Raw genomic sequence first — 72,089 nt, forward strand, 5'->3', positions numbered from 1 at the left:
CTAAAAGGAGAATCAACATCTTGGATATAGAAGGGGTGTGACGCAGGACAACCACACTAGGCTTCATCCATAAGGATAGGTTGGACCCGTCCTCTTTTTGTTCTTCGTCCCATACAGGATTATGCTATTTGGTGGGGGCCCTTGGATAACTTTGATTTGGGTTTTAAAGTTTAAACCATGGCCTAATAAGGTAGCTTAGCAACCAGTGATGGTAGCAAATTAAATTGATCTAGCTAGAGGGTTCTGGGATGTGTCCAAATTAGATGGTTTGATAATGACTATTGATCTTGGATTGCAGTGGCTGCAGAAGAATTGTCATTGCTAGATGAAAAGACAATGTTTGGTGCGGTTGAAATTCAGGGCATACAAGTAAATTGGGAAATTATGCAACTTAGCGAAGAGATCTTCTTTAATTCAAGTACAGTATTTATGAGAATTATTGAAGTTGGCATGATTTGTTGTAATTTTTGTATTACAAAGGTAGTGTCAGAAGTGGACTAGTCCAAGATGAAAGTAATGCTTCTCCAATCATAAAAACTACACCAACAGTTGTAAAAACTAAAAAAAAAAAAAAAACACATTAAAAAATTTGTGCCCCTAATACTACTCTTACGGATATGCTGGATATTGAAAACTGAGGCATCTGACTTGCGGGACTTGAGAATTTATATAACTAGTTGCTAACCCGTGCGATGCACGGGAGGGTTAAACAAAATTTATACACATTCACTTTTATTGGTACAATCATTTGAAAACAATTCTAACTAATACGTAAATGTAAGAGACACATTGACTTACTATTTAAAGTAGCCTTCTGAAGAATTTACACATATTGTGCAACTGAGCCTTAATTTCTCATCAACGGTTAGAAATATAAACTGCAAATATATAAATAAAGACCATGACTTGAGAAGGACGCACTAAACTTCAAATTAAAGTAGTAATGTTACTTTCTCAATCTTTGCTCAGTTGTAATAATAATATAGAGGAAATTCAAAACATGGAAAGAAAATAAAAATTACAACAACTAATTCCATTATCTTTCATGCTATACTTTGTAACTGTACAGAATTAAGTCAACTCAATTTAAGTAGTTATAATAAAATTGACTTCTACTATCTCTATTCTATAGAGATATGAACATATTGGATTTCTCAAACAATTACCGGTATTGCAATAAAATGATTTATTATTGAAAATAAGAAACAATTTAGCTCATCCCTTAAAGATTTACCTCTTGTACTTGGTAATTTCCATTCAAACTTTAAAATAGATTATTTGCCTTACCTAGATGTTTTCCTTGTGGTGAGGACAAATAAAATGAGACAAGTGTTGCATGACCTTCAAAGCAAAAAAGCTTTCTTATAGTCAAAAACAAAACTCGTCAAGAGGAGTAAGAGAGAAAGAAATTACTCAATGAAAAACCATGGTGAATGGAGAAAAGATTTTAGAACTTCCAAAGATCCACACAAATTTTAGCCATAGGTGCAAAATGCCAAGTTAAGAAATATAAATATTGATCTATAGGTGCAATTTTTAAATAGAAAATAGCAATTTCATGAACAAAAACCCTAGCAACCAAATAGAAGAACTATAACCTTGATTTGACTTCTCATTTATCAATGATGGTGACTGAAGAATAAGTTGATTTAGTCCATAAGAGTGGACAAAATATAATAGATAATAAAATTAAAGAGAGAAAATTTTCGGAGGACAAAATATTATAGATAATTTAAAAGAATTTTGGTTTAATTCCTGAACACCGCAACTCCATAAAATTCATACTAATAATAATATTTTATGATTGCACAGACTATTTTTTTAGAGTGGTTGATCTCAACATTGGCGTGCATTTAATGTTTCACTAAAAGCAAAGGGAAGTAGATCATGTGCATACATCTTTATGAGCAATTTTTGCAAGTCAGGCGTAACAAACATGTAACCATTTTGTCCTATTCCTACCATCTAAGAACATATCCTCTCTTATAAGTTGATGATGCCAAGTTTTAACATATCCTCTCCTTTTTTTTTTCTTTTTTTTTCCCCAAAGAAATAAAAGGACTTTAAAGACATGTCCAATTTGTTAAAACGCAAGTGCTTCAAGCCATAGAACGATTTAATGAAAATTGCAACTCCATGAATTGAATTTGCAAATGGTATTAACTATTGGCTATTAATGCGATTATTAAGCCGTACCACATTGAACATATTTCTCTATCAAAATATATAAACAAACTAGCCTTACAAAAGCTGAACTTTATAAACTAAAATCTATACCGTGCGTTGTAGATCTTGAATGCTATACCGTGCGTTTAGGGCTTCCTGTGTCTGGAGAGAGAGAGAGTTTGCAAAAACTGTGACTTTATACTTCTTAACTTGAGAGAAGGGTAAGGTTGCTAGGGTTTTGAGAAGTTATAATTTTTTTTTTTTTTTAAATATTGTGCTGACGTGGAAAATTGGGCTGGAAAGAGAGAGTTTGCAGAAACTGTGGTTTTATATTTCTTAACTTGAGAGAAGGGTAAGGTTACTAGGGTTTTGAGGAATTATAATATTTTTATTTTTATTATTTATTTTTTAAATATTGTGCTGACGTGGAAAATTGTGGTGCCAGCAGAGGCTTCGGTTTTATATATATATATATATATATATATATATATATTAGACAAAAAAAAATGCTTCATAGATAAAATTTTCCAACTTTTTACAACATAATTTTCATAAGAATCGTTTTAGTATATTACATTGCATGGATCCCCACTCCTGGGATTGTCTGTTTGGTAGGAGATGGTATCTCAAGCTTAATAAAATAGGAGTCATAGTTTAGTTTATCCCATAGGTTAGCTCCACCGAGTCGGTGTGTCTTCAAGATGTGCAAACTGCAATAAAATCAGGAGGAACCTTAGTGCGCATATAATATGCCACCTAGAACATCAGTAGAGCCAAGAACACCATGTTCAGATATTATATCAAGTGATTTACATACAAGTTGTATGTGATTTTGAAGCCGATAATCAATCTATCAGTGTAAAGGACTCAATTTGGTACCAGAGCTAGGTTGTTCTCTGTCACTATGATAAGGCATGATAACATAAGAAAAAATCAAGAAAACAAATGAGAAGACTAAAGAGAATCTTTATAGATAAAAATTCCTCTCAAACCTAACTATAAATTAGGAAATTATTAAGAAAATGTAAAAACAACAACAAAAGATATGGTTGTAACATGTTGAAATATCTCACCCAGGTTTACCACATTGCAACCTGCCTTAACGCTAGTCCAATCAATCAACTCTGATAACTTTAGCAATATAAAAATCCTATGGAATGACTCCAAACAAAAGATGCTTACCTGATGAAGATCAGCTTCAGTTATGTTGTAATGCAGATTCTCAATATACAGCCTTCTGGCCCCTCCTGAATAGGAGCCCACCTGATGCACTAGCGACTGCTGTAGTTGACTGGAACAGGTATTTTTTTTTTTCTGCTTCTGATGGCTTTACCAGAACTGGTTGACCAAGAAGGGGAAAGACCAGTTAGTGATATTGCCAAAGGACTGACATTGCATCATAGAAGCTAGTTTAGACTCAAAAGGAATCAATAGTATAATCATAAGAAGAATACACAAATTACATCATAAATTGACCTTGACATTAGAGCTATTCTACATTCCGTATACAATCACCACAAGAAACCATGAAGCTCATGCAGATGATAGGGGCCAAAAGAAAAAACATTCATTGCAAATCACACCGGGAAACTATCTTTGGAAATAATTCAACTTTGTGGACTGTTGCTTTGGGTGAGCCGTGCGGAGATTTGAGTCTCTTAATAAAAACATGTTGAAGATTCAACTTAGTGGTGAATTTGAGATGAAATATTTGGGTGTAGCTCAGAAGATTTTGGGAATGGAGATTCCCAGAGATCTGGCAAGTTATTTTTTGTCACAGTTGAATTATATTGAGAAGGTACTTGAGGACTTCAGTATGCAGCGGTCTAAACCAGTGAGTACTCCATTAGTGACACATTTTAAAAACTTTCAACAACTTTGTCAGCATAGTTTTAGGAAGAAAAGGAGCACATGTCTCATGTTCCTTATTCTAGTGTAGTTCTTAGCATGATGTATGCTATGGTTTGCACTCATCCAGATATTTCACGTGCGGTTAGTGTGGTTAATAAATACATGACTAATCTTGGTAAAGAACATTGGCAAGCTGTGAAATGAATTCTTCAATATGTGAGAGTACTACAGACGTTGGCTTGGTATATTGGAAGGTTTCTACAAATAGTAGTATCGATGATAGATTTGTGGATGATCGATCCAGCAGATATGTTGACCGAGTCGATTCCTTTGCACAAGTTCAAGCATTCATTAGGCTTTATTGATGTTTGTAGTTTATGATAGCCTTTAGGGGCTTTAGTAGAGGCTCTGGAGGAGTTTCATTTGTGGGGCTTGACCAAATTCAAGCCAAGATGGAGATTCATTTAGCCGGTGGCTTTTAATTTGATCACTTTAGTAGTTAGTGTCTTATTAATACTAGTCGCAAACGTATGCGATGCATGGGAATAAGGAATTATTTTTTATTGTAATATAATATTTTATTTATTTCTCTAAAATTTGTTGAAAATAATTTGTTCTCCCTAAAAATTAAAGAGTTTTTATTCGGTCCAATTAGGTCTACTCTGGTGCAATTTGGTCCACCCAATCAATTTCAGGTTCCTTTAGTCCATTTTAGACTAATTGGACTTTAAATTGATTTTTTTTTGTAGACTGCCATTTTAAGTTTAGCTCAATTTTTTTTTTTTTTTTAATTTTAGGTTGAAAAGTATGAAATTTTATTATATCTAGGATAACCTCTTTAGATTTGAGTTAAAAAATACAAAGAAAATAAACATTAGAAATTTGTTGAAAATAATTTGTTCTCCCTAAAAATTAAATAGTTTTTATTCGGTCCAATTAGGTCTACTTTGGTGCAATTTGGTCCACTCAATCAATTTCAGTTTCCTTCAGTCCATTTTAGACTAATTGGACTTTAAATTGATTTTTTTGTAGACTGCCATTTTAAGTTTAGCTCAAAAATTCTTTTTTTTTTTTTTTTAAGTTTAGGTTGAAAAGTATGAAATTTTATTATATCTAGGATAACCTCTTTAGATTTGAGTTAAAAAATACAAAGAAAATAAACATTAGAAATTAGAAATTTGAGCCCTAAAAATGTAATAAAAATGATAAATATTCAAAAGTCTTATTCGGTCCACATTGGTTCTATTCGGTCCATTCTGTCCTCTTCAGTCCAATTTGGTCTGATTCAGTCCATATAGTCCTTTTAGGTCCATTTAGTCGTATTTAGTCCATTCTATCCACTATTGTTTTATTCGGTCCATAGGATTTATTTAGTCCATTTCAGTCCATTCGGTCCCCATTGGTCCTGTTCTGTCCACTTCGACCCTATTTGGTCCACATTACTCCTATTCGGTCCATTCTATTTACTTTGGTCCTATACAGTCAATTCTGTCCACTTTGGTTCTATTTGATCCTATTCGGTCCACATTTGTTCTATTTGGACCGTTCTGTCTTTCTGGTCCTATTCAGTCCATTTTTTCCACTTTAGTTTATTCGGTCTATTCTGTCCACTTCAGTCCTAATGGGTCCATTCAGTCAACTTTAGTCCTATTCGGTCCATTTTGTCCACTTTGGTTCTATTTGGTCCATTCTGTCCACTTTGGTCATATCCAGTCAACATTGGTCCTATTCGTTCTACGCTTCCCACTTCTATCCAATTCGGTCCAATTTCGTCCCGTTCAGTCTATACTATCCACTTTGGTCCTAATTTTTCCATTCGTTCTTTTCGGTCCACTTTGCTCCTATTCGGTCCCCTTCGGCCATATTCGGTCCACTTTGTTCCATTTGCTATATATGTAAATTATTACCCAATAACAATTACTTTTGCTTCCATTTATTACCAACCAACGGCACTCCTGTAAATTGAATTGTACGAGTGTTCTAAATCCATGACCTTTATATGTAAAACTAATTACTCAAACTTTAGGACCCCTTGCTAAATGTAAATATTCTTATGAATATTACATATTTAAAAAATTCCAATTCTATTAATCACGACCAAATGCATATTTCATATCCAAAATTATTTTCGAATCTCACTAAAGCCATCTAAGACAAAGAATAATGAGATTGACAACAATTGAAAATTAATCGTCCTTTTTTTTTTTTTTTTTTAGTTGTTATTTAATTTGGATCAAATGTAAAAAATTCTATTTAGTAACAGAATTCAGACATTTGATAATATCTATTATACTTTTTAGGATGAATCTGAATTTGGGGGTAAAACTCATATTTTACACCATTTTATAAGAGATTGTCACGTCAACATTTTACTTAAAATTCAATACATCATACTACACCTGATAACATCTCAATAAACTCTCGATTTAGTTAGATTTATATATGAGTATTAGAATTAATTGTGTGTGGTTGTGCTTATCATTACATATATGATAAGACGATGTGACATGTTAAGATTGGAGGAGTAAAACATGAATTTTACACCACATCCTTACATAATTTAATCTTTTTTAGGATATATATATATATATATATATATGTGTGTGTGTGTGTGTGTGTGTGTGTGTGTATGTGTGTGTGCGTGTAAAAATGTCGTGGGTGTCTAAAGACCAATCATTATGGAAGTAACCTTATAAGTTAAAATTTTATTATATTTATAAAAAAAAAAATGTTATTTAAAAAAAAAAAAAAAAACCTGTGCCCAATAATTAGTTGTTAAAAAAAAGAAGAAGAAGAGAATTTCAGTTCGGCATGTTGTTATCGAAGGAGATTCAAAGAATCAAAGATGTGCATAAAACCTCCATCAAGCCAAGAAGAAATCCCAAACTCGTAGGAGTCTGCAATAATTGAAGATTGTTCATATATACTTCATTGGTTGGACCAGCAGGGAAGGGGTAAGTAACTATAGGGAAAACTATTGTACTTGAATCATGCATTATTATTTTGGCTGGTTTTATATTTATCCAAATAAACAAAAAAAAAAGAGAAGAAAACTTGTCCTATCAAAAAAAAAAAAAAAAAAAGAAGAAGAAGAAAGCTTGCGTCAATTCAGTGTTAAGTGTTAACACAATATAAATAAAAGAAAAGACATAATATTGTTTCCGAATGCATTGGTAATGAATCATCTATCAATATGTACTAAATTTTTGCAACAATTTCCTTGATTCTAAAGCCAAAATCTACCCTAAATTCTCTTATATAGATGAGAAGGGTAAATTACATCAGTCTTTCTTGAGTTTATGAAATACTACCCCCTAAACATTTTCTAAAATGACACTTCTCGCTCCTTGAAGATTTGTATAAATCCAACAATTAAGTTTTCACTAATTCAACACATCTATGCTTGTCCCATCATGCCTCCACCACATAGCATAATCCTTAGCATCTTTACTCCTCTTCACCCCTTCTATATCCAAGATGCTGATTCACCTTCCAGCCAATTCGCAATCATGCATTATTTTGCTCTAATAGTTTGAGCAAAAAGCTTATGTGGTCTTGATACCAACAGCCAGCCAAATTTGATCAATAAAGCTGCAAATCACATGGTTTGGGGATGACAAAGATCTTCACAATGTTTTAGAGCAAGGCCGTCGTTGTTTACATAAGCTTTTGGCCAAAACCTTTCTTACTATGGAGTCCATTTCATCACATACCATACCCATACTCATTTGGAAAGTTTATTTTTTATCCGTTTATTAGGTTTAAAAAATAAGTTATGCAAAAGTACAATTATACCTTAAAATATTAAAGTTTAAAAAGTTTTACATAAACTAAATAAATTAATTAAACTAAAAGTAAGATGTTTTGAGCGAGCAAACATGGTATATTATAGGATAAGTCTAGAAAAAAAAAATTACAACTTTCTTCGCAACTACTAACATAGTACGCTATAATTAGTGTATAATAAAGATGATGTTAATACAAAAATTATCTTATGAGTTGGTTTTTATATACATCTGTCTTAACATGTGGTTTTACATATTATGAGAACGATATCTCATGAGATCGTTTAATGAGACAATTGCTAGTGTTAGTGGTACACTAATCTATATATATATATATATATATATATATATATATAATAGTAGAAGCTAAGAGAAAGTGTTTTTCCTACAATCAAGGAGGTGCTGACAAATAGGATAACTGCCTATCTAAAATCAGACACATTTAATTTAAAAAAGCGATACATTACATTGCTTGGTAATGCCACAAAACCATTTAAAAGCGATAAATTTTAATTTTTCACCAAGTTTAAACACCATTTGGAGCCTCTTGGTATAAAAGGAAACTAACCGCTTAAAAAAAAAAAAAACAAAACAAAACAAAAAAGAAAGATTGCTACACGGAGATAGAAATAGAGAGGCGACGAGACCTGGAGAAAGAAATAGAGAAAGATGCAGCGTTAGAGACATCTCAGGCCAGTACTACCATGGGACTTTGACCACCAAAATTCTTGCTTCCCTCAATTAGTAATGCACTATTATAGAGTGAGTTTTCTTTTTTTTGCTTTCTTTGTATTTTGATTTTTTATAAATTTTTATAAGTAAAAAAGCTAAATCTTGTGATAACTATGATTTATGTTTACTGCAATTTAGGTCGCTCGCCAGACCTAGACCGTCAGAACTACAAGCACACAGAAAGAAACCGTTAGGCCATACATCCGCCACCCAGATCGTCGAAACCGGCTCCGGTATTTTTTCTTTCCATTTTTTAGATTTGGGTATGAAATGTTACTTTAATTGAGTTTTTTTTTTTTTTTTGAATGGGTTTAGATTTGATTCGTTTTTGTTTTGGGTTTTTGGGTTTTCTATCAAAAGTTTTGTTTCCTCAATTTTAGATATTTGCTTTTGTTTTGTTTTTTGTTTAAAGATTACTGAAATCACTAAATCATTGAGATTAAATAAGTGTAAGATTGAAATCATTGGGTATTTCCATTTCTAACATTTATTTTCCTTTTTCAATCTTATTTTAGGATTTTTCTCCCGGAACAGCATGCACCAGATAAAGTTAAGGCACACAGAGACAATATCAGTAACAGGTAAAGTTATTGTTTTATTTTTTTCTTTTCTTTTCATTTTCAAATCTGGGGATTATTGAATATGATTTATGTTTGAATTTCTTGGTTGGATTGGTTTAGATTTTATTCCTGAATTTGCAACCCCTCTGTTCCTTATATTCCTTATGATTCTTGAAGATTACAAACCTCTCCAACACTGTAACTATTTAGTCAAAAGCCTCTCTAATCTGTGAGATTATAATATAATCTCAAGTATTTGTACTGCTATGACCCAATTACAATGTCGTGAACACTCTACTTATCTATGTAAGGAGGTCAGTTTTTCTTTTATTTTTTGGGTATTTTCTAATTATTTTTGTGAGATTTTTCTACATATGATTGTGTGGATTGGATTTCTATGTGGGTTATGTTTTGTGTAAGTCTTTCTTTCTTGGGAAATTTCAGTTCCTTTTTTTTTTCCCCCTTAAACTTCTTTTTACGATTTATCGGTTTTGAAAGATTTAAGTTTTGAAGACAAGCAATGAGTTTTCCATTTTTAAAAAATATTTAATTTCAACCAAAACATTGAAGCAAACAGAATTTGTACTACTTTATTTATTTAATTGGGTCGGTAGAGGAATTCTGTTGATGGGCTTTGTTGGTGATAGAATGAGATAATTGAAAGATCATTTTGAACAATTTAGAAACTACAAGATGGGAACAACCCAGATTTTGTGGTTGAGGTTTTGTCTATTTTAGAAGCTATGCCTAGAGCACTGTGACTCTTGAGTATTTGTAATCTATGATGTTCCTAATGCTTTTTGGCACAAGAAGAAACATATTGTTGACTTGCCATACGTTAAAGATTTTGATGAGAAAAATATTCCCACTAAAGCTCATCCTATTCAAATGAATGCTGAAACTATTGAATTTTGCAAAAAAGAAATCCATGATTTGTTGCAGAAAAAATTGATTAGGAATAGCAAGTCCCCCTGGTCTTGTTCAGCTTTTTATGTCCAGAAAAATGTTGAGATTGAAAGAGGAACCCCAAGATTAGTCATTAACTACAAACCCTTGAATAAGGTTTTGGAATGGATTCGGTATCCTATTCCCAATAAGAATGACCTGGTCCATAGGCTAAGTGAAGCTGTAGTGTTCTCCAAGTTTGACATGAAATTTGGGTTCTGGCAAATCCAGATTAGTGAGAGTGATAGGTGCAAAATTGCTTTTACCACTCCTTTTGGACATTATGAGTGGAATGTTATGCCATTTGGTCTTAAGAATGCCCCGAGTGAGTTCCAACACATCATGAATGATATTTTTAATTCCTTCAGTCATTTCACCATTGTTTATATTGATGATGTTCTTGTTCACTCTAGCTCCATTGATGAACACTGGAAACATTTGTATTTGTTTCTAGATACTATTAAAAGAAATGGTCTTGTTGTCTCTGCTAAGAAAATCAAATTGTTTCAAACCAAAGTTCGTTTCCTTGGCTATGACATCTCTGAAGGACAGATTCATCCTATAGATAGAGCCATCCAATTTGCTGATAAGTTTCCTGATGTTATCATTGAAAAAACACAGCTCCAAAGATTTCTTGGGTCTTTAAGCTATGTTGCGGATTTCTACAAGGATATGAGGAAACAATGTAAACCCTTGTTTGACCGGTTAAAAAGTAATTCCCCTCCTTGGTCTGATGTTCATACTTCTCTTATTAAACAAATCAAATCTCGTGTTAAGACATTGACTTGTCTTGGTATTCCTACTGTTGGTGCTTTCAAAATTGTTGAAACTGATGCCTCTGGCATTGGTTATGGTGGTATTCTAAAACAAAGAGTTTCTCCTGAGTCACCTGAACAAATTGTTCGTTTCCATTCTGGTATTTGGAACAATGCACAGTTAAACTATAGTACTATTAAAAAAGAGATTTTATCTATACTACTATGTATTTCAAAATTTCAAAGTGATTTATTAAATCAAAAGTTTTTGTTACGTATCGATTGCAAAAGTGCTAAATATGTTATTGAAAAAAATGTTGAAAATATTGCTTCAAAACATATTTTTGCCAGATGGCAAGCTATTTTGAGTGTTTTTTATTTTGATATTGAATATATTAAAGGATCTCAAAATGCTATCCCTGATTTCCTTACCCGTGAATTTCTGCAGTGTCCCAATGGCAAGTAGACGGTCGAAAGACAAGACACCTGCCACTGCTAATCCAATTGTTAAAAAAGAACCTGTTTCCTCTTTGGACATTGTTAACCGTTTCACTCCCCTAGGTACCATTCCCAAGCCTAATTATTCTTCTATTTTAGCCTCACCTTATGATCCTTATGCTCTAGCCACTATTCACTAACCTGTTAAAACTGTTTATCCTAATGCTTCCAATACTTCCCAGTATGTTAAAAAACAATCTATCCAAAACCTATTTTCAGTAGAGCCAAATAGGGCCTCCATTACTAACCCTTTTAGGCTTGCTACTAGTTATTTTCCTCCATAATTTCACTGGATTCCTGAGCACTGCCAAAAGACTGTGCAACACTATTCTGAAATTCTACATCATGAGAATTCAATCACTATCAAAGCCATAACTGACAAGGCTAATAGTGATAAGATTATTTACCACAGTGTTTACTTAAACCACATTATTTCTGAAGAAATGTGGGGCCCCAACCCTGCCGCCACAAGAAGATTGCCAAAATCTCCTATTCCCTATTCATATCATGATTATATTACTGCCTGGTTCAAATTCATGCTTCACCAAAATGAAAATATGTCTCACTCATGGTTTGTTAACTTTAATAAGGATTTTGACTCTGAATTCCCCCTCTGGTTCATCCGCTGGTGGTCTCAGTTTGGTTCAACTATTGAAATATTCCCTACGCCATTGAAGTGCTTCTTTATATGATGGTCCTGTTTATTTTAACTGTTGTCCTGATCTTACTCTTGTTTTGGATGATCCTAATATTGTTAAAGCTTTAACTTTGAATATTGCTTCATCTAGTTATATCATGGAAGAAGGTAGTAAGCCTTTTGCTTTGATCTACCGCATTTATTACAGATTGTTGGGTACTCAATTAAATCCTGGTGCTATAAATCACAGAGAAACTTCTGGTAAAACTATGTTAATTCAATGTTCAACTCCTGATGCTAAAGTTTAAGTTCCAAAAATGATTCAATGGCAAGACGTTAAGCTTCCCACTGAATGGTTATTGGAACAAGAATCTCCTCTTGTTAAACCTATTTTTGATGAACTTGATCTTACTCGTATTCAACAATATCTTGATGGTACTGTTAAAATAAGTTTTCAAAATAACCAACCATTAAGGATCAACGAAGGAAGGCATTCCTTTGCTAGATCTAAAAATATTTCAAAAAGAGATCAAGATCTCAATGATTTTTTGCAAAAAAGTCTTGAAAAACCCACAGGTTTAAAGCTAAAAGGAGTTTCCAGTGGTAACTCACAAGTTAGCACTCCTTTCTATTCTACTAAAACTAAATCTTCCTCTCCTCATGGCAATGTTGCTATTGATGATGAAGAAGACTCTGTATCTGTTACTCCATCAGATTTTGATTCTCCTCCTATTGAAAATCCCCTTGTTTACCAAAATCAATTAAGAGTTTTAACTATTTTAAATGATGATTTTGAAATTGATTGGTTTTCTTTGTACAATGAGTTTATGCTTTCAAAAAATAGACCTAAAAGAAAATATTTCCAAAATAATTTTGCTCAGTCTGAAAAAGACCGTGTTAAAAGAAAATGGTTGGAAAAGATGAATCAATCGAAAAAACATATTTTGTTTTTTGATTTTCTTGAAAACCATTATGTTTCAAAAGATGAGATTTCAAAAAAACATTTAAATGTGATAAAAAAAAAATCAAATTTTGTTAAAATAGATAAAACCATTATTAGGTCTAGGTAACATCCTTCTCTTGAGCCAATTTTGATAACTACTAAGAAGGATGAAGTGACAAAAGAGGAAGTGAAGGCCTTTTCTTTCAAAATTGCTGATGATAAAACACTCATTGTTAGTCTTATTGAACAAAACAATTTTACTAATGAATCTTTGCATGATAATGGTCAATAGCTTGACCGTATTGAAGAAAAAATTATTGACAAAACTGCTTCTGTTGAAAAATCTATTTCTGAAAAACATGTTTTCGTCAAGACTGAGGAACCTTTAATTAGTTTACCCAGTCATGATAAAAATTTCAAGTTCAAAACCTCCCAATCTAAAACTCTTGAAATTGTTGAAAAAATGCTTTCTGATTTAAAAGTTAAAACTGAGGGTCCTTCTCGAAGTACAGCCTGCACTATTTCAAGAAATGGAAAAGAAATTGTTTCTGATGAAAGTACAGATTCTAATATTGTATCTTCTGTTTCTGCAAAAAAGATTTTTGATGATGATTTACCAGAAATTAAAAGATTTGTTGGAAATTCCAAACCTATGTTTCTTACAAAAATTTAGTATTCAAAACCTACTCCTCCTGATATACAGTTTGAAGAAAGACCTTTTCAAACTCAGTTTTCTGTTTCTGCTGATAAGATTTATGACTGGAATATTGATGGTTTGTCTGAACAAGAAATCATTAATAAAATGGGTCATATGTCTATGGTTGGAATTGCTTATGTTAATAACCATAATCTTGATCACCCTGAAATTGTTGACCTTCTTGCTACTGGCTTTTCTGGTACTCTTCGCAGATGGTGAGATTCTTATCTCACAGAAGATTCCAGAGAATCTATTAGACATGCTGTTAAAAAGAATGATGAAGGTTCGCCTATTTTTGATGAAAGTATTGGTCGAGGTATCCTTGATAGTGTTAATACCTTGATTTATACTATTATCAAACATTTTGTTGGTACTCCATCTAATATTTCATCTCGAATTTCTGATTTTGCTAAATAGTTTGAGATGTCCCACTATGTCTGATTACAGATGGTACCAAGATGTTTTCCTTTCCAGAGTAATGCATCGGAAAGACTGTTTCAAGCCTTATTGGAAAGAAAGGTTTATTGACGGTCTACCTCCTATCTTTGCTCATATGGTAAAACAAGAGTTAATTGGTAAAAATGATTCTATTGATTATGATAATTTGACTTATGGTGATATTTTAAGCACTATTAAAAAACTTGGCATTAATATGTGCAATGATGAAAAACTGTTAAAACACCAATTTAAAAATAAAAGAAAAGCTAAATATGAAATAGGTAATTTCTGTGAACAATATGGTTTGCCCCCTATTGCTTCTTCCAAGCAAAAAGGGAAAAAACATGATAAAAGTCAAAAAAATTATAGCCATAAAAAACATAAAAGGTACAAAACCAACTTTGTTAAACCTAATGATTTTTATGCTAAAAAGAAACATGTTAAACAAAGATCAAGTAATGGTAAATGTTTTAATTGTGGAAAACCTGGACATTTTAGTAAAGATTGTAAACAAAAACCTGGTAAGTTAAAAAATAAGTTCAACATGTTAAACATTGATGATAAAGAGCAAGAAGAATTATTTAGAATCCTTGAATCAAACAATTCGTCTGATTCCTTGGAAGATGATTTTTCTTCTTCTTCTGATTCTCCTAATATTAAAATTGGTTGCCGAGATTCTTGTTGCAATGTTATTAAATCTGTTAAAACCCTCACTAAAAGTGAAGAAAATGAAAAATTAATAATTCAACTGATAAATCAAATTCAAAATCCTGAATTATAAAAAGAATATTTGGATACGTTCAAGAAAAATTTGGTAAAAAATGAAACTGATAAAAAACTAAAATCAACTATAAGCTTTGAAGAAACTTTGGAAAGATTTAATAAAAAGAAATCCAAAGGTTTAACTGTTAATGATTTACAACATGAAATTAATATTGTTAAACAAGAGATAAGCGAATTAAAACATGATTTTAAAAATATTAAAAGTGACAACAATAATCTTAAACAAGAACTGATAATGTTAAAAGTTGATAAAAACCTTGAAAAACAACAATCTGATAAATCTGATAATGAACCTGATGAGCACAAAGATGGAGATGAATCCAGTCAATTGGCTCTTCTTTCTGATAAAGGTATTCCTAATACTTTCACTGATCCTCAACTTGCACCTGTTACTAAAATACTTCCTCCAAAATGGTTTACAAAAGTTAAAATTGTTGTTTCTCCTGATTATCATTTTATTGTTATTGCTATGATTGATTCTGTTGCGGATATTAACTGTATCCAAGAAGGACTGATTCCTTCAAAATATTTTGAAAAATCTACTGAAAGATTGGTTTCCGCTAATGGTTCTCAGATGAAAATTAAGTATGAATTGAATAATGCTCATGTGTGCCATGATAATGTCTGTTTCAAGATTCCTTCTGTTCTTGTTAAAAACATGACTGATAAAGTGATTCTTGGTTTGCCTTTTATAAATGCTTTGTATCCCTTTCTTGTGGAACATGATGGAATTACTACTAATCCTTTTGGACAGAAAGTAAAGTTCAAATTTACTTCAAAATTTGAAATTGACACTGATGCTACTTCGAACATGATTCATGCTAAAATTAAAAATCTCAACTTCATTCAGCAAGAAGTTAGATATAAGGAAATTGCTGAACAAATTTCTAATAAATTGTTGCAATCCATAATTATTAACATGTTGATTGATGATGTTTGCTCTGATGCTCTTAACGCTTTTTGGCATGAGAAAATACCCATTGATGATTTGTCTTATGATGACAACTTTCCTTTTAATGTACCTATTCAAGACCTAATGATAGGTTCTTGCCATTATTTCACAGATGATTTTAGAGGTTGTCGGGGACGTTTTTGCGACAAGGGCCGAAAATGCGAGAATGGCCCAAATCTCCCCTTGGGTTCTTTAGAAGTGTTTATTTGTGGAGAATCAAGCCCAAAATTCCAAGTGTATAATGAACAAAAGGCTAATGGTGCTTTGACAAGAAAAAATCAAAATGCTAATAATGAAAGTGCAAGAAAAGCATAAAAACATAATAGGTCTGAAACTTCGACCCACAATCACACAGAAGAAGAAATTGAGGAAGGTCATGAGGAAGAGAGGAAAGGTTCCCCTGTACTCATATTTCCACTCCTAAGGTTCAGAATTGTGAGAATGTCTCTTGGCTAAGTGGGTTTTTGCTCTCAAGTTTCAGCTCTATAGGGAAAACGTGGTTTAACAAGTCTGAAACTTCAACCCACAGTCACACAGAAGAGGAAATTGAGGGAGGTCGTGAGGAAGAAAGGGAAGGTTCTCCTATACCCATATTTCCACCCCCAAGCTTCGAAATTGTGAGATTGTTGATTGGCTGAATGGGCTTTTGCTTTGAAGTTTCAGGTCTTTAGGTAGAACGTGGCCTCTCCTTTTTTGAACCTGATTGTGGAATTTATAGTGAGTTCGGGGTGCTCTAAGTGACTGGTTTTTGGTTCATAGAAAAGGCTTTGGACCCCAAGGTGTTAAGCAAGTAGTAATTTTCAGGTTTGCTTTTGTTTGGATAAAAGGAAGGATTACTTTTATCATCATTAAGGGAAATGTTTGACTAAACCCTCATTGGCTCCTCATTTTCAGTTGTTTCAGACCATTGGAAGGCTCAACTAGATGAGAGCTAGCAGCTGAAGTTGGCCAATGAGAGCCAACCATTTTTAAAGGAAAAAAAGGTTCGGACAGAAACTTTGGGCCACAGTCACACAGAGCATAAAAGCTGTTTTGGGGTGGAAATTTTGGATACAAGTCCTCTTCCATGAGCCTGAGGTTACAAGTATCCCTTGCCCACTTGGTAGCACGCATGGGCTGGGCTCATGCAAAAGGTCCAAAGGGAACCGACCCATACCCTCCAAACCGCACTTCCTCAATTTCCCCAAAAAGTCGCATGGGCTTGGGCCATGCTTAAAAGAATAAAATAAAACATAATACATGAATTGGGCCCACAATGAAGCCGGGCTTAGTTGAATCGAGCTTGTACGAAATGTGTCACGAAAATGGATATCAACAGAGGTAATATTCATAGTACCAAAATGTTAAATACTATCAATTGTCCTAACATTATTAATGATTCTTTGCAGGAATCGGACAATGATGCGTGGATAAATACCACTAATAAGTGGAATAAAAATAATAATATTCATATTTATACCACTAGTAAATGGATTATTATGGAGAAGAAAAACAAGGGAAAAGCTCCTGCACAGGACTATTCTCAAAACAAAAGGCTCCCAGCGAGACACCCTTTTGAAATGCATGAAGGCGCATCTTCTGGGGTAAAACCCAGTGGATCAACATCCCTTCAGGGATATGTCCCAGCTAAAATGACATATTCCAGTGGTGATATGATAATTGCTTTACAGGAAGTCTTATCCAGATCCTTACAATTTCATAATGGAGTCTATAGTGAATTATCAGATTCCATAAAATTTATTCTTGATAATCTCTACACTGCTTTTACTAGAAACCACCGTTCCCTGTTTGAAAAAACCCTCCAAGCCCTAGAAATCCACCTTGTTAATCTTACTGCTCAGAATGAAGCTTATATGAGCCACTATGCTAACCTTGTTTCAGAAAAAACCCTTGCTTCAGAAAATGACCTTGTTTCAAACTTCGTTCCAGAAAATGAGGCTTTTAGAAGCCATCTTGTTAACTATCCAAATATCACAAATGATACCTACATTAGTCAACTCTTTGGCAAAGAGGATATCCATTCAAAGGATAAAATGACTATAATGGGCACTGATTATGCTAGATTGAGTCTTAAGACCCAATCTATGATAAGAAGTACTTTTGCCAACTTGCCATCAGATATACTCTCAAAGTGTATGAAAAGAAACACCCATTTCCTGGCCTCTTGATAAATTATGATGATGGTTCATATGTTGCTGATGATTCAGATGTTGATGATGACAGGGACCCTAACTAGCTTTCCCAAATGTTCAAATATGGCTTTATCAAGTCCATAAAATTAACAAGCCATTATCAAGCCAGCCAACTCCCACATATTATTCAGGATGCTATTAAAGGATTTAACAGTCCTTTTGTTTCCATCAGATGCTGGAGTATGTTGCCAAAATGGGAAAGAGATAACTGGATGAACGTCCAGCCCTCAAAGCATCTTATTCTCATTAATGGTCACACTCACCAAGGGCCATGGTTTGAAGGAAATTATCAATTGTCCTTTGATGATCCTTTTGCTCTTGCAGAATGTTGGAGAAATTGTTTTAATAACCAAATTATTAATGTTGCTCAGAATTTATGGAAAAATTATCATTTCATGGGAAGCACAGATAGGATTTCTGTCTTTGGTCCCAGACCATATTCTGATGCCATTGCTCATTTGCGGATTGCTGATCATTGTAATCCAAGAAGTCTTCTCATCCCTGGGAAAACTCCAACGTTTGAGCCAATTTTATATTATGGATTTTGTAATCAGTATGCTATTTACCATGAGCATGAATGTGATTCTCCACAAGGTCCTTTTGATCCTTTTGATGGTTATCCATCTGATACTCCCTCCACTGATTGATGAGTTTATTCTTGAGGTTACTACTGTTTCAAGACTACTTCTACTTTCCCCTATTTGTCTAGCCTGCACAACGGCCAAAATTGTTACAATATTCAAAAATGTTATGATGAAATCCCATGCATCTGACAAGCCATGTACCTAATAGGAAGTGATGATATATGAAGTGAAGTGATGATATAAAGTGATCCCAATCCCATGCGTCAAACAAAGATATTCCTTAAAGCCCATATTGAAGTCTTTAAAAAGAAAAAGAAGGAATCTACATACAACGTACATTGCTTTCATACTTTCATGATCTTGCTATTGCCATGCTTCTTCTGACAAAGTTTGAACCAAGAAAAAAAAAATCAGCTAATTTTTAAGTCAAAAAAGTAGAAAAAACACAATTCACTTTTACTGTTCACAGATTACTGTTCACGGATTACTATTCACTGACACTGTTCATAACACTGTTTACTCTGAAATTTTGCCTATTTAAGGGGGGTTGTCCCTTAAGTTTAGAGAGGTTTTTTACTATAGAATTTTCTTCCCTTAGGAAGCCTTCTTAGAGAGAGAATTCACCATACTTCTACTACTACTACCTTGTTCACTACAAACCTTGTAACTCTACAAACCTTGTAACTCTACAAACCTTGTAACTAGGATTAGTTCAAACTTTGTAACTGTTAACTTGTACTGTTGAGATCTTGTATTCACTACTACTATAAGTGTTTTCTTATTTTCAATAACAAGTAATTTCAGTTTTCTATTCATTATTCTACTTGTTGTTACCGCCACCTTGGATGGATTACCGCCATAACAGACGGTTCTAAATTGCTTTCATTTACTTTGAATTATTTTCATATATACTTGGCTGGTTCTACCACCTTACTATTGTTCTTACTTTCAAGTTATTTATTTTCAAGTTACTTACATTACATTTACTATATTACTTTGTGCTCACATTTAAATGTTGTTTTGAAATCTCATCTTTTGAAACATAATGGTTTTCAAGAAAATCAAAAAACAAAATATGTTTTTTCGATTGATTCATCGTTTCTAACCATTTTCTTTTAACACGGTCTTTTTCAGACTGAGCAAAATTATTTTGGAAATCTTTTCTTTTAGGTCTATTTTTTGAAAGCATAAACTTATTGTACAAAGAAAACCAATCAATTTCAAAATCATCATTTAAAATAGTTAAGACTCTTAATTGATTTTGGTAAACAGGAGGATTTTCAATAGGAGGAGAATCAAAATCTGATGGAGTAATAGATACAGAGTCTTCTTCATCATCAATAGCAACATTGCCATGAGGAGAGGAAGATTTAGCTTTAGTAGAATAGAAAGGAGTGCTAACTTGTGAGTTACCGCTGGAAACTTATTTTAGCTTTAAACCTGTGAGTTTTTCAAGACTTTTTTGCAAAAAATCATTGAGATCTTTATCTCTTTTTGAAATATTTTCAAATCCAGCAAAGGAATGCCTTCCTTCGTTGATCCTTAATGGTTGGTTATTTTGAAAACTTATATTAACAATACCATCAAGATATTGTTGAATACGAGTAAGATCAAGTTCATCAAAAATAGGTTTAACAGGAGGAGATTCTTGTTCCAACAACCATTCAGTGGGAAGCTTAACGTCTTGCCATTGAATCATTTTTGGAACTTGAACTTTAGCATCAGGAGTTGAACATTGAATTAACATAGTTTTACCAGAAGGTTCTCTGTGATTTATAGCACCAGGATTTAATTGAGTACCCAACAATTTGTAATAAATGCGGTAGATCAAAGCAAAAGGCTTACTACCTTCTTCCATGATATAACCAGATGAAGCAATATTCAAAGTTAAAGCTTTAACAATATTAGGATCATCCAAAGCAAGAGTAAGATCAGGATAATAGTTAAATGAATATAATGTTACTTCTATCATTATAAGTCATTTCAGTCGGAAAAAAGTTACCTAAGAATTTTGAGTTCCAAGGCACTCACCTACTGATCAGTTTACTATTTCAATGGCTACCAATTCAAAGCCACAATTTTGTCTCTTCTCATCACTGCTTCTTATTCTTCTACCTATATTATTATCTGGGTCGCACTGTACTGCCACAGGCCATGGGTTCTCAATCGAAGAAGCAAGTGTAAATGACATCCAACTCGCTTTCAAGCAAAACCAACTCACCTCAAGGCAACTCGTTGAGTTCTACCTAAAACAAATACACAGACTCAACCCAATCCTTAAGGGGGTCATAGAGGTGAACCCAGAAGCACTACACCTAGCTGATAAGGCTGACTCCGGGCGCAATTCAAAAGCACCTGGGTCACTTTCTGGGTTACATGGTATTCCCATTCTGCTCAAGGATAATATTGCAACCAAGGATAAGTTGAACACTACGGCTGGCTCTTATGCACTGCTAGGCTCAGTGGTGCCTAAGGATGCTGGAGTGGTGACCAAGCTGAGGAAAGCTGGGGCTATCATCATAGGAAAGGCTAGCTTAAGCGAGTGGTCTCAATTCAGGTCGGAATCTGTAACCAATGGTTGGAGCAGCAGAGGTGGCCAAGGAAAGGTACGTGACTTGTATTGATTCAATGTGTAATAGTCAGATTGTATGGATTGTTTAGTCCGTGTCCACACCTAATTTCACACCATAATAGTGTGTCAACTTGTGATGGACTACATCAATTTCATAAGGAATCATTACTGGTACTTGAAGAAAAGTAAAATTATTGTGTGCCAATCTACAATTGGCACTTACAAATATCGTGAAATTAGGCGTCAATTTAGGTGTCTCCATAGAGTACTCCTTGCTCATTCAGTCTATTAACTTTAATGAATAAATTATTTTCTGAGGTTTATTTTTCGTCGATTTAGTCCAATATTAGCAAATGGTGCCGTTTTGACGTTCCCTTTTTTAATTGAAATAACTGATAAAATTATTTTCTAAATCAATACATGTAAACAGTAGCATGTAGAGTTTCAATTGCAGTTTTTTTTTTTCCCTTGTTTATTATAGTTTTAGGGGTTATATATATAAATGTATGCTGAGAGAGTTAAAAACGTTTGCAACTGTTATAGGAGAAGAATGTATGAATAAGAATGTTGAAACACATTTAGCACTTAAATATTCATCCACATATATCATATAATCTGGATCTGGCCAATTTTTCTTGGTATGTAATCAGAATTGGATGAAATAATTAACCATTGTATGTGCATGATAGTATGTTCTAAAAAGAAAAACAGGAACAAGGTGTCAACATCAATGTTTTGTGATGATGTGCAGAATCCCTATGTTCTATCGGCAGATCCATGTGGGTCAAGTAGTGGATCAGCTATATCAGTGGCTGCAAATTTGGTGGCAGTGTCATTGGGATCTGAGACAGATGGCCCTATTGTTTGCCCATCCAGTTCTAACTCAGTTGTGGGCATTAAACCAACAACTGGTCTCACAAGCCGCGCTAGGGTCGTCCCAATCTCTCCTAGGCAGGACACTATTGGGTAACTTTTTTACAATCTTCTATATCAAAATAGATTTTTTCTTTGCTTATTGGGGTCATTGCACTAATAGTCAAATAAATAAGGAATTTGTGGTTCCTGTAAAAATAAGTCTGTTAGTAAAAGAGAAACTAAAATTTTAAAAATTTTCACCCACAAGCTCAATTCCAATTGGTTTTATAATTCCAATCTATATAATATTTAAAAGGGGAAAGCTGAAACACAGTATTTATCGTTATTACGCTCATATTAAGCCACATTATCATAGCATTTTGACCCATTCGGTCCATTTTGGTCCAGTTCAGTCCATTTCAGTCTATTCGGTCCACTTAGTCCATTCGGTTCACTTCAAATCACTTCGGTCCAGTTAGATCCACTTTGGTCCATTTTGATTCATTTAGTCTATTTCAGTCTATTTCGGTCCACTCGGTCTAATTTAGTCCAATTCAATCTACTTCAGTCCAGTTGGTCCACTTAGGTCCATTTTATCTACTTTGGTCTATTCAGTCTACTTCGACAATGCATTGGAGGAGAGGTTTGTGTAGAAAGACGAGCTATTTTATTGAAATTATGTTACATTCTCAGCATAACGTTGGTAGATTCTTGATAAAATTACATTTTCTTTTGGTATTAAAGTCTTTTTTTTTCTAATATAAATGATAAATTTATTTATATCTGCTTTTTACTCCATTCAAAATGTATAGATAATGAACCGTTTGTAAGGAATATTAGAAACAAATTACAACTACACATTACATTATATACAAAATATCTCGCCTTATATAATAATGGAATAAGATTTTGAGACCTGAGATCCTTCAATCTAGCTATGCTAGCCAAACAAGGGTGGAGAATGTTACAAGAAAAAGACTCATTTCTCTACCAATGCTTTAAAACTAGATATTTCTCATGGTCCCGCTTTCTTGATGTTATTGAGTCACCAAATTGTTCCTATGTTTGGAGAAGCATCATGGCAGCATTACCCATTCTAAAATGTTGTTGGAGAGTAGGAAATGGCTCTTCCATCTGAGCTCATTCAGATAGATGGATCCCTAACCATCCAACAAACAGAATCCTTTACCTGGCTAGTAAAGAAGAAGACTAAGTATTTGTTAGCCGTATAAGGAGTGGAGGAAATATGGTGGCACATGCTCTTGCATGACATGCTAGAAATATCACAAATGAAATGTACTTGATGGAGGACTCACCCCCACCAGCTGTGAAAGCTTTGTACCAGGATTCTCGTATTTTATGAATGAAAGAATGAAGGTTTCATTTTCAAAAATAAAAATGTAAAATGCATTATGTTTTCTTGAAGGAAAAAAACTTACAAAATTCAAAACACTTTCAAATAACAAATATAAGTACATTAATTTAGTAAATATAATATATTTTTAATTATACTATGTTAGAGAATAATCACATTATTTTAAAAATTGTTTAGGACTAATGCTTATAAATCTTATCTACTATTTCCATTTTTCACTTAACAAAAAAATAAATCGTCAATTTTTTCCGCATATCGCAAGGGTATGGAACTAGTAAGGTTAAAAGTTACACTTTTATTTATCTAAGCAACCATAGACAATGCACAAATTGATTTTAAATATTCTTGGGCCTTAACAAAATATTTTAGTTCATAAATATATATATAAACAATTTCTGAAGGTTAATGGTCTTAAAGGGAAGCGATTGTGGGAATAGCGAGAAAACCTTTTTACAATTTTGGCAATGACACCTTCTTAAAAAAAATATTTGCACAGCATCTTGATACACTAAGGTACGTAACATAACATACAAGCTAGAAATTATATAATTTTCCACAAAATTTCAGGCAAGAAGGTGCCATTTTGGTGGACAATCTTGAAATAGCTAACATTCATGCTATCTTGAATGTTGGCACCTCGGAACGGACAGCATTGATGATAGAGTTCAAACAGGCCTTGAACAAATATTTAAAAGAACTGGTGGCTTCCCCAGTGCGTACCTTGGCTAATGTTATAGCCTTCAATAAGAAGTTCTCAGATTTGGTTAGTATGTTTATATAAATACTTTATTTTCAATATGTTTAGAGTCACAACTAACAAGTTCACAAGTTGTCAGTGGTAAAAGTCTATATTAGAATTAATAATAATTCACCAACTTAACAGTTGTGAAAAATATTGTCATATTATTCAATAGGGAAAAACTTATATACAAATCTTTAGGAGTTATATCTTAGGTTCCTTAATTGAACTTAACCTTACAGTTGAATTGACCAAATAGTGTAAAGATATATAGTGCTATCATTTTCAAAGGCAATTAAGTTTATTATTGTTGATTTTTCTGTTTGGATGAAAGAGAATTCTTATTTTTTGGAACAAGCTCTTCATTAGGATATAATGTTTTCTTCAGTTCAATGAAAGTTTCAAGTTTCCTATCAAAACAAAAAAAAAATTTTAAGTTCAACTATGTACTTTATTAAGCAATGTAACTTTAATAGGGTATAACTTAAATACAGTTCTTCTATGTTATATATTCGGTTGCCTATTTGAATAAAGGTGGTGTTATCTTTTTTTTAATAATTAAATTTAATTATATAATTCAATGAAAACCCAAGTTACAGCACCTAATTAAAGAATTGTCTATAAGTTTCATCCAACACAATATATTCTGCTCCCTTCATGTTTATCATTATTGCCAACAAAGGTAAGGCACATCCACAAATAATGAAGATTTACTATCATGGCCATGCAGGAAAAGATCAAGGAATATGGGCAGAACCTCTTTCTAGAAGCTCAAGCCACAAATGGGTCTAGTAACAAAGAGAAGGCAGCATTACAAGATATGGCAAGGCTGACGAGAGATGGTTTTGTGAAGTTGATGATAGAGTATAACCTTGATGCCTTGGTGACTCCATTTTTAGGACCTTATGGTGTTAGTGTTAATTCTGTCCTTGCAATTGGGGGCTTCCCTGGAATTAGTGTCCTTGCAGGATATAATAGTAAAGGCGTGCCATTTGGTATTTACTTTGGGGGACTAAAAGGTTCAGAGCCAAAGTTTATTGAAATTTCATATGGCTTCGAGCAAGCTATTAAGATTAGGAAGCCTCCTTCACTTAAACCTTGAAGCCTAAACACCAGCCTCCCTTCAAAGTTTTAGAACTTGCATTGATACTTATGAATCATTAGGTTTGATCATGCTAGTTTGTGGTGATATATATATCAACTACAGTTCAACTATGGCGACAATGTAATCAAGTTGGGCTAATAATCTTGCTGGCATATTTGGACAAATGGCAAGTACTGTGTATTAAGTTTTGGGATCAAGTCATTATTAAAATGATATTGTCCTAAGTTATGATCAATCTTTATGTTTATCTCAAAATTTACTTTGTCCAATGTAACTTTCTTTTTTTTTTTTTAATATATATGAGATAGAATTCTAATCTATCTTAATCTTAATGTATATATGTGTGAAACTCTTTCCTGGAGACTTGAATTCTAACTTTTGTTCTCTACACCCTACAAACATTTACAATTATAAAGTGATCATTGTGCCAAGAGTGTAGAGTATCCTACATAACCTTTTCACCTTGGATACCATGCACAATTAGATCAAATGCATCATGGCTTCAAATCAATGGGGCCTAAGATGATCATCTAAGTCATGTCATCGTTAATTAGCAGACAAATAGGGAAACAGTTCATAATTACGTGAACAAGAAGCGCCTACCTTTTTTGAACATAACATACTCTTTGGTTAGGTGAGCGAATGTGCATTAGAGTCGGGCAACCAAACAAATTGAAATTCTTGTTTTCTTGTGCAAGCATTTTTGAGGCTACAATAAATATAATGTATCATAATTATTCTTTACAGGTGTATATTAGTGACAAATGTCTTTTACGAAGGATATTACAAAATTTTATTATATAAATCATACTAATTTATATGCTACCAATCACAAGGAATGTAATTGATTTAAAAATAAAAATAAAATCACCAAAAGGAAAAAAAAAAAAAAAAATTTAAACTTAAAATGAAACTAATCACATTCATTACCATGTCAATATATAAAACTTTTACAACAAAATTGATCGTAACTCTGACATTTTTATTTATAAAAAAGTAATTTTTTTTTAAATAATTTAACAGGGAAAAAAAAAAATCATTGAGCTTTAGTCAAACTCAAATATAGGTAGTGATTCATAGATTTGGGTCAGATTTTTCAATTTCTTCCCTCCAAAAGTAAGGAAAGTCAGATCTAGAGACTAGAGGAGTCTATTTTGTAAATTAAAAAAGGAAGTTGCCCCTCCCAAAAAACAAAGTGGACCCCTTAAAAGGGGTGGCAAAAATTTATTTCTTCCTATTGTAGTTAAACGACCTCTGATGCTTTCACATGCTCTATATAAGACTTTGCAGAGCCAAATCCCATATGTCCCCTTATAAAGGTTCCCCTGACCTTTAATCTGTTTCACAAAACTTTGCAAGTCAAATTGAGGAAGAGAGAAATGGCAAAACTTAGTGTTGTACTAATAGCATTGCTATTCTCCCTAGTGGCAAACATCACATTCGCTCAAAGCTTCAAGGAAGAGAAATGGGCAACAAGGCTAAAGTTCCAAAGGAAAAAGGAGACAGTGACCAACATCCAATTCTACTTCCATGACACACTCAGTGGGAAGAACCCAAGTGCAGTTAGGGTGGCTGAAGCTACTGAAACTGAGAAATCTCCAACACTATTTGGTGTTATCATGATGGCAGATGATCCATTGACTGAGACACCTGATCCAAATTCAAAGCTCCTGGGCCGGGCTCAAGGACTATATGGGTCTGCAGGACAGCAAGAGATGGGACTGATCATGGCCATGAACTTTGGGTTCATAGATGGCATCTACAATGGTAGCTCTATTAGCCTTCTTGGCAAGAACTCGGCTATGCATCCGGTTCGAGAGATGCCAATCGTCGGTGGAACTGGGCTTTTCCGGCTAGCGCGTGGCTATGCCATTGCTCAGACACATTGGATTGATCTCACCACCGGCGATGCTATAGTTGGCTACAATGTTACAGTGGTTCACTAAGGCTAGATTTTGTTCAGTCTTGTTAATAGGCCCTTTCATATTTTGTCTTCCTGTCATGATCCCTTATATGTGCTATGTCTTATGGTTTAATTTTATGTGTTTGAGGTGAGTTGGTAAACTAATTCTAGGTCACAATATTATTTAAGCAACTCCCTAGGACTATATTGATATGAATTGGTTTAATTTTATGTTTTTTTATATGAGTTGAATTATATTGATTTCCCTATAATTAAGCAACTCCATTATTTTTTATATAACTTATGATGCATCAAGTATATATTTTGTCCCTCAATGGATGTTATTATCATAGGAAAGTACTAACTCTTATTTTGTAATCTATGAGCTTAATTAATGAGTCCTTGACCAAAAAAAAAGTGCAATTTTTATAGCTATAGAAAATTGAAAATGAGATTTAAGTATTCCAACTTAGAACGAAGTTTCATGTCTAAGCATGTTTCAAACTCTTCGTAATAAAAAACCATTTTACACTTAAAAAAATATAATAATAAAAAATACCTAATTTGAGAGAACCGTGAGAGACAATCAATATTAAAGAAAACTGTGTCTTCTGTACTTCTTCATGAACAAGGTTTTGTCATTTTTTGATTTCTGAGTTTTATTGCAAAAACTAATTTAGGCGTAGATGCTTTGAAATTGATTTACAACCGCAGTGAAAATCATATAGCACAATTTCAAATATTGCAAAATCACATTCAAGTACCTAATGTGGAATTATCGGTCATGCAATCCAAGTCTTAAACATATACAGTGTGTGATTCTCAACTCCAATTAACAAAACTAAAATGTTTCTTCCCCTAAGTGAACAATGTGAAATTACCACCATTTTTCTTACTTCTTTCTACTAGGCATACGAACGACACTTCATATTCTCCCAAGTTCACAATAGAGTTTATTATAATTTTTTTATTTATTAAACTTTAGTTTCCTCCGCAATTTCAAGTGATAAAATAACAATAGGGGGTAAAAACAAATATATGGTATATCTCCCATTAATTGTTAACCAAGAAATACTTCATGAATAAATCTTGTAACAATATCAATTACTTGTTTGTATAATACTCCTCATCTAATTGTTTAAATGATGTGATCAAGTGACACAAAATTGTCATTCACACATTACATAAGAATTTTTCTCATCTTGTATATTATATTTTTTAACATTAGGTGAGTATGAACTTTATTCTCTTCCCTTTTTAATTATTCTAGTGTCCATTTAGAAAAACTTGTTTTGAGCACTTTAATTAGTAAGGTTTTAATGAGATTAAATTCTATAAGGATGTGGTGTAAAACTCATGTTTTACCCCTTCAATCCCAACATGACACATCATCTTATCACATATTTAAAAATAAGCATAACCACACCTAATCTATATAAATATATATATATATATATTTATTTATTTATTCATTTATTTATTTATTTATTTATTTATAATTAATAGGTAAAGCTTAGAAAAAGTTCAATTAGAATTTCAAATTAGAATCTAATTTTGTGCCATGTGTCTAAATTTATAGGGGATCACACCATAATTATTCATTTAATTTTTTTAATTTTTGTACCAAGTGAGTTAATGAATACAAAATACTAAGAATCTAATATTAATAAACTATAAGATTAACCCAAAAAAAAAAAAGCAATCACATATACTTAATAAAAATTACTGCATCAAAAAAAAAAAAAAAATCACTACATGTTCTATCTTATTAAAAATTAGGAAAAAAAAAAATCATAAGTACGTAGTATTAAATTTAGGTAAGAATTTTAATATGTAACTATTTACATTTACTTTTTTTTTTAAAAATTACTAATTATTTATATTTTATAATAAAAATTTTATTTAATTTTAAATGTATCTATACATATGATGTGTTACATGCTATTTTTTAAAAATAATTTGACTAGTTATTTATATTTTTATAATAAAAATTGTGTCTAATTTTAAATGCATCCATGCGTTTTGCATTGGTTACATGCTATTCAATTCTAATACCCAAATATAAATCCAACCAAATTAGGAGTTTATTAAGATGTTATTAAGTGTGGTATGATGTATTAAATTTTAAATAAAATGCTAATGTAACAATCTCTTATTAAATAATATAATACATAAGTTTTACAGCACATCCTTACCAAATTCATCAAACTTGGTTTTAATAAACTATAATTAGGGAAAAATATATGTTGAATTGAAATAAATTAGGGAAAATAAGTTGGCTAATAATTCATGATAAACATAAACATGGAGAAAAAGAAAATTATGCATGATCAAGGCCTAATCAAAAATCTATTAATTCAAAACATAGGAATGAAAAAAAAACCATCAATTTAGCAACTTGGAGGTCCAGAGCTCATCTTTTAGTCTACAACCCAATCACTAAGAGCACCCAAAAATGAATATAAACACCCCTAATCAGATTCAAAAGAACCCAATCACATTTTCCCCATATAACTTGAACTTTATAGTGAAAGCTCATTCAGCCAGCAATGATTCTCACAATTCTGAAACTTAGGAGTGGAAATATGGGTACAAGAGAACATTCCCTCTCTTTCTCACGACCTCTCTCAATTTCCTCTTCTTACTAACCGTGAGACGAAGTTTTGAACCTATTGTTTTTATGCATTTTTCTACATTTTTGTTATTAAACTTTAGAGTGAAAGCTCATTCAATCAGGATACATTCTCAAAATTTCAAAGCTTAGGGGGGGAATATGGGTATATGGAAACTTTCCCTCTCTTCCTTATGTTCTCTCAATTTCCTCTTCTAGCTAACTAAGTGTCAAAGTTTTGAACCTATGTATTTTTTATACATTTTCATGTATTTCAGATTATTTTGATTTCTCTTTACACAAAGTACCATTAGCCTTTGTTTGCTATACATTGTGATTTTTGGGCTTGACTCTCCACTAACCAAAAAAATCTAACAAACCTAAGAGGGAGATTTGGGTCGTTCTTGCATTTTTGGCCCTTGTCACAAAACATCCTCGACAACTTGCAACATACATCTAAGTTTCAGCTGATAAAGATTAGAACTTATTTGTTCTTATTAATTTCTTTAGATAAATTAACAAGAAGTATTTTAACAAAATATGCAACATGCATTTTAGATAAAAATAACAATAAGTGTTTTAATAAAACATGCAACATGCATCTATGTTTCAATTGATAGAGACAACTTATTTGTTTTTATTAATTTCTTTAAATAAAGTAACAATAAGTGTTTTAACAAAACATGCAACATACGTATAACTTTCAGTTGATAGAGACAACTTATTTGTTTGTATCAATTTCTTTAAATAAAGTAAGTAACAAAACATACAACATGCATCTAAGATTCAGAAATTTAAATCCTACTCCAACTAAAAATCTATTATCAAAATTTCAAAACTTTTATATATTCATCAATGGTCTTTCCATAGAATCTCTATTGCAACCCACATTTTTTTGTTTTTTGTTTTGTTTTCAAATTTTTTTTTTTTTTTTTTTTTGAGTTACAACTTATGCATATGTATTTGTATTGGAAGGATGTACATATTGTATTGATTCATAAGAGTTGATAAATTTACGTGATACTCTCTCTCTCTCTCTCTCTCTCTCTCTCAAACATTTTTTTTCCTAATAAACAACTACTCTCATTAATTATTAAATTAATTTTTTATTAATTTTTAGGATATATTTCCTTAGATTAAGGGATAAAATTAACAATAATTTAATTTATGTAAAACTTTATCATTTAAATTTTAACAAGTTTAAATTCTATTCAGACTAAAAGTCTATTGTAAATTTTTTTTAACTTCCCCCTCTAGAAAAAAAAAAAAAAATCAAAAATCTAATCCCCCTCAAGTTGCATCTTACGTTTTATTAATTATTTTTAAAAATTATATTATTAATTGTTAGGATATATTTTTTCAAATCAAGGGATAAGATTTAATTATAATTTAATTTAACTAAAACTTTATCATCTAAGTTTCATAAATTTAGATTCTGCTTCAACTAAAAATCTATTATCAAAATTTCAGAACTAATATATATTCACTAAAGGTCTTTCCATAGAATCCTTCTTACTCCCCACATTTTTGTTTTTTTGTTTTTTTTTTTAATTCCAAGATCTAAGAATGAAATAATCAGCAAGTTGGATTAGATTTTTAAAACCATTAATTATTGATCACAACTTCAAAAATTATATCATTCCAGCCACAATTAGTTACATTCGGAAAAGAAAAATTACAATGTTATATAAAAATTATTTTGTACTTAACACTATTTTTCTGATACCAATTATTTTGCTTCCTTAATCTTGAACGTCTCTCAATCAGTATTCCTTTTGGCTGATATTAATGCAAGCACATATCCATAATGAGGCATGGTTCACACTTCACAAGTCACAACACATGCTATAGCGTGGACAAAACAAAAGGTAGCATTTACATTAGCTCGTACAAAATTTTTTGTTTATTTTAGTATAAGGACCTATTTTTTCTATTTTACATACTCTCTTTTTAAAACACCCCACATTAAATCATCTATTTTATACTACATTTCATTATAATGTCAATTTTATTAATTTTTGAAATTATTTCTTTTTCTTCACACACATCAACCACTATTTACTATTATATCTTCCTTCATCATTGAGATACATAAAAAATAAATAAATAACTAAATATAAAATAAATAATGTTAGTATAAATTTACACAATTATACACTGATGTGAGTTATTTTTAGGCAAAACTACATAAATTCTACATATTTTTTCTATTATACACGAAACTGATGTAAATACCCATGGAAAAAATAAATCTGATCCTTTAAAAAGCCTACCTATCCTCTAACCTTTTGTCATGAGAGTGAAAGAGGGAATGGCAAAGATAGCTCTAGTCCTATTGCTTTTCTCTCTAGGCATGGCCATGCAATTGGTGCTTTGTACCAATGGAGAGCCCAAAGAAATTGATGAATGGATCCAAAAGCTCAATCATGCCAAGTTGAAAGTCTCTAGGCTCAATTTTTACTGTTAGAAATACTGGAAGATTGTATTGTATTTCGTAATGAGAGAATATACATCAGAGCCTTATATAGGAGGCGTAAGTGTGCGGTACAAGTAAAGTGTAGTACAAGTACAAGTGTGCTATACAAGTAAAGTAATTGGGCCTAAAGCCCATAATATAATATAATATACATTAACAGCCCCCCTCAAACTCAAGGTGGATGTGAGACCAGCTTGAGGTTGTCAACCAAATCACGAGTGCGTCCCTTAGGAAGTGACTTGGTGAAGATATCTGCAAGTTGATCTTTGGAGGAGACGGAGAAGAGCTTGAGAGCACCATGGACAAGATGATAACGGATAAAATGAAAATCAATCTCGATGTGTTTAGTCCGTTCATGGAAGACATCATTGTGAGCAATATGAATAGCACTCTGGTTGTCACAATAAAGGGGAGTAGCAGAGGATGTGGACACACCTAAATCCTTAAGAAGCCATCGTAGCCAAAGGAGCTCAGATGTGGTATCAGCAAGGGCATGATATTCTGCTTCAGTACTGGAGCGGGCCACAAAAGTTTGTTTCTTACTTCGCCAAGAAATTAAAGAAGAACCAAGGAGAAAGCAATAACCTGTAGTGGACCTGCGATCAGTGGGATCCCCTACCCAATCAGCATCAGAAAATGCACGAAGTACAAGAGGAGACTGAGCTGAGTAGAAAAGGTCATGGAAGAGAATGCCCTTTAGGTATCAAAGAATGCGCAGAACAGCAGCATAGTGAGTAGATCGTGGAGCAGACAGATACTGGCTCACCTGATGAACAGCATAGGAGATGTCTGGACGAGTAACTGTGAGATAAACTAGGCTGCCAACCAATCGTCTGTAAAGAGAAGGATTAGACAATGGTTTCCCCCCCGAGGGTGTCAAATGCTCATTAAGTTCAACCGGAGTGTCAACAGTCTTGCTGTCAGTAAGTCCAGCACGAGATAAAAGGTCAGAAGCATACTTGGCTTGAGTAATATAAAGACCATCTGTGGAATGAGTAATTTCAAGACCCAAGAAATAACTGAGATGTCCAAGATCTTTCATCTCAAATTGCTGACTGAGAAAATCCTTGAGTTCTTGAATGCCACTGAGGTCATCACCAGTTATGATCATATTATCCACATATAGAAGAAGCAAAATGGTGTCTTTATCAGTACGACGAAGAAATAAGGCAGAATCATACGGACTGGCAGTGTAACCCAAGCGAAAGATAGTGGAGCTGAACTTGGCAAACCAAGCTCGTGGAGCTTGTTTAAGACCATAAAGTGCACGTCGAAGATGACAAACCTTGTTTGAGTCAACAGAGAGACCAGGAGGAGGTTGCATATAGACTACTTCACTCAAATCCCCATTAAGGAAAGCATTTTTAACATCCATCTGAAAAAGATCCCATTTACTAGCAGCAGCAACAGCTAAGAGGGCACGAACAGATGAGATACGAGCAACTGGAGCAAAGGTCTCTTCATAATCAATCCCATACTCCTGTGTAAAACCTTTTGCAACAAGACGAGCCTTGTAGCGCTCAATGGACCCATCAAAGCGAGTCTTGATCTTATAGATCCACTTACAACCAACCACAGACTGTCCAGGAGGGAGAGTGACCAGATCCCAGGTATGGTTTTTGGTTAATGCATCAAGTTCCTCTTTCATTGCAATCTGCCATAAAGGGTCAGTGGAGGCCTCACGATAGGTTTGAGGCTCGTGAAGTGTAGCAAGGGCAGTGTAACAATGATAGTCAAGTAAATGTGTAGGAATGGATCTTACCCGGGTTGAGTGGCGATGTGGAATGTCTTGTGGAGGATCTTCAGGCAAAGCAGGAGCAGGGGACCCAGGCTCTAGGTGGGGTAGCTCGTCATCAACCTGTTCATCTTCAACCTGTCTAGGAGTAGCATCAAAAATATCTGGAGAAGGGTATAAAGGAGGATCAAAAGTATTTGTAGAAGGAACAAGAGACTCATCTAGAAAAATTTCTAAAACAGAGGAGGTAGTTAGGGAAGAACAAAAGTGAGAGAGTTCAACAAACAATCGATGTTCCCAAAAGACAACATTACAAGAAACACGAAGACGATGAGAGACAGGATCATAACACCTATACCCTTTTTGAGTTTCGCCATAACCAAGGAAACAGCAAAGTCTAGATCGAGGCTCAAGTTTGTTGTGTTCATGAGACTGAAGAAGAACGAAACAAGCAGATCCAAAGGATCGAAGGTGATGATAATCAGGAGGTGACCCAAAGAGACGCTCATACGGAGTCTGATTATGGATGACAGCACTTGGAATGCGATTAATCGCATGAACAGCATTAAGAGCAGCTTCACCCCAAAATGGGGCAGGAACTTTGGCAGAAAGAAGAAGAGCATGAACAGTGTCAAGAATATGATGAAGTTTTCTTTCGGCTCGACCATTTTGCTAAGAGGTACCTGGACAAGTTAGATGATGCACAGTGCCATAGGAATGTAACAAAGCTTGAAACGCATATTGAGTATATTCAAGAGCATTATCAGAACGAAAAGTTTTGATACGTTTGGAGAATTGGGTTTCAACCATTTTTGCAAAGTTGCTGTATATTGGTAAAATTTCAGAACGAGATTTCATAGGAAATATCCAACTATAACGAGAATAATCATCAATAAAGACAACAAAATATCGAGATCCACCAATACTAGCAACAGGAGAAGGTCCCCAAATATCAGAATGAATTAACTCAAAAATACTATTAGAAATGGATTCACTGTTATTAAAAGACAAAGCTAGTTGTTTTCCTAACTGACATGAAGTACAATCAAAATTGTCTTTGGACACAGAACCCAACAGACTCCTAGAAGCTAACTGTTGTACCCGAGAAGATGATGCATGACCAAGACGAGAATGCCAAAGTGCAAGAGATGGTAAGGAAGAAACTGCAGCAGCAGCAGCTGCAGCAGCAACAGGTGGAAGATGAAGATTGTCCACGGGAAACATACGCCCAACTCTAGGGCCGGTCCCAAGCTCTTGTCCCGTCCTCGGATCCTGCACAATACACCCAGAATAGTCAAAAATAAGGTGATAACCTAGTTCAGCTAATTGTCCCACAGAGCACAAATTATAGGATAGGTCAGGTACATGGAAGACTCCAGGAACAGAGAGGTTGGAGGTCGAAACAAAACCTAGACTATTCCCATGCATGGTGGAACCATCAGCTATATGAATATTTAGAGGGTGTGGTGCAGGGTCAAGTTTGGAGAATAAGGAGGAGTGAGGTGTCATGTGATTGCAACAGGCAGAGTCAAAGAGCCAAGTTTGAGACTTACCGGGTAGAACTGAGAGAGCAGTGGAAAGAGATGCATTACCAGCCATACGAACAGCCTGAGCTATGATCTCCTGTAGTTCAATGGGAGACAGGTTGATAGTGGATCCAGAAGACTGGGACTCAGCTGAAATAGAAGCCATCGGCAGAGTAGGCTCAGTATTAGCAACGGCAGCAGTAGATTTGTTACGACGATAACAAGTCTCAATGGTGTGGCCAGGACGCTTGCAATAGTTGCAGAACTTTTTGTTAGTCTGCTTGCGACGATTGCTAGAGCCAGAGGAATCACCTGATTGTTGAGGTTGCTCTATGGGTGGAGCAGAAGGTGTAATAGCCAAAACATTGAGCTTATTCTGAGCTTGAAGGGTTGCAAGATGAGCTTCTTCTCTAACCAACTCATTCACAGCAGTATCAAGAAAGGGAGTAGGACTGCGATTTAGCAGCTGGCCTCGAATGGGCTCAAAATCCTTGTGAAGGGACATCAGGAATTCATAGAGGCGAAATTCATCTCTGATGGAAGCATATTGTTGAGCATCCTTTGAGCATGCCCAAGTTGGATCAGAAAGGTCAATTTGGTCCCAAATGAAGCGAAGCTGATCATAGTAGTCATTGATGGATTGCCCTGGTTCTTGTCTGAGTTGATGCAATTCAACCACTAACTGATATTTCATGGAGCCATGAGTAGTGGAATACCTTTTGGCCAACATATCCCACGCTGACTTGGCATCATCATAGCTGCCCAACAGGTTGGAAATGGAGGGAATGGAAGTGTTCCGAATCCATGTGAGGATCATGTGGTTGTGACTATCCCATTCAATCATACGACCAAGAAAGGCAGTATCTTCTTCACTTGCTCCTTTGACAGGAATGGCGACTGCACCAGTACAGTAATGCCAGAGCATACGACCCTTAAGAAAACTGCGCATAGCTTGAGACCAAGATAAGTAATTCTTGTTCCCCTCCAATACAGTATTGATGGGGCGAGGAAGAAAAACATCCTTTTTATCCATTTAGAGACACAATATGCAAAAACAGAATGCAAAAATGAAATCTACGCGAAAAACTGGGTAAGGAGAACCTGGACAGAAAAAGTCAACCCTGAAAAAGTCAACGGTCAAAGTCAACGGTCAAAAGATAGTCAACGGTCAACGGTCGGCAACGGTCAACGATCAGCTGCTGACGTCACAGGATGACGTGGCGATGACGTCAGCAGAATAGTGGATGCTGACGCAGTTAGGGTTGACGTGGAAATCTACGTGAAAAACTGGGTAAGGAGAACCTGGACTGCAAAAATCAACCCTGGTCAAAGTCAACGGCCGGTCAAAGTCAACGGTCAACGATCGGTCAACGGTCAGCAGATGACGTCACAAGATGACGTGGCGCTGACGTCAGCAGATGAGTGGATGCTGACGCAGCTAGGGCTGACGTGGCACTGATGACGTCACAGGTGACGTCAGCTTGAACTGATGACGGCGCGTGGGTCTCTGACGCAGAAAATTCAAGCCGCGCGTGACGGCGCGTCCAACATCTATTTACTGCGAGGCTTTCACCAGCGGGTAGATCGGTTCAAGACGAACACAGTGATATCTCCAAAAATTTGATCGGAGCAATATTCGTGGCGGCGATGACACGTGCAGTGTTCTGTGCAATGTTGGACTACTCAACGACAGCGGCTGCAGGTCCGGAACCCAAGGGCGACGGCTGGAAGACATCGGAGTTTCAACGGCGAGAGGCTGTGGCGACTGTTGTGATAGCGGAAGCGATGTTGAGAGTGGAGTAACACCAATACAGAAAAGACTGCTAAGAAAAGGTCAGAGCAGTGGCTCTGATACCATGTTAGAAATACTGGAAGATTGTATTGTATTTCGTAATGAGAGAATATACATCAGAGCCTTATATAGGAGGCGTAAGTATGCTATACAAGTAAAGTGTAGTACAAGTACAAGTGTGCTATACAAGTAAAGTAATTGGGCCTAAAGCCCATAATATAATATAATATACATTAACATTTACCATCAAGACACACACTCGGGCAAAAACCCAAGTGCAGTGGCAGTAGCTGAAGCATCAACGACTAATAAATCACCCACCTCGTTTGGACTAATCAACATTTTTGATGACCCATTAACAGAAGGACCTGAACCCACCTCCAAGCTTGTGCATGGGTCGAGCTCAAGGTCTATATGGGTCAGCTGGCCAACAAGAACTAGACCTACTTATGGCCATGAACTTTGTTTTCACAACGGGGAAATATATTTAATGGTAGCAGCCTCACTATTTTGGGCAGGAAAGCTGTGTTTCATCCAATCCGTGAGATGCCCATTGTTGGTGGGACTGGTGCTTTCCGATTGGCACGTGGATTTGTGACAGCAAAGACACATGTTCTCAATTTTACCTCTGGGGATGCTATTATCGAGTACCATGTTGTGGCTATACATTATTGGGCTCCAAGCCTATAATAATGGAGTCTATATTCTCTTTCAAAGGATCACATAGTGCTCGTTCATTTCAATAACAAATTCATCTACTTTGTTGGACTTTGTTAATTTGTTGGAGGCATTAAAAAATCTGCAGCTATGGCATCCAAAATTTAAAAATGCAGTTGCATCTATATATGATAACTTTGCAAGCCAAAGAGACCTCAACCAGGTTGCATAATTTGCATTTCTATCATCCCTAAAAACATTAACAGCCTTTGTAAACTCAATGTCATCCGACTCTTCCAATTACTGCAAGTCCTTCAGGCACTTTTGATACAATGTTTTCTCATCCGATGCATAGCTTTGAACTTTGTTGCTAAGAATATCTCACATTGGAGGTAGTGGTATTATTCACAAATCACAATATGTGGATTCCGCATATCAGTGGAATCAGTGTATCAACGGGACCCACATATTATGAATGAGAAGCAATGTATATTGGAAACATATTATGAGTGAGAAGTAATGTATATTGGAAACAAAATATATATTTTTTCTCATATAGAGGAATTGAATTTCAACTCATTTCCCCAACTTTATAGGCACATGTTTTTTTATCTTATGACACGATGATGTTGAAGCAAGAGATTTGCACTTCTTGAGTTGTGTCGTCTATATGCATTAGTGAACCGAAATCAAAGGTACTGTATAATAAATTATCAAATGTTACAAAAGTTTAAAATTGTTAAAAAATAATTAATTTAATCATTTTACTATATATTATTCTAAGACTATTTGAGTAGACAAGTTAATAGTCTCTGAAGATCACACAGTCTTATCTTCTTCTTCTTCTTTTTTCCTATTTTGATTTTGGTGTTCACTCATGCACAATGGATGAGATTGAGCATTGAGCATTTTCTGTTGCTAATTATTTTTTACCCACTTCTTTCTTTCTTTCTTTCTTTCAATGGCGGCTCCACTTGTATGTGAGGGTGGTCCTAGTACCACCCTCACTTGCCAATTTTTTTTTTATACTTAGCAAAAAAAATTATATAAATAATTAGTTTAAACTAATATGTTCTGTGACTACCCTTACTTTTAAAAAAAAAAAAAAAAAAATTGTACATATATACTTACAAAAAAAATATTATACACTAAATTAACCTATTTTGACTACTCTAATAAAAATGTTAAAGACTCTGACCTGAGAATCATAAGAATTTGCGTTCAACAAAAATAAGAGTAATGCTACATCCATAATATTTTCACAACAAATATTATGTGGTAAGCTATTACTAATTTTAATTTGGACTCAACATTGATATGTTTTACCTATCAATAACAGCTTATTGCATAAGATTTGTTATGAAAATATTGTGGTCACTTTATTGTTCTCAATTTAGCATTTTCAATTTTCAATTTCCACTTTATTTCTTATTAGTCTTCTTTTCTTTTTTTTCCTTTCACTTTGTTAGTACAAAAAAAATTGTAATATTTCATGTATTTGTGCAATTTTTTTGTCACATTTATATATTCAAGTTGTCTCTTTACTAAATTTTGTATAATTAAATTTCTTAGTGACCACCCTAAAAAAAATTCTTAGAGCCACCACTGCTTTCTTTCAATACATTTTTCAAGGATGTTGCTTACTTCAAAAATCATTAGCATCAATACAGCAATTAGATTTAGAGGTGCGCTAATGTTAAGAATATTTTTTTTTTTTTTTGTGGATTTTTGAATAATTTGGTAGTTACAACGGGAAATTGAATAATAGATGTTTCCATTAAAATTAATAACATTTTATCTAGCTTAAAATAAGAACATTTTACCTAGTTTTAACCCAAAAAGAATTATATATCGAAGGAACAAGGAATATTTTCCAAAATGTCGTTAGAGCTCCAAGCTCGGACCCATAATTTGTGTCTACCCAAGACTCATTGGACCATTTCAGTGTATTGAAGAAGGCCTCACATTCACAATGCCTCCGGTGCAATTAGAAATTCATATATCAATAAAATTGCCGTTTTAACTCTTTTAAAAAAAATGCAATTGTGAAACTTTTTAAAAATAGTCATGGTTTTTTTTTTTACTTGAAGAAAGAAATTTCATTAAAGAGAAACTTGACTAATACAGAGAGTTCTATCTCTTAACAGTCATGTTTGATACATAATTTTTTGCATTATAACATGATAAACTGTGATTAAAATAACTTATTACTTTCATATAGACTCATCTGTTAGCACTGGACCAAATGTTCTTGGTCACTAAGTAATGTACGTTCTCATGCATAAAATATAATCAATATAGATGACTGTTAAAATTATTAAGCTGTTGTGCTTGTGACTTTTTGTTCTCGCAAGTTGGTAACTTGGTAAACTTACGGTTTTCTGTTTGAGCTGTTTCTTGATGATAGTAAAATTAGCCTAGCCACACACATTTTCCTCAAAAAAATTATTGATGGTAGACAGGTAGATTAAAGCATTATTGCATTAAGATGCCTAATTGGTCTTGACATTGGCTTAAATCTTAACCCTATTGCATATTTTAAAATGCTAAGAAACCAATTAGCCAAAAGTTTGTCCGGCTAAGGTAGGTGGAAAATAAAAATAGTGACCTTTTGGTCAAACCCTGTGATGAAAATATTTAAAAAAAAATAGTAGTATTTAATATTTGGGAAAACAAAAAAGAAATGTTGTAATTTGATTTGATTCCAAGATTAAGAATGAACTGTAACACCATTAATTATAGATCACAACTTCAAAAATTATATCATTCCACCCACAATTAGTCACATCCAAAAAAAAATCACAATATATCATATAAAAAATATTGTGTTCTTAACATTATTTTTCTGATACCAAATATTTTGCTTCCACAATCTTGCACGTCTCAATCAAGTATCCTTTTCGGCTGATATTAATGCAAGCACATCTCCATAATGAGGCATGGTTCACATGATTGCACAAGTCACAGACACATGATACCTTTGACAAAACCAAAGTTAAAAGGGTGAAAATGATTCTGATTCTTTCCACTATAAAAAGCCTACCTATCCTCTAACCTTTTGTTGTGTGAGTGAAAGAGAAAATGACAAAGCTAGCTCTAGTCCTATTGCTTTTCTCTCTAAGCATGGCCATGCAATTGGTGCAAAGCACCAATGATGAGCCCAAAGAAGTTGATGAATGGATCCAAAAGCTTCATCATGGCGAAGAGAAAGTCTCTAGGCTCCATTTTTACTTTCATGACACACTATCAGGCAAAAACCCAAGTGCAGTGGAAGTAGCTGAAGCATCAAGGACTAAGAAATCACCCACCTTGTTTGGACTAATCAACATTTTTGATGACCCATTAACAGAAGGACCTGAATCCACCTCCAAGCTTGTGGGTCGAGCTCAAGGTCTATATGGGTCAGCTGGCCAACAAGAATTGGGCCTACTTTTGGCCATGAACCTTTTTTTCACAACTGGGAAATTCAATGGTAGCGGTCTCACTATTTTGGGCAGGAATGCAGTGTTTCATTCAATCCGTGAGATGCCAATTATAGGTGGGACTGGTGCTTTCCGATTGGCACGTGGTTTTGTGCAAGCAAAGACACATTTTCTCAATCTTACCTCTGGGGATGCTATTGTCGAGTACCATGTTGTGGCTATGCATTATTGAGCTATAATAACGGAGTCCATATTCTCTTTCAAAGGGTCACATGGTGCTTGTTCATCTCTATACCGAATTCGTTTTCTTTATTGGGACTCTGTTATTTTGTTGGAATCTTTTTTATGTTTTGCATTGTTGAATGTGTTGTACTTGTCGTGAATATGGCATTATTTGGATATTTTGTGTCTTCGAAAACTGTTAGTGAGATACATTTAAAATTGATAGAGATTTTGCAAAGAATAGGTTTAAAACTGAAGGAGCTTAGGCCTAAAGCTTCTTTTTGATAAAGCCTTTAAGACTTTAAATTTATGGTAAATCAATCAATCCTAATCCTCAAAAGAATGGTTTTTGTGGCCAGTTTTTGAGTACAAACCATTACATGACTGATACTTATACCATTTTGCTATAAAAGTAAGATGCTCTTGCACACCACTCTTTCTAAATGTAAAAGTAGAATTGATATTTTTTATCATTTTGTTCTAAAAGCAGTGATTGACCACTTCAACAAACCAGTTACCATTAGACGTGTTGCCTTGTCTGTGTCCTACAATGATCTGCTCTAGTAGAGCTCATACCTAAACATATTTCTATAACTTGAAACCAAAGTTCAGAAATCATTAAATCATAACAAAATAACACAAACAGATTGTTAAGTCTTTGATGGATTTCTGAGCTTTCCTCAGATTCATGAACATGGCTAATAAAACTAAATATTGCTTGATTGCCCGGATATCGTTGCAGAAGATATCCCAGTTCAAGTACCATCCATGCCTTATAAAAATGCCATTTGATCATCTTGATTGGGCTCACATATAAGATTCCATCACAAAGCTAGTAGAGAATCTTATTTGTTTGTCTGATGTTCCCATTACCAGCCAGCTAATAGGGTCCCCTATAACAACACAGTATGTCAACTCAATTCATTTCAAAGACCTTGTCTTCTAACTCCTTGTTTGCTACTTCATCTCTTATTGTAGCTTCAAAGCTCCGAGTAAACATCGATAATGAATGCAAGACCAACAAGAGAAGGATGTGATATTCATAACAGTAAACCTTTGGCACCTAGTAACTAGAAACTAACTAATGGCTTATTCTAATTATTAAAAAGTAGCAAGGACAGTTGCGGTTTTATGAGAAGTACACAGGATTTCCTGAGCAAAGGGTTAACAAGCACGGGTCCAAGGTATCACATGTATTCATTTGGAAAGCTAAGGCTGAAAACTCCTTGGCCCGTCAACAACAGATAGGGTGAGACCATAGAACAAACGGAACAGCATTAGATTAGCCTACTAAAGAAAAGGATTGACAGCCTCATTTTAGAGTACTAGGGGGCGCAGTAGACATGTATCTCATCATATGGGGCTACCTTGAATGGACCGATTATCAGTTCACACTTATCCTCCACAACTTTGTTCCGCAACTTAGTTCAGATGGCAAGTTATTAGTAGTGGACAATCACTTTTCACCACTAACATCCTGCCACCTCAACAAGTTGTGGAACAATTTGTGTCCCTATACTTATTTTTATCCTGACGGCATTAAGCAATTTCCTGCTTGATATATAATTACAACAAGATAAGGAAGACAATTTTTCATAACTTTCTTCATAACCCCTGATGTAACTTCTTGTGATTCGTGCATAATAAAAATAGTGTCAACCAGGTGATGTTGCTCCACTCAACTTGTTACCTAACCAAGTGAAAAATGTTGTAAAAAAATTGTCCCCTAGCATATATATATATAGCAAAACAACAAATTCATAATGTAGTTGACAGCCCTATAAGTGAAACTCTACAGTCCAGCAGCTTCACTACCAAGGCCACTAACAAAACATTGCTTTAGGTGAGCTTACTGACCATTCACACAAATATTTACAGCCATTAAGCTGCTATGTGACTGGCTAATTGGCCACCATAAGAATATAATTAGGGCCTATCAAACGAGGCTTTTGGCAGTGACAGCCACCATAATCAGCCAAATAGTGGAAATAAACAAACTAATAAGCAGATACCAGTGGAACAACTTCAACGTTTGTCATTCAAACTGTCACAATGCAAACAAAACTCCATGAAAAATGATAAGTCGAGGCATCACTCACGTGGTATGGGTTTAGTGTGAGGATGCAACAGGTGTATCATTTCCCAAATATATCCTACTTTCTGTTGACAGGGTTGTTCATGTCACCAAAATCATTGGGTTAAGGGGGGAAGAAACAAAGGCCCAAGGGCCTAAATAAATAAGGAAATCATGCTCTCTAGGACACATGAATACAAATAATAAGTTGAAGACATAACAGCTATAAACCTCACAGAAAGTTTGACTTGGAGTATATTAAGATTTGCATCACTAAGGCATATGCCCTCAACTTTGTGTAACAAAAATTCTGTAAATTCAAAGAATAAAAGTTCACCATTTAAGTAAACATAACTGTCTTGATCATGTTAATAGTATCAATAATATTGATTTTCACAATCATCTCACAAACATACCACTAGTAACAACAGATTAACAAAACCCCTTGTTCTATCCTCAATGTGTTAACAAAAATAAAAGAAATCATATCCTAGACATCAAGAGAAGGTGATAACAATCACCTTGAATACATAAAGGGTGTGAGGAAGGCCAATAACTAAACGCTGTGGATATTTAAAAAAATAAATCAATAAAAAAATGAAAACGAATTTTCACACCAATAGAGAGATATTAGACATAAGCATATATGAACAAGCTGCAACACTTGGTCCAGTAGATTAAAAGGGAACAAAATTCATCAAATGCTGATATCTAGCAAAGAAGCTAAATTACTATAATCAAGGAAAGGTACTTTTTGGGATGAGAGAAGATGAAATAAGCAGCTTATTATCACTCACTTTTTATGATCATCATTAAGATATGGTCATTTAAAAGTTATTTCCTATAACCGCGAAGCTGCTGCAGTATAACCTAATTTCATCATTGACTACACTGCAATTGTTGAAAATGACCAAGTAGCTTTCTGAGAGAGGAATGAGGCTGGCCAAAGCTATTTGAATCGGTTCCAAGCTATTCAAGCGAATGCTGACTTGTCCTGCAATTGTTGAAGATGACCAAGTAGCTTTCTGAGAAGAGGAACGAGGCCGACCAAAGCTATTTGAATCTGTTCCGAGGTATTTAAGCGAATGCTGACCTGTCCTGCCCCCCTATTATTCAGATTGGCACGAGCAATCAAGTTTGAAGACCGTCCCACAGGGATCTGTGACTGTATATTTAAACCAATGGCAAGATCACCATGCCAATCCATGACAGAAAGACCTAGAGTTGAAAGAGAACGACCAAGAGGATAATCCTTATCTCTCAACTGTGCCTCCAAACTACCACCATAAGCAACATCACCACGAGCCGTCATTGCGCCACCAGTCATAACCAACCTGAACCGTTTATTAGCAATCAATTTGTCTTCAACTTTCAATCCAGCTGATAAGGCATCACCCAAGAGAGTAACTGAGACACCAGCAGTTGCCCTGTTCTTCCTAGAATTACTAAACCTTGTCTCACTCCGTAGAGTGTAAGCTAAATCCTTTCCAACAGACTGCATATCAAAACCTACTGAAGTTGCTTTCCCTTCACCGTGCTTTATTGAACTGGCTACTTCCAGTTGGACATTGGCATCCTTTTTATCCTTTGTAACCTGGCTTGAAAAAGATAAGGGTATTTTGTCTCTAACCACAAACAATCTTTCTACATTTATTCCTTCATAACCAACATCATGGTCCCAACCATGGCTGTCTAGAACAGGCCTTACAAACCACTGATTGGTTGAATCAAGATGGCGATACCGGTAAGTAGGATTATCAGAATCGAAAGAAGCAGGTAAGTTATAATCAGCTGAGGGAATTGGCAAAGATGCGCCCCCACCACTTTCTTCTTCTACATTCTCACTGAAGTCACTAGGCATATCCTTTGCCGAAGATGCCATCTTCTTCATCATCTTCCGTCTCTTTTTCTCCTCCTTCAACTGCTTCTTCATAAAAAGCTTTTCCCTATATTCCAACTCATCAAAATATGCCTTCTTCTGAGATTTAGAGAGCCTTGCCTCCTGGGCCTTCGTCAGACGTTTAAATGGTGGCAATTCATCAAATTCTGTTTCCTCATCAGAATCTGACGACTCATCAAGATCATCATCTACATCATCATCATCACCAAACTGCTCCTCAGGCAGCTTCACCTGTTGTCTTGATTGGAGAAGGGAAGAGAGAAGGAAAGGTAAAGGAGGTGCTCTTGTTCGATTTGGGAAAGGCTTGCCAGGGGGACTATCTTGCAATTTTAAAAGTGCGTTTGCTTCAGCCAAAATCTTTGATGCAAAAGAGAGCAGTAACAAATGAGGCTTCCAAACCTGACCATTTGGCAGCACTCTCTGCCCAGCCCTATTTGTTCTGCATGCCGAATGGTTCTCTACTAATGAAACAGGATTCATAAGCCGCATATCTCCAGCTGCTTGACGAATGGCTTGCTGGACAACATGAGAACGCTGGGTCACAAACATGTCGTAACTAGAAGCAGTACCATTTGGACCATCAGGTGGAGCAGAGGCTGCATGAGTTAAGACCACAATTGCATTGAACCATATAGATGGACCAAATATCTCAGTAATGGTGCGCAAGAGTGGCATATCACTAAAATCCCTGCTCTGCATGTCCAATCTATCAAGATACAATACAATATCTGGAGGAGTTTTCTTGATAAAGCGCTTAACAGAGTGGAGGATCTTCTCATTCTGCCGCTGGTCTGACAAAGAAGGGAGAAGGCCTGGAGTGTCAATGACACGTACCTTAATCCCCTGCACCGTTCCCACAACATCCTGCACCTTCTTTGTACCCATTTGAAAAGCATCAGTGCTGAACTTAACTTCATCAAATATTGAATTGATGGTTGCACTTTTACCAACTCCTGTCTTCCCAAGGACCATAATTGTACAAGAGAAATCAAGGGGCTCCTGCCCTGCTGCCTCAAGCTGCTCTGCCATTGCACTCGCACGGTCAAAGCTAAACGCACCAACACGACCCCCATTTCTCCCTCGCAACTGCTCAGCTAATCCCAGTCTGTACAAAACCTGTGCCACAACAACATTATGGGGAGTCTGTCCAAGCCTATGTGCAAGCCGTAAAAATTTCACTCTTATCATTTGGAGTTTTTCCCGAGTCTCATCATACTCCTCAGCATCCCCATTAACAGCATCCTCGATTTGCTGGTTTTGCATATGAGATGCACTACCATTCACACGAGGCTGCTGAACAACCCGAGGTGCAGGTTCCAATAGTGGGGCAGCACGACCAAGGCCAGCAGGGCGAGCAGGGGGAGCAGGATTTGTGGATTTTCCAAATGAAGAAGCAAGCTCTGGTGCTGGCTGTATCTCCTCTTCTCCATTACCTCCAGGTCTTTTCTTCTCTTGCTGAGTATTTTCTACCTTCGTTTTAATCTCCTCAGCCACAACATGGCTGTTGGAAGCTTCATGAACTTCTTCATTAGTATGCTGAAGTTGGGAAACTTTATTATCCTCTCCTCTCAAGGCAGTTGCAGCACCCTGAAACTTTTCAGAATTCTCAGTTTTAGACAATTCAGCAGAAGGTGAGCTTTCAATTACTGAAATTTCTTTCACAGATGTATGCAGATCAACTGAAATGTCTTTCAGTTCAGAAGTTTCCACATGACGCTCGGAATCCACTCCAACTTGAGTATCTTCCACTTTCCCATTCCTGTAATCCCGATGTTCTGTGTCCTTATAAGATGAAGTGTCCCTTGGTACATCACTGCTATCATCTTTGCAGGTTGGAACAAGGCCAGCTATAGCATCTTTCAGTTCCCTGCTGCTGTTGTCTTGGCATTCAGTACCCAAGTTATTCTCCTTCCGTTCCTCAACATTACCACCTTCATTCAAAATCTCCCTATTCAATTCAGATTCTACAGGAGACTCAATAACACTTCCTTCCAACTTATCACAACCTCCACTTTCTGCTTTTTCATCTACAGTCATTTGCTCCAAATTCACATCATCAGAATCCTTATCTTCAGACTTTTCAATCACTAGACCAGACTTCACATCCACTTCATCCTCACCCTTCAAGACTTCCTCTTCTCCACCAGCACCAATCTCAGATACCTCCTTTCCACCATTTTCTCCACTATCAACAACCACATCTTCCCTCGACCCATTAAATTCATCATTCTCTACCTCCTTTTCAGTCCCTCCCTCATCAACCCCATCCTCCACCACCACCCCATTAACACTCTTCCCATCCACCAAAGATTCCACCTTGTCTTCAATACTCCCAACCACCTCCAAAGATGCAACCTCACTCGCCTCCTCAAACTTCTCAACCTCATATCCACCATTCAAATTGTCATCTACCCCTCGCAAACCCGACTCACCAACCACCTCAACATTCCTATCTCCCCCACCAACCCCACCATCCAATGAATCATGCTCCTCCAAATCCTTTGTGTCACTCATTGCCTCCTCAAAAACCTCCTCACCATCCAAATCCTTAACTTCATCAGACCCCACCACAACCCTCCCTTCCTCCTCTACTCTCCCCTCAATCACCCCAACTTCCACACTCTTCTCTCCCTTTTCATACCCATCAACAACCCCAACACCATTTTCCATCCCGGAAAAAATCCTCAAAATGTTGCTTCCAAAAAAACCTAGATTCACCAAAACCCAGAAACACCCATTTCACCAAACATGTTAATAATCAATAAAAACCCAACATACCCACCAAATAATTAGTCAAAATCAAACACCCAATAAATAAATAAATAAAATCACATTTTTAATCCAAAATCATAATAGATCTTTCTTCTTTCACATAATTAATCCATTATTAGCTTAACAAACTCAGATCCTCAAAGAGTTCTGCATGGTCCTTATTAGGGTTTTACAAACAAACAAAAAACACTAAAGCATATTAAACAAAACGAAACAAAAAAACACAAATAAAGAGTAACGAAGTACAAAGAAAGCTTACCTGCTATTCTGGATAATACAGATACAGGCTTTTAGAGAGAGAAAGTGTGCAAATTTGAGAGAGAGAGAGAGAGAGAGAGGAAATGTGTGTGTGTGTAGAGAGAGTGAGAGAAGAAAATGTGTTAGTTTCATATACGATGTTTTTTTTTTTTTTTTCAATTCATATTAATCTTTCTACTTAACTTTTTTTTTTTTTTTTTGGGATGAATTACGGATAAGAGTTTGATCGACGGTTGAGAACGAGTTTTCATGTGGGGTTGTGATCTGACGGTGGAGATTGACTCATTGGTATCATCGTGAAAGACGCCAAATCAGGCTGACGTGGACGCGAATTACAAAAAATAAAAACAAAATAAAAATGATTGCCTGCTTTGACAATGTATTGTGGTAGACGAATCTAGACCGTTCGTGTGTGTGTAAGTGAGTTGATGGCTTGATGGGGAAGTGTGTGTGTGGCCCACATAATAGTAATTATGTTTTATTGTGATATCACATGGGCAAATCTATAACGTTTGCTTAGTTAGATGAAACCTAGAGTCTAGGAAAAGTTTTGTATTCGCTGAGGTCATTTTCATTTTCATAACAATTTTATGTGAAGTATCGTGAGTGATTGGTTATTTATCATTTTTACTTGAAAAAAATTTTTTTTTTTTATTTACAGCCTTTCATATCATAAGTGTAGCAAAGTTGTGACATGAAATTATGCGATCTTAACTTTTTTTTTCGTTAGATTAAAGTGTAAACATAAGATCAAGTGAAAGAGGTTTGTAAGAATATATAACGTGATGAGATGACATGAACAAGCTCAACCAAACTCTTTGATTCGGTCTTAAAGGGTAATTAAGGTCGAGCAAAAAGAGTGGATGAGATCAAGCTAGCTAACCCTACTATCAACCTAAGCACCTATCTGAAAGAGAATCTCAAGAATCATGGAATTGGCTTTTAGAGTCTCATCCTTGAGAATCAAAAAGATAAGAACTTCCATCTATCCTCCCTTTCTCTTTTTGATCAAGTGGTTTCCTTTTTTATCTTGTATTGAATTCCATATTTGAAAATAAAGTCAATCAAGTCATGTAAGCGAATGTCACTCCCCAATTTGAATCTTAATTGCATTCAAATGCCAAGGACCTTGGTTTACTTTTGGAGCCAACCATCAAAAGTCTTATATAAGGTTTACACCAAAACCTTGTAAGGACTAAATTCGCTTCCATATGAGGTTTACACAAAAACCTTAGTCATTACCTTGCAAATCACATTTTAAGCCCCGATATTTATAAACTTACATATCTAAGAATTCCACACTAAACCAAACTTATGACCCTGAGATGCTATCTTCTTATTTCTTGTAGGTGTCCATTGATTGAGGTTCGGTTGTATGTTCAATTAAATCAAAAATAGAATATTATTATGGTCACATTTAAGTATAAAATTTTTTGGTGGATGGATCATCCCCTAACTTCTTTTATGAGGTGGGTTCTAATTAGCTTAATTGGTAAAATCTCTTATTGTCAAATAAGAGATTTGAGGTTCAATCCTCGCCTACTCCAAAAACTAATTGATGTCTTTGTTTGATAATAAAAAAATATTATCATGAGTAAACATCATAAATTAAAATTCTTTTATTAAAAAAATTTGTAAAAAAATAAATAAAAACTTCTTTACAAGGGAAAAGTAAAAGAGAAATTGTAATTATGGAACTGAAACTTGTTATGATCATATCAAAATAATAATTTACATGATACGCAAAAAAAATAAAAATAAAAAAAATAAAAAAAAATTACTGTGTAATTCGCAAATCATTGATTGGAAATGTACAAAAAGTAAATAAATCAATCAAGGTTTATCAAGCAAAAATGATTGGTTGTGATTCGATTTGGTATGATACATGCACCTAACTTATAAAACACAGTAATTTCAAGTAGGATTGTTTCATCTTTGATATAATAAACAAAAGATGTTAAAAATAGTTAACCACAAACTTAAATTATCATCAAAACATCTTTATTATGCAGGAAATAAAAAAGTATTGTCAAACCATTGAATATACCGACGAAGTTGAAAGAGTTTTATTGTACATCTAGGTCAATTCATATTTCTATTTGTGATTTTGTCCATTGACATAGTATATGTTGAATTTGATTTTGACAATAAATAAAATATATACACTGACGCATTTCGTCTTCTATGATATAGATTTGTGACTTTTGATTTATATAATTTTTTTTAGTGCATTTGATCATCTTTGAGATGGATAAATTCCACAAAACCTATATTCAACTCCCTGATGGCAACTATATCTCTATGAAACTGCTTAATTATTAATTTATATTATCTTGCCATCCAATTCCACCAAGAGCCATTCTATCACGCTTCATATAATTATGACAATTGCATTTACATAATCATCACAAACAATTTACAACAACATACAGCTTCATATAATTTAATAATTATGACAATTGCATTTACACATAAACATCACAAACAATTTACAACAATATATATTTTTTATTTTTTATTTTTATCAACGGTTTGGGATTGAGTCACGAGATTGCATTAACAACAATTGCAAATTCCAAAATCCTAGAAAAATAAATTATGGAAAAAGTTATCGGATGCCCTAAGGGCATTGGTTTATGAAATATTTAAAAAAAAAAATTTATGAGAAAAAAATGGACTTTTTTTTACAGTTTTTATATTTCTCATGAAAGTGGTATTAAAAGTTTTTTAAAATAATTCATTAATAAATGTCCTAAGCAATGGTAGCTCTAAAAAAATTTTCTAGGGTAGTCATTAAAATTTAAAAGTAATCATATTAGTCCGTAAAAATTTCATAAGGGCCAATTTTGCACAGCCAATCACAAAAAAATCACCTAAATCAACTTATGTATTTATTGTCCAAAATGCATTTATAGTTACAGTAACTGTGCAATTATGTATAGTTAATATTCACATGCAAATTTGTTTTTTAATACTTTATTTACTCATATACACACAGAGATGATTTGGGAGAGTAGCAAAAAATTGATAATGAAATAATACTTTAATGAAATGTAATGTAAAATCAATAATTTAATGTTGACGTTTTTGAAAAGTAGTTATGTAAAATAAAATAAATAAATAAACTAGGTTTTTATGCTAACATAGATAGGAATTTTTGCACTAGTTAATGTGAATGCTCTGAAAGACTTAAATTATACAAAATCTAATAAAAAGAGAACTTAAGTATATTGTCAACACAAAAAAAAAAAAAAAAAAAAAAAAAAAAAAACCACACACATAAATACATGGAGTTTTATAATGAATATTCAACTCAACTCTAATTTTTGTTGTTGCAATATTTTTTGTTGTGTGCATTACTCTATTAAAAAGAATTTTTCTTAATACTTTAATTTTTATTGTGGCCATAGTTTTACTCTATTAACAATTTAACTCAACTTTTTTTTTTTTTTCATTTTTGTTGTGTCCACAACATTATTTTTGTTGTTACTCAACTTATTGATTTTTGTAATTGTGTTTACACTTATTAGTCTTTGTAACTATATTTTAGGGTGTTTATTTTTTATTTATGGTAGACCAAAAAAAATATTTTAAAAATATTATATATAATTTTTTTTTCAAGGCCAGGTGTTCATTTGAACACCTTAATCATGTTTATGGAGCCGCCCTACTAAGGGCACTCATTAACCCATAAATTATTGGGTGGCACTTGTGTCTAGTGGCCAGTTCCACTAGACACGTGATGTTGCGATGCGGACATGTGTTCAATATCAAACATATATATGTATCCCAACATATCCAATGGAACTGGCCACTAAACACAAGTTGTTCCCTAAATTATTGAAACAAAACAACTAAAAGATGCTATATAACCTTTATATTTTTCACAAACAAGTTATAGCAACTTTGTCATTTGAAGGTTTCCTCGCCTACTTGACTATGCATTGGTGTTCAGTGTTCTTCCTAATCATTTTGGGGTTCAAAGTGTGCCCCAAGGTGCAGCATTGCCACATGTAATTCATCTTTTCAAGAAAATTGGATGTCCAAGGTCTTCCACTTATTATGTATCAGCAATCTCTAGCTTTTTTTTTTTTTGAGAATGAGCAATCTCTAGCTTAAAAGTTGGAATCAAACCCCTACATTACACAAGTCCAATTTTAGATCACTCCTACTAGATTCAAGAGGATGATTTAATTATTATTATTACTATTTTGAAAATGTTAAAATACTACAAATTTTACTATATAAACTTTTCACACTGATCTTATAATAAATGTAATTAGTAGGCTTTAAGCCTTCAACTACTTCATAAATGAATATTTTAAAAACTGCTTCTTTGTGATTGATGACCCGTCACTTTGAATGCTTAAAATTTGTGGTACCCCTAACACTACTCTTATTATTTTACTACTATTATGATTATCATTATTAAGCCCTAGCTTCCTTATATGATTAGGGTCATGTTAACAGATGTCTTTAAAGTAATTGTTAATAAACTATAATAGGAAAGTTTTGACACAACTTTCATGGGAAATTTAAAAAGCTGTCAACAACATTTATTGTTTTATCATTCTTCTAATAAAATGTTTCTAAAAATAGCTCATAAATCAATGCCCTAAGGGCATGGTTAACATTTCCCATATAATTAATATATCTGATATAAATCGAATAAACACATTTTAATTTTCACTCTCACTCGCAAATGTGACTGTTGTGAGGAGTTAAAAATATACTGATATTTTTACTCATATCCTATTTACAAGTTTTTGTGCATGAAATGCCAATTCCTTGATTCTTCTTTACATGACTAGTCTTTTTTTAGTTTTTTAGAAGAAGTTAAAAACATGACTAGTCATTGATCACAATTATCTAAAATTTTAAACAAACATAAAATGTTTTGTTATATTATAGTATAAAAATCGCAACATATACGCTTTGTTTGTTTTGATGTAAAATATTTTCAGGAAAACATTTTCCAATTTTACCGTGTTTGTTTTGCAGTAAAATATTTAGTCAAAAGTAAAATATTTCCAGTCAACTAAATCAACCTAAACAAATTTTTGTAAAATATTTTACACTTAAAATTTTGGTAAAACATTTTACATTTGCTCACTCCCTCAAACCCCGATACTTATCACCATCTTCACTCCTACTCACTTTATGCTTAAACTCTCCCAAATCAAATTTCTCTCCAAAAACCAAGACACCTCCGGTCCCCTCTCCCACTAATCTCCGGCTCCAAGTCTGAGGCACCACCGAACAACTCTAGCTTCCGCCGGCACCCCTATTGTCAAATCTATCTCCCTTCTCTCATACCCATCTCGCACAGAAAAAGAAAGTCACGAGGAGGCTTCTTGGTGGGGAGCTGTGATGCCGGTGGTGGTCAAGGAAGCTTTCCTACATGATCTGGATAGTCGCGATCAGAGGAAGGTGCTAAGGTGCTAAGGTGCTACGGTTGTGATCTACCATCAACGTCTAGAAGGTGCAACAGTGGCGAGCAAAGATAAAATGAAACTATGATCTTAAATTGGTTTTTATTTCGTGGGTTTTTTTTTTTTTTTTTTGGCATTCTTTTGGGTGGTTATGGAGTTGTTTAATCGGATTTGTGGTTTAATGCTCATTGTGGATTGTTTGTGGTTTGTGCTCAAATTTGTGGTTTAATGGTCAGATTTTTAGGTGGTTGTTGTCTTTTTCCTCTCTTCTAGATCTGGTTTTTGGGGTGGTTGGGGGTGGTTTAATGGTTTATGCTCATTTTGGGGTGGCTATTGGTGGTTTTTGCTCATTTGGAGTGGCTGGTGGTGGGTTGCATTTTCGTGTGTTTTGTCGTTCTAAACACTTGAAAATATTTTATGGTCAAATATTTTATAGTAAAATTTTTTATATGTAAAATATTTTACATTTAAAAATATTTTACATCGAAACAAACAGAGTCTATCTGGTAATAAATCATTTTCAGTTACATCTGATTAGATCAAGTTTGCTTTTACTTTTAACTAGCCTTTTTTTTAAGAGAATGTCAAGTCTCTCAATGTAAGCAATTAGTAAAAAAAAATTTGTGAAATTTTAAACCACACAATTATATATTAAAAAAATTAAATACATGGTTTTACGTATATATCGTTGATATCAATTGATACCAACAAAAAATAATTAATTTAATTAACTAACTTGCAATGCATTTCCTTTTCTCCACATATTCTCCTTTTATATATTTATTTTTATTTTTCCTTCATTGTCCTTCCAATCACACTGTATTTTATTGTCTTTTTCCTTTTTTCCCATAAAGATTGAACATGCCATTTTATCACTAACATATTCCAAGTACTCTTAATTTTATTTTATTTTATTTAAAAAAAAAAAAATTGAAAGTGATAGCAGCACTATTCATTATTCAGTATTCACTAACCTAACATATATTATTAAGAGATCTTATATTTTTTAATTGAAATGAAGGTCGGAAATTCAAAAGGTATTTAAGCGTCATTAAACACTACTTGAGATGATGTCTATTGTTTACATATACTCACGTCACACCTACATATGCTATGAGGAGTTTTATTTGATCCATCGTAAGCTAAAACATTAAAAATAAAATCTAACCTACCTCCTTGCAGCAATGTAGTTTTAGGTAGATATTATAAATTGATAGTTATAGATAATTTAATTTCGAAAGAGAACCTCTTTCCCCATTATCCCTATTTTTTTTTTTTTTTCACTCTCTTGATTTTGAAGAGCATTTTTATCATTTTAGTCTAAAAATCATAACTTGTATTTTAAATTTCATCATTTTATTTTAACTCTATGTATGCGTTTGGATACTCCCTACGTCTTGTCTCTTTTGCGTTTTCAGCATTTTTTTTTTTTTGACCAGCGCCTAGTGCACCCATGAACAGTGCACCAAGGCATATGAACAATAATCATAGTGTAAACAATAACTTTTTTATTATTTTTTTATTGTTTTCAGTTTTTAGCAAAATAAGCAGTATCCAAACAGACCCAAGGATATATGGACTCTCTTAATTAATTGGAGTCTACTAAGTGAGCATTTGGATAGGAATCATCCTGCGTCTGGCGTTTTGCATTTTGCTTCTTTTTTTTTTTTTTTTTCACGCGTTTCAGCTTTTAGGAGACAAATTTTACTGCTCATGGGACCCACAACCACTTTATTCAAAAATAAATAAAAATGGGGCCCACAACACTATTCACACATTTAAAAATTATTTTGCTACAATGTTTTCAGTTTTCAATTTTCAGCAAAATAAGTTGTATCCAAATGGACCCTATATATATATTTGCTAAATGATATATGGGGCTCTTCGAATATCTAACTAAGTAATTATAGAAAGACATCTAAAAAAAAAAAAAAAGTAATTATAGAAAGAAATTCATTAGGAGTGGCCCCAATATGCTAGATTGAGGCTTAAACTCAAAGCATTTATAGATTCATGCGGCCTTAAGAAACACTAAATCAACTCATTGGAATTATTTTATTTTAACTAAATGATGATAAAACATTTTTTTTTTTTGAAAAATAAAAAATTGAGGCCACATAATTATATTGTCTTAATAATAATATATGTGTGTTAACATCTTCATGAGCTAGTATATGTATAACCCTTTTGTGTTATGGGGGCCATTCCTGTATGAAATGGATATTACATGCAACTGATTCCACAAAATAATAAATTATCTCTTCACATTTGATACCATTCAGTAATAAAAAGTGTATATGTATATATTTTGTCTACTTAATTATTATAAGATTATTATAACTATCTATTCCACCTACAAGTAATTATGGATTATTTAATTTAATAGGTAATGATTTCTCCACACCTACCTTTTATTTTTCCTTTTCTTTCACTCCCGTACTAATTTTCCTAAATTTAATTACTGTTCCCCCCTTAATTACACAATTTAATTTCAATGTATTTGATTCTCAACAAAAAAAAAAAAAAAAATGTATTTTGTATTTAAAATTTTGGCACTTCGCCAAAGGCCTTATAGCTGAATTGACACCTCTCCATACACAAAGTACTTGGGGGTCTAGGGGGGAAAATGTTTGAGCTGTGGGGTTAACAACATGTTGTAATTATCTTTCAAAAAAAAAATCGGCACTTCTATTAGATTATTTAGTAATGATTTCTTACACTGTTAAAATCGCTTCTCCCTTGTTACAACTTTGGAATCATTAGGGGAAAAAGCTAGCTTTTAACAAGTAATTTAATTAAAACCTGATTCTCAAAATAAAATAAAATCAAAACCCTAAATTACCCTTAAATGCATAGAAAATTAGAAACAAACTTCAATAGAGTAACAATACTTTCCAAATTGTAAAGCAACTAATCAAATTAAATCAATTATATAACAAAAAATAATTGATATAAATAAGGACAAAATTTAGCTACAAAATTAGTTGTAGCCTAATATTATAACCTTACTCAATAAAATAAACATTACTACATATTTTAAAAATCTAATCGTTGAATTGTATATTCTTTATGCTCTTAATATACATGTCAAATTTTGTATCAATTGAATATTATTTACTATATAATCTATAATCTTATATTTTATACATAATTTTAAACTACAATAAATTTGAAATTTAAACAATTTATTGATGACATAGATATTGATCTTTAATTTTCAAGAAATTTTGTAAGTATGGAGGATATAAGAAAAAGATGTAATCCAATTGTGGATTTGTCAAAATTTATCTCCAATAAAAATATATTAAGTAAGGTTGTAGCCTTAAACTATAAACTAATTTTGTAACTAAACTTTGAACTATAAATAATCCAATAACAATTGACAACTTTGCTATTGTTTAATCCAATGACAATTGACAACTTTGCTATTGTTTAACAAATAATCAATGGTCATGCGAGATTTATTGTCCCTATATTGATATTTAACCAATACAGGATATAATAATGAATATTCAAAGTATGGAAAATCTATTTAAACATACATAACAAGGTCTCATTTTGACGAAATTTTAATATTTATAATTTGGATTATCTAATATTTTTATTATATCATATTCATGAAAGAGGGCGTAAGTAAGAATGTTTTTTTTTTCCCCTACCTATCATTAGGTCAAGATATTAATGTGTGTGTGTGTTTTTTTAATTATAATCTAGACAAAATATGAATCCATAATAATGAATATTCAAATTTAGATAAATTTATTTGATTATATGTAAAATGCATGGTTTTAAAAATCAAAACAGTTGAAGAACTAGAATTGATTCGATTGCTGATTTTTCCTCGTCTTTTCTTGTTTTTACTAGGCCTGTATAGGGTCTGGTCCAATTTTTAAAAAAGTGATAACAAGGTCTAATTTCAATGAAATGTCAATGGCTAGAATTTGGATTATTTAATATGTATATTATATGAGGTTTGAGAAAGAGAGTAAGATTAAAGAATGTGACAAAAAAAGACATAAAAAGAAGGATCACAATTTTTTCACCTCTTTATCATCGAGTCAAGACATTAATGTGTATGCATGTGTGTTTTTTAATAATGAATCCATGGTATTCGATTCATAATGATTAGTCTTTATAATTTAGTCAATCTATCAATTTTTTTATTTTATTTTTAATGTAAGTGGGATTTGTACCCAAACCTCCTATTCAATAAATAAATAAAAATCCTAAACCCCTAAACTCCTTTAAAAAAAAAAAAAAAAAAAAAAAGTTAACTGGAACCCAAACAAGAAGAGCTAACTCAAACCCATTAAATGGGCCTCAAATCATAGACTTTGAACTTTTTTTTTCCAACTTTATATTTTTTCATCCTTTTAATGATATAGGAGGGAATTTAGATACATATCTTTTTAATTTTAATTTTATTTAATTTAGATTCTTGAACTTGCAATTTTTGTTAAGCTTCAAGTTTTAATGGGGATTAGCCCATCGAAAAAGGCCCACAAAGTGGTGTCATTGATCACAGGCGGCTATGCTGCTCGGCGGAGCGGACCTCTAAACCCCCAACATAGATGAAGTCGTTTATGCAATGCCCTCTCTCTCTTCCCCAACTCTCAGACTCATTCACGAAACGTTTCGCTCCAGACCCAGCAACAAACGCTCATTCTCAACCCAACCTTGCATTGTCCAATCAATCTTCAACCTCGCTTCCCAAGGTCACCTCTCCCAAGCCATTTCTTCTCTCGAGCTCTTAGCTCGCAAAGGCCTCCGCTTGCCTTTGAATTCTCTCAACTATCTCTTGCAACAGTGCGCAAACGCCAGGTCTCTTAGAGAAGCCAAATGGGTTCATCTCCATTTGAAGCTCACGGGTCTAAAGCACCCCACTACGTTTTTATCGAACCAATTGATAGGTACTTACTTCAAATGTGGCGACGAAGTTGAAGCACGCAAGGTGTTTGATAAAATGTCTGTGAGGAATTTGTACAGCTGGAACAATATGCTTTCTGGGTATGCTAAAATGGGGATGATTAAGCCAGCTAAGAAGTTGTTTGATAAAATGCCCGAGAAGGATGTTGTGTCGTGGAACACTATGGTTATTGCTTATGCAAAGAGTGGGCATTCTGATGAGGCTTTGAGGTTTTATAGGGAGCTTAGGAGACTGTCTATTGGGTATAATGAGTTTAGTTTTGCTGGTGTTTTGACGGTTTGTGTGAAGTTAAAGGAATTAGAGCTTGCTAGGCAGGTTCATGGGCAGGTTTTGGTTGCTGGGTTTTTGTCAAATGTGGTGATTTCTAGTTCTGTTGTTGATGCTTATGCAAAGTGTGGGGAGATGGGAGATGCAAGGAGAATTTTTGATGACATGAGTGTAAGGGATGTCCTTGCTTGGACAACTCTAGTTTCAGGATATGCTAAATGGGGGGATATGGAATCAGCTAGTGAATTGTTTGATCGAATGCCTGAGAAAAACCCTGTATCATGGACAGCATTGATTGCTGGCTATACAAGAAATGCTCTGGGGCATGAAGCGCTTGAATTGTTTACGAAAATGATGACACTTCAAGTTAGACCTGATCAATTCACATTTAGTAGTTGTCTTTGTGCTTGTGCCAGTGTAGCTTCACTCAAGCATGGGAAACAGTTACATGCGTATTTGCTACGAACTAATTTTAGGCCTAATACTATAGTTGTGAGCTCTCTCATTGACATGTATTCAAAATGTGGGTGTTTGGAAACTGGCAAATTGGTTTTTGATCTTATGGGTGATAAGCGAGATGTTGTGTTGTGGAATACAATGATGTCTGCCTTAGCGCAGCATGGTCATGGTGAGGAGGCAATGAAGATGTTCAATGACATGGTAAGATCAGGCTTGAAGCCAGATAGGATCACATTTGTTGTAATTCTCAATGCCTGTAGTCATTCAGGTCTTGTGTCAGAAGGGCTTAAGGTTTTCAATTCCATGATGTGTGACCATGGCATTGTTCCTGATCAAGAACATTATGCATGCTTAGTTGACATCTTGGGCCGAGCTGGATGTTTTGACGAGTTGATGAAACAGCTTGAGAAGATGTCTTGTAAGCCTGGTGATCAAGTTTTGAATGCCTTAATTGGTGTTTGTCGAATTCATGGAAATATAGAGTTGGGAAGAAAAGCGGCGGAATGCCTCATCGAATTGGAACCCCAATCCTCTGCTCCCTATGTTTTACTTTCAAGTATATATGCTGTGCTTGGAAGATGGGAGTTGGTAGAGAAGGTGAGAAAGCTTATGGATGAGAGACAAGTAAGGAAAGAGCGTGCCGTCAGTTGGATAGAAATTGAAAATAAGGTGAATGCTTTCACAGTAGCAGATAGATTTCACCCTCTGAAAGAAGTAATATACTCAGTTTTGGAACATTTAACTGGACAGATGGAAGAAGATCCTTTGTTACTTGATGCCGAAAGGTAAATTTCATCTATTTTGTCCTCTGTTGAGTGGTTTCTAGGGGGACCAACGGAAATTATATTTGTAGTCAACTCCATAACTTGTAACATTTTTCTGTACCCTTCACAAGTTGGCCTTCGATCCGGATTAGATTCTATACAATTGAATCTCCACACTGAAATACTTGTGAAATTTTATTCCAAAAATCAGATAGTTGTCTCCAGGGAAGATATTTTGCTTCCTTTTGTATCATTATTTTGTCTCAGTGATTCTTGAATAAAACTGATAAAGAGCTTTGTGAATTCAACGAATCCATATTTTTGACATTTGATTATGGTGTGAAATGCAGTATGTATTATCTATTTTGGTAATTGTTTCATGTTAATGGGTTAGCATAATATAGCTTTAAAAGTTAAAACCACATGTAGACTATGAGGCTTTCCAGTTCAGTTAAGGTGGCATCCACTTTTTTGTACATATGGAGGGTATGCTTTGTCCAATTGGAAAGAAAGAAAGAAAAAAGAGGGGGGGGGGGTCGTTTCCTGGTTATTCTTACTGGGTATAGTCATGTAAATTGCAAGTATTCTCTGCAAGGAAACATATTAGGTTTGCAATTTGGGTAGCCTGTATATGGCCCAACCTCAACCTTATCCAATGAATCGGCAGGTTTGGGCTGAAGTTGTTGGTCATAGGGTTGGACTTAAAATCCAATCAAGTTGAGCCTCAGTTTGAGGCACAGTCAAACCAATCCCATTCCAACTGGACTTGTGTATGATGATTAATAGTGAGAGTAACTGTGTATACTGTATTTAACACAATATTATAAATAGTCAATTGTTTAACCATTGCTAATTGCATTCTGGATAAAGTCCTGGCATTATTTGATATTAGATGCTTTTAATTGAATGTCAGAGGTATACATTGTCTTTATAAAATTCCCTAGAATTTTCTTAAAAGCAATTATATTGAAGTGTTCAAGTACCCTCAGTTAATTTGATACTTGGGAAATTATTTGAAAGGCCCATAGTTTAAACCATCTTTCATATTAGGTCCTAGGTTTTAAATTTTGTTGATTAAAGTCTCAAATTTATGAAAATCATTTCAATCTGAAGCCTTTGTCAATCTCTATCATTCATTTATGTTATTCTGGTAGTAACAGAGCAGAATAAAGCAAGGAGCTATCGATTAAACTCTGTTTTTCACTTAGGGCTTGTTCATACATCAATTTGGTAGACACTGAATAGAGAGGGCAGAGAGAGAAAGTTTCGCTTAGAGTGAGATAATGATTGCTAGAAAATCGAACCTAGTTACCTAGGTGAAACACAGTTTTATCAATGCTTTCCTCTTTTTCTCTTCCCTATCTGTTACTACCTAGAATAACGAAAATGAATAACAACCTAATTTGAAACATGGTATAAACTTTGCGCCTTTTTCTGTAATTTACCCTTGATACTTTGTAAAAATGTCTCTGCAATTTGTTTGATAAATGGAAACTGTAGATTAATTGACATCCCACACTTCCCAAACAAGCTGACCCACTTGATGTAACTTGCCCAAAATTATATTTTGCAATACCAGCCTGAGATGGGGTGGGGTTGGCTTTTTGTGCAACCTGTTTAACAGTTGCGCTTGGCTTTGGACCTTTGGTGGGATAAACTCAACATATTCAGTCATTGATACAGCAGCTATAGGCTTGATAATCGATACTATATTTGGTGACTGTTTATTCTTCTGTTATCCCCTTTTTCAAGCCTAGAGATCTTAAAGAAGCAAGTTTTGTGTGTTTTACTTTTATTACTTTATAAATCAACGATACTTGTAAATCACAATCGATACATTTTATTGCTGTGAATTGTTTATGTTATCAAACCTCTTTTAACAACTCTCATATGTTTCTCAAAAAAAAAAAAACTCTCATACAATACTCTTCTCGCCCATCATTTTAGTCAGACTTATTTTTCTGTTATTATTTTAAAGAGATTATTGATTTCATTTAGTGAATTTCAAAGCAATCTGTGGTGGTGAGATCTCTTCAGAAAACCTGTTAAATGAAGTGATCCAAAACCAAATCTGGAGGAGGTCTGGGTGTGTCACAGTTTATGTTCCATAAATTGAACCAGAAGCATTATTTTGTATCTTTATACATTAAAACCAGTCAATAACCTGTTTTGACTCCTTAAGAGAATCACATGTTCTTGCAGTGCTTTATAGCGTATACTTGTATAATATTTTGGTTATCAACTAATTTATTAGATTTCCTGCCAGTTGCTCAGTCCTAATCAGTAATAGGTGTATAATATTTTGGTTATCAACTAATTTATTAGATTTCCTGCCAGTTGCTCAGTCCTAATCAGTAATAGGACTCATTCATAGCCCCCACACATCAAAAAAAAGAAAAGAAAAAGAAGAAGAAGAAGAAGCTTAATGAAGTGCTGTCCTAATCTTTCTTTTTTATTTGTTTCTTTTTTGTGTGTGCGTCTGTCTATAAGTATATATAATATAGCTGTTTGTATGTTTGAAATGACAATTTATAAATTTGTTTTTTTCATAGTGTTGAATTGAGATATAATTCAGTGGATGCTGCATCTCTTATCTATCGTTAAAGTGAACCCAAAGCAATAAGAAAAGACCAAAAAAGAGGAAAAACAGTAGGAGCTACTATGGAAATCATGTAAGGGAATTTGGGGCTCAAGCTCTGATCATGAAAGTCACATCAGCTCTTTTACCTTATTTTGTTTGTTGTACAATATCAGTAATTAGAAAGCAACTACAACTTGTCATTACCTGAATTATTGAGCCTTGGAACTATATATTACATGCACATGGTGGAGCCATGAAGCTTCTTGGTTGAAGGGCTTTCTTTTTATGATCACTTGTACGTGATAATCCTACAGGACCATCAAATCCTTCCAGCTCATACGAATCATGTGAATGATTTTGGCTTCTCTGGTTTGTCACTCAGTTCATCCATAAGGTAGGCTGATGTTTAATAAAATTAATAGCTTGAGACCATATTTTAGAACATCAGTAGAATTAATAACTTGAAGCTTTGCTTTATGTCTTTGGCAGGAAGGGAACTGTATTGATGATTGTATATGTGTTCACTAATTGGGTAGCAAGTATCAATTTGGAAAAATCTTGAATTTGGCATAACTGGCAATGTTAACATCGGATGATTTGTTTATTTTTGTGAGAGTTTGGTGAAAATTACCTCTAGATGTCACAGTTGGTCCCTTGATCAAATGAATATAATTAATGAATGAACAATGTTAGGGATGACCCTTTTTTTTAAATAAAAAAATTTATTTTTATGATCTTTTTTCATAAGTTTGTTTTATAGGTAGATAGTGGGCAAAGACAGGAAATACCAGTGACATTAATATTGGACTATCACTTGAACTCATGTTAAAGTGGTAAGTTATAATTGGAGTAATATTATCTTCCTATGTGTTCACCGTTGACACAATTTTTATTATGCATTAATCACAATATATTGTGCAAGAGGTTGTGAAAAAATAGTGAAAAGTTGACACCTAAACTTATTTGTTGATCAATTAAATTAATAGGTAGATCTTGACCCTTGATTTTATTTCCGCAGGAGGGACCATCTTCATCATCTTTTGTTATCCTTTTGTCTATTGCTTCATTTGATTTACTTGTCTTTTTTGTTTACTTTATTAGTGTTTAAGGCTATGATAGAGAAAATTTCCTTCAATTGGGCATGCTTTAACGATGTGGTTGAGCACCTACTAAGCTACCTGTATCATGTAGGCCAGAGATGGTCGAAAACCTCACCAATACATACCCATATCCACACTCCTCAATTTTACAACATGATTGCAATATCATCACTTTCATAGAATGGATCACTTACGTAGAAATAAATATAGTACATAAAGGATCATTTCTTTGGTGAAAAGTAAAATTATTATTCACCAATCATAAGTTAACACCTAAATATGTTGTAAAAGTTGGTGTAGATTTAACTGCCTCTAAAATTTTCCCTAAACTTAATAAAGTTAAATTTTTTTTATTTTAGTAAAATAAATAAAAACCTATAAAACAATATTTACATTTTTAACCAATGCATTCACGGTATTATTTTATATTATGCCCGTTTCTACCAAATAATGGCATACTTTGCCACAAAAAAAAAAAAAAAAAAAAAAAAAAAAAAAAAAAAAAGAGTATTTTGTTGGTCTATCTATAAAAACACCTTTTCAATTTTCAAATCTAAATTCATATCATGTTTACGTGTCAACTTGTGATTAAATTTCAGTACTTTCATGTGATTTACCACATGAATTTGAGCATGTTGTGTCAACTTGTGCATCAATCACGAGTTGAAACTCAAATAGAGTGTATATTTGGATGTGGGAAGGGGTGTATTCCTAACATTATTCGTATTTTGCCCATCTATCTAGCTGGAGAAGCAATCAAAATATAAATAAAACTTTCCTATTTAATTCACTAAAATATATGGGAACTATAATTGGTAACATAAATTTACAACCTTCGTTTCCAAATTAATAAGAAAACTCTACGCATCTTAGATGGGAGCTATAACTATAGCTGGTAATAACCTTTATTTTTTTTCCAAATTAAAAAAGAAAACCTTATAAAATTTAGAAAATTTAAATGAAATTCTTCCTAAAAATAAAAACTATCATTTTATTTTTTATTTGTTTTACCTTAAAAGTTTTCACCAATATATAAATCCACCTAAAGTCCACTTTTATGTGAGATTACAATGTTTGTTTGTCCTCAGCATTTTCATTTAGCGTTTATACGTACTACTTTTTAAAATCTCACTTTTTTCTCAAATTCTAAAGTATAAGTATATTTTAGCATTCTTTTAAGAAAAGAAAAAGGTAATTACACACTACCCCAAATTTGAAGGAAAATAAATGATATCAAACACATAAAAAGTGTTGGAGGGGAATAGTACTCGTACCTAGAAATGTGTTAAAGAATCTTATTACTTGATGGTGTTGTCTAGTTTTTCTTATAGGGTAACTTAAGTTTAAATTCTCTTCCTCTTAATTGTTGTTAAAAAAACAGAACAATCCAAGTTTGTTTTCGTTGAATAAAAAAGTAGCAACCTTGAAAATGGAACAAGCTAATTACAAGAATTACTGCTTTCTAGTAAATAAAATTTTCTTGGTCGATAATGGTTTTTTTTTTTTTTGCCTCTTCTTTTATTATATGATTATTTTTTTTCCTAGTCTTTTCTTCTCTCTATGATTTGCCCAGCCAAAGAAGAAAGTTATATTTATTTTTTTTGAGAATCAAAGTTACATTTAAAACTTAAATGAAAAAAAAAAAAGAGCGTATTAATATTTGTTGAGACCACTAAAATTTAGTGAGAAATAGACCTAACCCCCTTTTTTTTGAGAGATAGAAAAAGACCTAACCTGAAACCAGTAAATAAAATGACTCACAGTATTCACATTGGAGCTTCTTCTTTTTTTTTGGGGGAGATAAAATGATATAATTTGAGCTATTAATTAAAATAGCAATGGTAGATCATAGATGAGTCTAAATCTAATTATTGAGTCATTGACAATAGAACTGACCTGCAAGACAACCATGTTTTGATATTTTTATGGAAATACAAGGAAGCCATTATTTGACCTCTTAGTGCCTTTAGAGCAAAGATTAATAACTAATGTGACACATGCAAATAAATTAAATTAAATTAAATATAGTCCCTTTTATTTTTTAAACTGAAAATATAGTCCCTCTATAAAAACTTTATTCCATGATGCATTATGCTAAAATTAATTAATTTTTTTAATAATATAATATTGGATTTAAATTCTAAATATTTTCATTAAAAATACTGAAAATTTTCTATCAGAGCTACATAGCGCTTAGAAGTATGCTAAAATTAATTTATTTATTCAATCTATTTAACTTATATACAACTTTTAAACAATTGTTTCTAAAAAAAAAAAAACTTTTAAAAAATTTATTTTTAAAATCTAGATATCTAATAAACCAACAAAAATAATTAAGCTCTCACAAACAATAAAGATACAAAAGAACAAAACAAAAACACAGATAAATTTGGATAGCCATACAAGTGGACCAAACAAAGGAGAAACATCGATTATAACTCTCCACCAATAATGCAATCATAGCCGGCCCACCTAACCAAAGAAAATACGATAGTCCCATCTTCACAATTCACAAAACCAAAAATCTTGTAGGTAATGTTGAGGAAGGTGCAAGGTGGTGGAGTAGAAAAGTAAGCTATCTGTCTCTCTCACTGTCTTTTTTTAATAATCCAACAACTCAAATACCATAATAAACATCACTTTTTGGCGTTACAATGTCTCTTATTAAAACCCAAAAACCTATTCTTTTTTCAATGTACAGCTACAGCCTATACCAATAAGAAAAAGAAACAAACCCCACAAGCAAAAACTAGAAGAAGAAGAAGAAAAACTTACAGGTTTTATTCTTCTTCCTAATGGGTTCTCAGATCTCTAAGCAAGCGGAGAAAAGAAAGGCAATCAAAACTGAGAAGAAATGCCTGTGTGATCTCCAAGAAAGCTGTGGCCCTGAGTTTCCGGGGTGTGAATACAGGCCAAAAGATAGAAAGAACTGGATGTCTGAGCTCAACCCAGAAAAGCTTCGGCTGAATCAGATAGTATGGCCTGGAACCCATGATTCAGCTACAAACAAGATTGGCATTCCATGCATATCTCGACCTTTTGCACAATGTCAAAACTTGTCTATCTATCGTCAACTTGTGAGGGGTACAAGGGTTCTTGATGTCAGGGTTCAAGAGGATCGTCGTGTGTGTCATGGAATCCTTAAAACCTATAGTATTGATGTTGTCATCAATGATATGAAGAAGTTTTTGTCTGAGACAAAGTCAGAGATTATAATCTTGGAGATTAGGACTGAGTTTGGTCATGAAGACCCTGTTGACTTTGATAAGTACTTAGAGGATCAGCTTGGAGAGTTTCTGATTCATCAGGATGATCATGCGTTTGGAAAAACAGTGGCAGAGTTATTGCCAAAGAGAGTTATTTGTGTATGGAAGCCAAGGAAATCAGCTCACCCAAAGCCTGGGAGTCCCTTATGGAGTGGTGGGTATTTGAAGGATAATTGGATTGACACAGATTTGCCATCAACAAAGTTTGAGAGTAATTTGAAGCATTTGAGTGAGCAGCCACCAGTTTCATCAAGGAAATTCTTTTACAGGGTGGAAAACACTGCCACACCACAGGCTGATAACCCAATTGTTTGTGTTAAGCCTGTGACTAGAAGGATTCACAAGTATTCAAGGTTGTTTATCACTCAGTGTTTCTCTAGGGGTTTTGGTGATAGGTTGCAGATCTACTCCACTGATTTCATTGATGAGGATTTTGTTGATGCTTGTGTTGGGGTTACTCATGCAAGGATTGAAGGGAAAGCCCAAATTTGATACATGTTTCATAATCTCCTTGCATACTATAATTTTCTGCATCCATGAAATTTGTTAGTTTATTATCAATGGTATCTGCTATGTTATTTGTTTGTTTGTACATTTAATACTGTGTTTGTTTTTTATGTAATATATGATGTATAATGGGCTTGGTTAATTAGTTGTATATTGGGGACGAGTTGCTTTTGGTTTACATAATCTTCTGGATAAGCAAGAAGTTCTCCTTTCTGGTTTTGGTTTTCCCTTTTCACTACAATGTTGTGTGTGTTCTTGCTTCAACAAAGTCCTCCTTCCCCTTAAGCTGCATGGGAAGTACATATTTTTAAACTTCTAATTATCTGAGCATATGTGCATGCATAGTGAATATTATCTGTTAGTAATATAGAATGCTATGAAAATAGACTGCTTCTATAACTGGATCAGTAAGCAAGTTGTAAATTGGAGGGTTTTGAAATGAAAAAGATTGACAGCCTCCATGTTTATATACACAACAAGGGTTCACTTTTATTTGCCATATCTAAAAAACGTAGAAAGCCACCCCAATATTGGCTATATGTAGGCTACATTTTGCTTATTTTAGATCAAATTATGTAACGTATTTGGCCCCAAGTTACGATAAGTTTGTTACATGTTACTAGCAACGATAATTACCATCCAACCCATTAATCCTTCCATAAAATTATTTTGTACACTGGGTATACATATATCTCAAACATAAAATTTATTTTTATGTTAGGGTGTAATACACTGAGTTTACAGAATAATCTCTTCTCAAGGAACTTAAAAATTATTATAACCATTAATCATATTTTCCTTCCTAACCTTGAAGGTTCATTGCACTAGAACCTGTTGGCTTGATCCATCAAAAAGAATAACTTTTATTGACAGAGACATTTTTATCAGTTATTTAAGAACTTTGATTACCAGTTACCACAAGCAAGTTCAGCATGACAAAAGTCTTGTTCTGGATAATGATAAACCAATTATATCTCAAAGCGTGAAATGGTGTTGGTAATGATAGCTTAATATGTGCATAAAAAAACAAGTAGGTACACTAACCATTTTGTTTAGATGCAGATTACCATTAGACGGGAAAGGAAAGGAACATGAAAAAGGATAATTTATCAATTAAAGTTATAGCTCCAAAGTCCAAACATGGCAATGGAAAAGAAGACAAACAAGTAAAGGGAAAATGAAAGAATGTACAACAAAGAATAATTGCTGCTCAACAGCCTTCAGCTTGAGATCAATCAATTTTTTCAGCAACCTCTTCAAACTGGCAAAACTCTATGGTGGCCTTTTATCTACAAAATTTATATCTCAAAACTTCCTCTAATTTTTGAAATATTGATGAGAATGCTCCTGCAAAGAACATAAACCACAACTTAATAAAATTATTCCACAAATTAGCTTGAAAAGCAAATCAGATTAGTGATGTAAGCTATGCAGATCAACGCTCAAGATTGGATAACAACAGGTAGCACATCATGTTGTCAATAATTTTAGAGAGCCCGCTAAGCTACTCTTTGAGTCACTTCAGTCTTCAATTAATGCAATCTCCCTTTTACTTGAAAGATGTAATAATTGGCAAGATTAAAAGTAAACATATTTAGGATGATGAAATTGATGGGTCATAAATATTCAAGGGATGATCTAGAACTAATTACTATTTTTGATACATTGATGGTTGGGGGTAAGAGGATTTGAACACTAGATGTCTCTATTGGTGAGGTGCCAGTTAAGTTAAAAGATTCTTGGAAGAACTAACTAATATTAGTACAAGACAAGTCACAAACTACAGAGTGAATTAGAATGAAGCAACGGTGGAGAAGTCTCATTCCATCTTGCTGAATAAAGTTATTTTATTTAACAAAAAAAAGAAAAAGAAGAAAAGACTCATGGCCAGGAGACACTAACAAATAAAAAGGAAAAAAGTATAGTAAGACACAGCTGTTGGTCTTTCAGGAGATGTGGTAGCATATTGTAAGGAAAAAAGGTTTTGAAGTTGCTGGTGTCCAAGAAAGACCAATAGGCAATAACTGCCTTTTCTTTTGATAGGCATATAAAACTCACAGCCCATATGGGAATGAACCAATTACCTCTCTTTCTTACCCTTGTTTATGGGAGAAGGAGATGCTAATTGTTTCAAAGAACTTTGGCAAAAGACTGATAGTTACCTATCAGATAGTGCTAAGAGCACAAGATTAGGGCATCAAAAGGTGAGGGCAAGACGAAAAAGAGTGAAGGCTGTCAATGTGAGAAGGAAGCGAGAGAAGATGATTGAAGTATTGAACATAAGAAATAGTCCAAATAGAGCATGATCAACAGAAAAGATTTATATACACAAAGACATTGGTAAAACAAGAATATTTTGTGTATAGCTAGGTTGAAACTCTATTCCCAGATTTTACTTTTATTTTAATTTTAATTTGGAAGACTGTAAAAAAGGATTAGAATGCCACAAAAAGAGCTTCTTTGAGATAAAAATAAAAAGGGTAAAATGCAAGAACACCCTCAGAACTTCGGGTCAAACTCAAACTAACCCAGGCCTGATCTTCAAATTTGAAATTAGAAGCCCTGGAACTGTTGAAAAATACTCAGACTGATCATTCAGGTGTTTAAATTTTCATCTCCCGAATCCTCTTTTTTATTAAAAGCTTCATTTTAGAATATATTTTAATACAAAATCTGTTCAAATTTATATTTAATTAAAGATTTCTACTTCAATTTTTTCCACATTAAAAAAACACACACACACGCACAAGCACAACAACAACAACAACAAAATCAAAAACAAAAACAATTGTGTACTTCTCAAAGTTCAGGGGCTTCTAAAGTCTAATTTCAAATTAGAAAATAAGAGGGGGTCAGATTGATTCTGAACCAAAGTTCAGGGGTTGTTTTAAGCTTTTTGCATTTAACCCAAATTAAAATTAAAATTTAATAAATATTAACGTTGGAAAGAAAAGAACCTGGGATTGGGTTATCTCTTTGCTGTAATGATCCTTTCACCAGAAGTGTCCCCGGGATTTGCTGAAAAACCTGTTATGATGGGTAGTACAATTTCAATATAAGTTGCAAGTTCCAACTACCAAACTCAATAACCAAGCCAAGAAAGGAGGTAAGCATACCGAAATGCGAATACATAAATTATTTGAAGGATGGAGCAAACAACTTGAACCATTCAATGTCTCTTGCACATGTTGACAACTGCTAACTTCATCAAGAGGTTGTAACTCATTCTTCAGGATTGCATCACAATGATCATTTGATGCAGTGATCTATTAAAATGAAATTGTGCAGAATGTAAGCACACAGTGATATCACATGCAAATTATATCAGATGCAAAAATAGACCAACGGTGATAAAACTTACGTCAACTGTAAATGAGGAGGTATTCAATTTACAGGCTGCCCCACTACTACGGAACAAGGATTCAACTGGATTCAACTGATTGCAATATATGAATGGCACTGAATTGGCGTTGAAGACCCTACGAAATTGAAAACAACACAGTACAAGATGTAACATCAGGGAGAAATGGGTAATACATGATAGGAGCATCTAGATATAAACTAATGCATATTATAAAACCTCATATGCCAAGATAATAATGTACGAATATATAGTACATATAATACAAGTCTGCTAATGCATAACTTGGCTTAAAGGCTTAAAGGCTTGTTACTTTTTTGACCCTATTGCTTGGATGAGCATAAATGTAGAATTAGTACAGGCATCTTTCTTTTCCACTTACCCATAAAGTGACTAGATGATCCCTATCTTTATACTAATTGAGAAAGAAGATAAGCTGTTCTACATGTCTGAGGAGCCAATTAATGATACAGAAAATGTTTGGATTTTGGGACAACATTCTTAGGCATAAACATTAGTAGCAAACTTATATGGTGTTCAATGGAACTCCTAGGGCCAAGGGTCTTCCTCAAATTTTATTCAATGATGCAACAGGAGCTTCTCTCCCAGGTGCATTCAGTTCTTAGAAAATTCTATGTACCAAATAGAGAAAAAGGGGAGGGGGGATCTGATTTTGAAGGTGCCAGATCATCAAAAGCAGCAAAACCAACGAATGCCTTCTAAGTAAATAGGCCATGTGATCTGGAATTCACCCCTGCAGAAATTTTACTAAATCCAGCAAAATAAATTTTTTGACACTGGGAAAATCAGGACACTATTTAGACAAAGATATAGATATCCAGACCTCAAGCATGAAAGACATGACATTCTTCTCAGCCACATGTAGTGATACTATCTTCCTCACAGGGGGGAC

At 33.9% G+C, this 72,089-nt stretch overlaps 5 protein-coding genes and 3 pseudogenes across 5 annotated transcripts; 6 read left to right on the forward strand and 2 right to left on the reverse strand.

The window, feature by feature from the left end:
• The first annotated feature begins 20,572 nt into the window (after positions 1 to 20,572).
• On the forward strand, positions 20,573 to 25,167 carry LOC115967032 (annotated as a pseudogene).
• Positions 25,168 to 26,451: 1,284 nt separating this feature from the next.
• On the forward strand, positions 26,452 to 27,339 carry LOC115967796 (dirigent protein 23-like). The gene has a single exon (XM_031086942.1). The coding sequence runs from the start codon at positions 26,544 to 26,546 to the stop codon at positions 27,108 to 27,110; it is 567 nt and encodes a 188-aa protein (XP_030942802.1). The 5' UTR covers positions 26,452 to 26,543; the 3' UTR covers positions 27,111 to 27,339.
• Positions 27,340 to 31,989: 4,650 nt separating this feature from the next.
• On the forward strand, positions 31,990 to 37,897 carry LOC115967034 (annotated as a pseudogene).
• Positions 37,898 to 40,939: 3,042 nt separating this feature from the next.
• Positions 40,940 to 41,687, forward strand: LOC115969178 (dirigent protein 22-like). Its single transcript, XM_031088767.1, has one exon. It carries the CDS (start codon positions 40,946 to 40,948, stop codon positions 41,516 to 41,518), a length of 573 nt encoding a protein of 190 aa, XP_030944627.1. The 5' UTR covers positions 40,940 to 40,945; the 3' UTR covers positions 41,519 to 41,687.
• Positions 41,688 to 44,154: 2,467 nt separating this feature from the next.
• On the reverse strand, positions 44,155 to 48,617 carry LOC115967978 (translocase of chloroplast 120, chloroplastic-like). The gene is made up of 2 exons (XM_031087164.1): positions 48,514 to 48,617; positions 44,155 to 48,190 (listed from the first exon to the last, which is right to left on the reverse strand). The coding sequence occupies exon 2, from the start codon at positions 48,150 to 48,152 to the stop codon at positions 44,556 to 44,558; it is 3,597 nt and encodes a 1,198-aa protein (XP_030943024.1). The 5' UTR covers positions 48,153 to 48,190; positions 48,514 to 48,617; the 3' UTR covers positions 44,155 to 44,555.
• Positions 48,618 to 58,371: 9,754 nt separating this feature from the next.
• Positions 58,372 to 60,664, forward strand: LOC115967458 (pentatricopeptide repeat-containing protein At2g21090-like). Its single transcript, XM_031086557.1, has one exon. The coding sequence runs from the start codon at positions 58,533 to 58,535 to the stop codon at positions 60,384 to 60,386; it is 1,854 nt and encodes a 617-aa protein (XP_030942417.1). The 5' UTR covers positions 58,372 to 58,532; the 3' UTR covers positions 60,387 to 60,664.
• Positions 60,665 to 66,665: 6,001 nt separating this feature from the next.
• LOC115967554 lies at positions 66,666 to 68,040 on the forward strand. Its single transcript, XM_031086676.1, has one exon. The coding sequence runs from the start codon at positions 66,838 to 66,840 to the stop codon at positions 67,798 to 67,800; it is 963 nt and encodes a 320-aa protein (XP_030942536.1). The 5' UTR covers positions 66,666 to 66,837; the 3' UTR covers positions 67,801 to 68,040.
• Positions 68,041 to 68,902: 862 nt separating this feature from the next.
• The window catches only part of LOC115967447, a 4,346-nt pseudogene continuing 1,159 nt past the window's right edge, over positions 68,903 to 72,089 (reverse strand).

This window comes from Quercus lobata, chromosome 11 (genome assembly GCF_001633185.2).
Source record: "Quercus lobata isolate SW786 chromosome 11, ValleyOak3.0 Primary Assembly, whole genome shotgun sequence".
Lineage (NCBI taxonomy): Eukaryota > Viridiplantae > Streptophyta > Magnoliopsida > Fagales > Fagaceae > Quercus > Quercus lobata.

What these genes read in the sequence shown, in the direction of transcription:
- LOC115967796 (XM_031086942.1), top strand. Translation starts at nt 26,544, where the DNA reads ATGGCAAAACTTAGTGTTGTACTAATAGCATTGCTATTCTCCCTAGTG.
- LOC115967554 (XM_031086676.1), top strand. Translation starts at nt 66,838, where the DNA reads ATGGGTTCTCAGATCTCTAAGCAAGCGGAGAAAAGAAAGGCAATCAAA.
- LOC115967978 (XM_031087164.1), bottom strand. Translation starts at nt 48,152, where the DNA reads ATGGAAAATGGTGTTGGGGTTGTTGATGGGTATGAAAAGGGAGAGAAG.
- LOC115969178 (XM_031088767.1), top strand. Translation starts at nt 40,946, where the DNA reads ATGACAAAGCTAGCTCTAGTCCTATTGCTTTTCTCTCTAAGCATGGCC.
- LOC115967458 (XM_031086557.1), top strand. Translation starts at nt 58,533, where the DNA reads ATGCCCTCTCTCTCTTCCCCAACTCTCAGACTCATTCACGAAACGTTT.